Source organism: Panthera onca, chromosome A1, assembly GCF_046562875.1.
Source record: "Panthera onca isolate mPanOnc1 chromosome A1, mPanOnc1 haplotype 2, whole genome shotgun sequence".
In the NCBI taxonomy this organism is placed as follows: Eukaryota; Metazoa; Chordata; class Mammalia; order Carnivora; family Felidae; genus Panthera; species Panthera onca.
Genome location: NC_138339.1, coordinates 233,582,948 through 233,653,212, shown reverse-complemented (window position 1 = coordinate 233,653,212; position 70,265 = coordinate 233,582,948). Strand labels below are relative to the sequence as shown.

Genomic DNA, 70,265 nt, shown 5'->3' with positions numbered 1-70,265 from the left:
GAGACAAAGGAAGGCCACCATAAAACCAGCAGCATGCCTGTAATCAAGAGAGCCCTTTGTTTAGAGCTGGTTTAAACAAGTTGCGGTCCCTTGGAAAGAGAGGCCATAAACCTAAGTGAAAATAAAAGTGTTTACAGCGAGGGAGAGCGGAGGGCTGCGGGGCTTGTTTGGCCAGGGCCGGCGGGGGGAGTTGTGGCCTGGGCGGCCTGGCCTGCGCTCAGAGAAGGGGCTTCCGTGGGCCCCTTCCAACATCACACACGGGAACGCCAGGCAGATGCTGGGGAGGGGGCGGGTGCTCCTCCCCCACCCCCCACCGGGGGCCGGTCCCCCATTTCGACCTAGGGGAGAGAAGAGGGCAGGGTGCCGGGCCTCTGTGACCTCCAGAGAGTCATCGCCTGGGGCCAGGCGAGCTCAGTCAGCTTCTCCACTCCTCTGCGAATTCCTTTATAATGGACTCGAGGGGGTTGCATTAGTAAGAGGGTTGCAGGGCAGTTCTTTCTGGAAGAAATGCCTCTTGGGCCCAACGTATCAGGCTGGAAAGGTGTAAGGTGGGGAGAGTGGCCCCAGGGAACGACATTCCTCAGGGCAGTCTCTCGCAGGCTGTGGGCCCTGAGGCCCAAGCAAGAGAGGCAGAAGGTGGTGATGCCTGAAACGGCAGAAGGACCTCGGCCCGGAGCGGGCCTTGAACGCCTTTTGGGCCTTGAACGCCTTTTACAGGCTTGCATCCCCCGCTCTGTGTACCGGCCTGCAACACACACACATCTTGTAGTCATTCATTCACCAAATGCAATGGCACACGAACCGTAGGCCAGGGAGTCGGGGCGGGGGCCACGCAGGTATAGGACGCGGTCCCTGACCTGAGGTGGGCCACCCGCCGCTCATACGCATCCCTGGTTTTTTCGCCCCGAGAGCACTTGCGTCCCTGTCATCTTCTTTTTGGAGAATGGTAGTGCTAGACAAAGCCAACGTGATTCTTGGCGGTCCACTGTGCTGTCACACTCACAAGGGAAGGCCGTCCGACTCTTCTGCAGAAAAACCACGCTAAGGGGGCGCCTGGGGAGCTCAGTCGCTCAAGCGTCCGACTTCGGCTTGGGCCGTGATCTCGCGGTCCGTGAGTTCGAGCCCCGCGTCGGGCTCTGTGCTGATGCCTCGGAGCCCGGAGCCTGTTTCAGATTCTGTGTCTCCCTCTCTCTCTGACCCTCTCCCGTTCATGCTCTGTCTCTCTCTCTCACACACAAATAAAGGTCACCTTCATACTAAGGAAAATGAGTCACCAGGAAGATCCATCGGGTAGGTCCTTTTTCCCTTTACACGTTTGTTGTAACCCTTCAGCTGACAGCATGTGTTGAAGCTGGGTCCTCCCGAGAGCAAGAGGCCGGCTGAAGAGGTCTCTTCTGACACTCATGTACTTTCTCCTCCATTCCTGGCTCAGTCCTGCCACTTCAAGCGGGGAGCCTTGTTCTGTGACACTCAGGGCGTTCTCCCCATCAGGAGAGCCGGCAAAGAAAGTGGCGACGAAGCGTGTCCTGTCTGCCGAATGCCTTCGTTTTCTGTAAATGGATTTCAGACGCTGCGATGTTTTCCCCAGGACTGCCTTTCTCACTTGTAAACTTGGCTGTTCTATGATCTGTGGGTTCCCTTCCAGGAAACAACCGAACTGAGCAAGGAAGATTCTGAGTAAATAAAGGAGCGAGATTGACCGCACTGGGGGGGGATCACCGTATGGCCACTTGCAGGAAGTATTTCACACCCTCTGGGCATTGGGTAACACACAACCGTCCCTGGGGGCCTGGCGGAAGCAGGACGGACGGGTCCCCACGTCTCAGGGCTTGATACAAATTGTTCTGCTCTCCCAGAAGTCAGCTACCCCCGGGGGACAAGGCCCCAAGACCCTCCCTCCCTAAACTGCGAGGTCCAAAGGGTGACGGCAGCTGTCTCTCTGGAGGGCACCGTCCGGTGGGTTTCACGAGGGGCGGCTCCCACGGGTCCTTCATCCACGATGCCGAGTCGTCGAGGTTTCCTACGAAAAGTGTGCGGGGATCCAGGACCAGGTGGCTCAGGCGGAGAGCCGCCGACCAGGGAAGGACGCCACCATCGAGAGGCCCTGATGGAGGTCGGCTCACGAGGCTCAGATCTTAAGAGAAGCGAGTCCGTGGGGATCGCGCCCCCTCAGTGCCGACAAATCAATTCTCTGTTGGAGGAGGAAACAGCGCAGGGGAGAAAGGCAGGGGCTGTGAAATCAGAGAGCCGGTTTTGAATCCCATCCCCTGGACTTAGCAATGGGACAAGTTACTTAACATCTCAAAGCCTCTGTTTTCTCATCTGTAACAGGAGGGCAGTCATACCCTCCTCTGGGACCCAAGGTCTCATGAGGGTTAGGTGAGATGATGTAGGTGAAGCTCCTGGCTTTATGGCTTCTCCCTTCCCCCCCCGGTTCCCTCCCTCCCTCCTTCCCAGTGAGGGAGAACTTAGTGTCCCTCCCCACAGATGGTAAAAAATGAAAAAATGATGGCAATCGAAGTACCAAATGCAACAGGTGAGCCCTTCTTGTCTGTTTATGAACCCTTCAAGTTCCTTCATCAGTGAGATCGAATTTCACTCTCCCGTAAAATTCGAACGGAATTGGTTTGGGACGTTGGTACCAACTTTGTGCTCGCCCTGATGTAGAAATTGGAGATACAGAACCCTGACGTGGCCCCTAACCACAAGACAAATGAACACAGAAGCAAATTTTATTTAAAAAAAATTTTAACATTTATTCATTTTTGAGAGAGAGAGAGAGAGAGAGAGAGAGCATGAGTGGGGGAGAGGCAGAGAGCGAGAGAGACACAGAATCGGAAGCAGGCTCCAGGCTCTGGGCTGTCAGCACAGAGCCAGATGCGGGGCTCAAACCCACAAACCGTGAGATCATGACCTGAGCCGAAGGTGGACGCTTAACCGACTGAGCCACCCAGGAGCCCCAACGGCAGCAAATTTTAAAGGCACAAAGGATTTTGGAGGAATTGGAGCAGAGGGCCACTTTTCCTCGCTTGGGGGTAAAACTGGGGATGGGGAGATGGGGCTCCTGGTTAGGAATCTTCTGGAGAAAATGATGCCTTCTGTGCAAAATAAATCTCTAGGGATGCCTGGGGGGCTCAGTCGGTTAAGTATCTGACTCTTGGTTTCGGCTCAGGTCACGATCAGACTCGGTCACGGTCAGACTCTGCGGTGACAGCGCGGAGAGCCTTGCTTGGGTTTCTCTCTCTCTCTCCTTCTCTCTGTCCCTCCCCTGATCACACACTTGCTGTCTCTATAAATAAATCAATTACTTACTTACTTAAAAAAAAAAAGAAAAGAAATCTCTAAAATTTCAAGGTGTGTCAAATACATTATCAGCAAGACTAACTTAGGAACACTTATTGGGAGATTGGGTAGGAATTATTTCAGTTGTAAGTTCTCTTGACAAACGTTAGCCAGATTCCTAGTTTTGAAACTGCCCGGATGTGGAGATGTGGTGCCGAGAGAGGGAATAAGAAAGTGACCTTTTTCTCATCGGGGCTTGAGTTCTAACAAATAAGTAAAAAGCTTACTGGACAGCCAAAGCTGCCGGTATTGCGTTGGCAGCACCTAAAAGGCATGGCGAGGATACGCGACTTCTCATTTACAGAGCTCCTAGTGTTTGAGCCACTAAATTATTTTAGGGGGCACCCTCCTTTGCAGGCCGGTATTCCTCCGCTGACCCTACATATAGACCATCAGGGCGACAACATTTGGGTCTCGTGAGGCAGCAGCGACCTTTCTCTGGGGAAGCTTTGGACTAGTGCTTAGCAGAGCAGTGAAACTCTCTTCCTACAGAATTGACGGGGGAGTGGGGTCAGGATGAGCAGGTTAGATGACAACTTTCGATATTCTTTTTTTTTTTTTTAATATTTTTAACGCTTATTTATATTTGAGAGAAAGAAGGAGGGAGGGAGACACACACACACACACACACACACACACACACACACACACAGTGTGCGAAGGGGAGAGGGGCAGAGAGACCGGGACAGAATCCGAAGCAGGCTCCAGGCCGAGCTGTCAGCACAGAGCCCAACTCGGGGCTCGAACTCACGAGCCGTGAGATCACCTGAGCCAGAGTCAGACGCTCAAACAATGGAGCCACCCAGGCACCCCCCATGTTCTTTCTTTTTTTTTTTTTTTAAGTTTATTTATTTATTTTGAGAGAGAGTAGGGCAGGGGGAACTGGCATAGAGAGAAGCCCAAGCAAGCTCTGTACTGTCAGCATGGAGCCCAAAGCTGGGCTCGAGCCCACACACCGCGAGATCACGACTTGAGCTAAAGTTGGGTGCGCAACCGACTGAGCCACCCAGGCGCCCCAGCTTTTGGTATTCTCAAGGAGGCTCGAGACCCAGAGGCGTTGCCTCACGTTGGCCAACTTTCAACCATGTTTTGCATGGGGATTTCTTTTCTTGAGCCTCCTCTGGGGGTCCCGGCCTGTGCTTTGACCTCCGATGAGCTGCAGGGGATAGAAGGAAACGAAGAGATTCAAGATTTAGTGAGATCCAATATCTACCTACCGCAAGCCAGGTGCGATCCCACTTAACTGTCACACGAACCCTGGCGATGGGGGTGGGCCTTCCTATAGTCGGCGCAGCTGGGGCCTGGAGAGAGCTGTCCCCAAGACCTGGTGCGTGAGGGGCAGCCGGGGAGCCAAGCCCCGACCCTGCCTGCGCCGCCTACCCAGTGCTTCCCGAGCGGGGCACTGTCTACTACTCCTCAGGATATTTGTGTCGTGGGATACTGTGCCGGGGACCCAGAAGCCAGCCGGCTAAGGAGGGGGTGAATTTCCACGAAAGATGTGTAAAATTAACTTTTGATTGATTCTCTTTTCATTCTGGCACATGATGTAAACTCACATTTTATACGCAATCACACGTGCCTGTATTACAGACTGGAATGCCACGTGAACGCGGCTGTTAAAAATGGAACGTAGTCTTTCAAAGACAGTTTGAGTTCTCCTGGCGCCCTCCCAGGCTGTATCCTTCTCTGTACCCGAAGTGTGTTCCTGGTCCCCCGCTCCGGGACCTCTGAGTCAGAGCCATCGGCCCACACGCTCACTGGGCCTTGAGCATCGCAGGACATACACATCAGCAGGGATCAGGCGTGGAGGTGACTTAATCAAGAGCTGAATGATGTGAGAAACATTAGCAAACCCCAGGGGACTTTGGAGAGCAAGAGATCTGGGGGTCAGCAATCATAAGAGCACTCCCCAGCGGAGGAGGGTGATGCGAGGACGGGCGGGTGGGCATTCTGGGCTGGAGGCAGCCTTCTCATCGTGTAACGTGTGCCAGGGACCGTAAGAGGCAGGCTGCAGGGGAGAAAGGGCTGTTTTGCAGGGGATGGGGTGGGGGGGCGGGGGGAGATGAACGGCTAATGGCAAAGTGGGGAAGCCGGGCACGGAGCTGGATTTGGTGAGGGCGGCAGTGGGGACCCGCCTCTGGCCACGGGAGTAGCGAAGGGCTGGGAGCATGAACTCTGGAACGAAGCCTGGTTCAGACCTTGGTTCCGCCACTTTCTGGCCACGCGACCTTCCAGGACCTCCCTGGGCCTTACTTTCGTCGTTCATCAAAGGGTCCCTCAGCGGCAGGCTTGTGAGATAATGAGTGCTCATTGCTCTGTGGGTTAGCAATTCCTCGTAGTTTACCGAGTTGTCCAACGTCGTCGAAATCGCATGATGTGTCGCCAGCTTCGTGTCAACTTCCGAACCGTGCGTGGCCGATGTGTCGTCGTATTAGCCGGCTCGGGCTGCCGTCACGAGGTGCCACTGGTCGGATGGCTGACACGACGGACATTTGCTCTCTACGCAGTTCTGGCGGCTGGAAGTCCAAGATCAAGGTGCCGGCATGTTCTGTTCACGCGAGGCCCGTCTCCTCGGCTTGTAGGTGGTTGTCTTTTCGCCGGGTGTCGTGAGATCTTTTCTTGGCTCGCATCTGTGCCCGCGTCTCATTAAGACATGAGTCACATGGGATTGGGGCCCCCTCGTGACCCCATTTAACTTAATCACCTCCTGAAAGACTTATCTCCAGATACAGTCACATTGTGAGGTACCGGGGGATAAGACTTCAACGTGCCAACTTTGGGAGGACACGATTCAGCCACGTAACCATAAGCTCTGTGGGTTGCAGCCACCAGTGTGTGACGATCAAGGAGCTGGGGCAGGGGAGGGGGGGGAGTGTCATGTGGGTTGTTTTTTTAAAAATCTTTATTTATTTTTGAGAGAGAGAGAGACAGAGCACGAGAGGGGGAGGAGCAGAGAGAGAGGGAGACAGAATCGGAAGCAGGCTCCAGGCTCCGAGCTGTCAGCACAGAGCCCGATGCGGGGCTCGAACCCACGAACTGTGTGATCGTGACCTGAGCCGAAGTCGGATGCTTAACCGACTGAGCCACCCAGGCACCCCTGTTTTGTTTTTTGTTTTTTTTTTTTTAAAGCTGCTTCCTGCCTCTGCCCTGCCTGGCTCCTTCTGCATGGACAGCAGTGGGTGTCTGCGGCCCAGAAGCCAAGGGTGGTCTTGGGGACACATCCTCACGGCCTCATGCTGCTCCCTTGGAGCCCACGGGGTTCCACTCCAAGTCCTGAAGCATCTCAGCGTGGCTTTCCTGATAATTTGTAACATGCCCGTCCCAGCTGCAGTAACACCAGTGGCTTTAAACGCACACTCAGACACACACACTGGAATACTACTCAGCGATGAAAAGGAATGCAACTTTGCCATTTGCGACAACACGGACGGAACTGGAGGTTATTATGCTAAGCGTAATAAGTCGATCCGAGAAAGACAGGTATCATAAGATTTCACTCACATGTGGAATTTGAGAAAGTCAACAGATGAACATAAGGGAAGGGAAGGAAAAATAAGACAAAAACAGAGAGGGGGGCAAACTATCAGAGACTCTTAACTGCAGAGAAGAAGCTGAGGGGTGATGGGGGGCCGTGAAGGAGGGAGGATTCAACGGGTGACGGGCATTAAGGAGGGCCCTTTTCGGGATGAGCACTGGGCGTCATACAAAAGTGATGAATCGTTGGGTTCTATCCCGAAGGCTACACTGTATGTTAACTAACCTGAATCGTAAAAGAAATAAAAAGAAAAAGAAAAAGAGGGCGCCTGGCTGACTCCACCGGAAGGGCACCCAACTCTCGATCTCAGGGTCTTGAGCCGGAGCCCCACGTGGAGTGTAGACATTACTAACACAAATGAATAAGCTTAAAAAAAGGAATACATGAAATAAAAAGGGGAAGGAAAGAAAAGGGAGACAAACAGATGCCAGAGCTGAGGGGCCGAGGCGCCGTTCCTGGACAGCAGAGTCCTCCCCTTTGATCTTGGACCCTCAGTGAAACATGCTAAGGAGAAACAGATAACACAGAGAGAAAAAGGCCGAGGAACAGAGACCTGCTCTCGGGTTTGTAAAAAAGGTCCTTGAATATCTTCCCCTGCTGCCATCTTGGCTCAGGACCCGGGTGTGGAGGAAGGAGGGGAGGGGGCCGGGCTATGGTGCCCCTGCTGATGTGGGCAGGGGGTGTGAGTAAAGACTGAGGGACAGAGAGAGGGGAGAGGGGAGGTGGGGGAGAAGGGGAGGAGGAGAGAGAGGGGGAAGAGAGAGAGAGGGGGAAGAGGAGGAGAGGGGAAGACGAAGGCACAGTGGGGAAGACTGGGAGTGGGGGGGAGGGGGAGGGGAAGAGTGGAGGTGGGGGGTGGGAAGCACAGTGGAACGGAGGCAGCAAGTGCTGTTTCTAGCACCTAAAAGCTGAAACCGAGTTTTTGGTATCTGTTTCTAAGGCAACTTTGACCTATTTTACCTCATCTGTAATCAGCTCCCGTATCTAAGTAACGCATCTCAGTGGCTGAGCTAAGATTGTTATCCGAGTAGTTAAGGATCTGTTATCTCTTGATTGAAATATGCTAAGTGGGCTTCCCATCTCCAACCCCCACCCCTTGAAGGTCATTCCTTCATTCAATATTTGTTTGTACGTGTATTGATCAGGCTCTATGCTGGTCCCCAGGGACCCCATCGTTTGTAAATATTTTAATAAGTATTTCTAAATCATAAAGACTCTCCAAGAACATAGCTACAGTAATATTATATCTACATCGCGAATAATAATCCCCCAGTATCTTTCAAAGAGGCAGTCAGTGTTCACATTTCTCTGACTCCTTGAAAATTCCTTTACAGTGTGTTTGGTTTGGGATCCACGTGAGGTCAGTGCATCGAGATACCTCTCTTAAGTAGCTTGTGATCCGTGGGTCCCCACAACCTCTCCTGCCCCTCGTTTTCTTTTCCTTGTGAAATGTTACTAACCATCGATGACCACTGTCTAGACTTATTAACTTATTTGCAGTTGTAAAACGCTGCTGTTCAAATGCTGTCTTTCCGTCTTCATCTACTGGTTGGCGTACTACGAAGGAAAACCTCCCTCATCAACTCTTTGGTTATCCTGAGGTCCAGCTCAGGTAGGAAATAAAGGACAAATGCTTGGTTCTTTCGCAGTTCAAAGGTGAATAAAGATATGGTTCCCTAATGTCATCCAAAAGTAACCACTGGAGTAGTTACTGCTTTGGGCTTTTGTGACTCTGTGAGCTCAGGGACTTAAGCATATGGGACCTACTTCAATCCCCTGCACTTTTCATCCTTATCAGAAATATTTAAACTGTCCGATCATTGGCCAATGAGAGCCTTTTCAACGTTGGTTCCAAGCACTTTGATGTCACCTGAGTAGACTTTGATAGCTTCTTTGCTTTCTGATATGAAAGAGTAGGGTACATTTTCTGTCCCAACCCTGCAGTGGGGTTCCTCAAGGATTCGTGGTTATTTTTAGTGGGTGAGTCAACGTAGAGATTACAGTCTGAGTGCTGGGAAAGCTAATTCCCCTGGGCGCAGGTTTTTGTGTCCAGGCCTTTCCTATGGCCAGAGCTGGAAGACTTGTACTCTTTATTAAAGATTAATCACAGGGGCGCCCGGGTGGCTCAGGCGGCTCAGCGTCTGACTTCAGCTCAGGTCATGATCTCATGGTTCGTGGGTTCGAGCCCCGTGTCGGGCTCTGTGCTGATGGCTCAGAGCCTGGAGCCTGCTTAGGATTCTGCGTCTCCTTCTCTCTCCGCCCCCCCCCCCCCCCGCACTTGCACTCTGTCTCTCTCTCTCTCTCAAAAAGTTTATAAACATTAAGAAAAAAAAAATTTTTTTAATGACAGCACTTAAAAGTCCCTTTGGTCCTCGTTCCCTTTTACTTTCAGTTTCTCAGCATTGGTTTTTGATTTGTTTTGTAAAATTACATAAAATATTTATAGCTCCAAAATAAGTTTTGTAGAACTTGGCGCATGAAAAAAGTCGACCTTTATCCCTGCATTCTATAGCTTATCCTCTCCCTGCCTTTATTGGTAAACTTTGAAAATTGATGGCTTATTCTTCCATTAAAAATTTTTTAAAATGTTTACTTATTTTTGAGAGAGAGAGACAGAGCGAGAGTAGGGGAGGGGCGGAGAGAGAGGGAGGCACAGAATCCGAAGCGGGCTCCGGGCTCCGAGCCGTCGGCACCGAGCCCGACGCGGGGCTCGAACTCACGAGCCTCGAGATCATGACCTGAGCCGAAGCCGGGCGCTTAACCGACTGAGCCACCGGGGCGCCCCTATTCTTCCATTTTTACATGCTTTTATATGTATTTTTTGGTTAGAGCTGTATTGAGATATAATAATCAATTTGTATTGATTATATAATTTATAATATATGTGCGTCGCCTTTTCTTAAGCGGCGCCATATAACAACACTTCTCTCTGCCTTGTTTTTTGTGTTAACGATGCACCCTAAGGATCCTTCTGTGGTAGTAGGTACGGAACTTCCTCTTTCATTTGCACGGCTGCGCTGGCCCAGGGTACCACAATTCCGTCAACCAATCTCCCACTGGCGGACATTTGGGTCATTTTTAGATTGTCGCTGTTACAAATAGTGCATATATATTTTCGGTTTTTTGGCCGGTCTGCTCTTGGGATAGATTCGTAGAAGGCACATTGCTGGGTCAAAGGTCAACGCGTGTCATTTTTTCCCCACACGTTTCCCCAGCCCCTCCCGCCATGAGTATAGGAGAAGCTGTTTCCTCACAGCCTTGTTAGCATCGCATAGTGGCAAATGAACTTCTGCTAACCTGCTGGCCGAGAGATTATATCTCAGCACAACTCAACTTTGAGGTTCTCTGCATACGAGGGAGGTTGGGGGCCGCTGGATGACTGAGAGCCTCTTGAGGCTCTTGGGAAACGAGTTCTAACTTCCCCTCCATTTTCCCGTAGACTTGTTGGCCTCTAAACCCTCTGGGATATGGGTGTAAATGTTTTTCCTTTTGTCTTCCTACTTTACGATAGGGTTTCATGCGACGTAAACAGTATTTTGTTACTGCTGTTATTTTGTATAAGCAAATTTACCAATCCTCTCGTACTTCTGGGTTTAAATCAGAGTTAGGGAACTTTCTCCCCTTTCTGGTTTATGGATGTGAGATGTCTCCGTCACAGTTGGCTAAGTTCTCATATGCAGTTGGATCCGTTTCTGAATTTTCTTTCCTACTTCTTTGCTCTGCCCACCTATTCTTGGCCCCAAGTTAAAACTGTTTTATGATAGAAGCCTTATAATATACCCTACTATATGGTCAGGCTACCCTTGTCTTCTCCCTAGTGTGGATCTTTTCCAGCGTTTTCCCAGTCATTACTGCCTGTGTACAAACCATATGTTTAAAAGTTTTAACAAGGATTTGCATTATTGTAATACACGGATCTTGGTTAGACCCTCACTCAAACGAAAAACTTATTTTAAAAAAAGGTTTGTATCAAAACCAGGGAAACGCCCATGCTGTGCATTTAATGAAGTTAAGGAGTGTGTGTGTGTGTGTGTGTGTGTGTGTGTGTGTGTTTGATAATGGTATCGAGAAGCTATTTTTTTTCTTAGTTCTTTTCCTGTGATGACAGATTAAATCATGATGTACATTGGCTTCCAAGTAATCCTGGTGGTGGTGGGAAGGGAGATAGATGAATTAAGATGGCCATAAACTGATGCTTATTGAAGCTGAGTGGTGGGTACTTGGAGCTCACTTTATCATTCTATTAATGTTTATGTTTGTTTAAAATTTCCCATAACAAAAAGCTTTAAAAAGAGAAAGGGGTTCCAAGTTCTGAATTCTTGGAAGCGTGGAGCAGTGTAAGACTTTTTTAGGGGCGCCTGGGTGGCTCAGTCGGTTAAGCATCCAACTCTTGGTTTTGGCTCGGGTCGTGATCTCCCGGTTCGTGAGTTCGAGCCCCCCATGGGGCTCTGGGCTGACAGTGCGGAGCCTGCTTAGGATTCTCTCTCCCTCTCTCTGCCCCTCCCCTGCTCATGCTCGCTCTCTCTCTGTCTCTCTCTCTCTCAAAATAAATAAATAAACTTTAAAAATATATATGACTTACAAAAATCAGATTTAGCAAAGAGTGGGCACTTTGTCTAAGGAAATTTGCAGTCAGAAGTGGGTACGACAGAAGTCGCAAGAAGAGAGGAAATGCTTTGCAGTGGGCAGAGTACTAACATGGCCCAGGGTCAGGTACATTTGCTAGTCGTTCTCGCCATTAAACATTTACCTGTAACTGAACTACATCTTTCCTGGGACTTAAAGGTCCAATACAGGCCTGCCAGATGCACACACCCGATGAGCTCCTGAAAAGCTGGGTTTAAATATTCTGTTAGCCTAGCATGTGGCCCAGGCGTTTGCTTTGGGTGGTCCTTGAAGTTTGTAAGTGTTTCAAAAGGACAGAACAAATAAGATGTCATAAGTGTCACTTTTATGGAACTCCTTTTACTTTTCAGTGACGTGTTTTTTCAAAACAAAGAGCTATTACAGGCTGTAGACCCTGTACCTCCTAATTTATCCTTTCCACACTTCAGCACTTAGGTGATTTTTGTTCAATGATTTTTTTTTTTAATGCTTATTTATTTTTGAGAGAGAGAGACAGAGTGCAAGCAGGGAAGGGGCACAAAGAGAGGGAGACGCAGACTCCGAAGCAGGCTCCAGGCTCCGAGCTGTCAGCACAGAGCCCGACATGGGGCTTGAACTCAAGAACTGTGAGATCATGACCTGAGCCGAAGTTGGACGCTCAGCCGACTGAGCCACCCAGGCGCCCCAATTTTTGTTCAATGCTTAAAACCAGCATTTAATCCCACTGATTGGTACCCTCTGTCCGTTGCATAGTGTGAGGACTGGGAGATTGAGGTCTTAGCTCGCCAGAAGTTAGCACTTGGCCAGTCCTTTTCAAAACTTAAGAGATTGTGTGAGGAAAAAAAAATACAGATGGAACTGGATAGTTGGAATTAGGGAGGAGGGAAATAAATACATTCCCTTTGATTCCTTTTTAAATTTAATCCTGGCTACATATATTACCTGTTAGACAGGAATAGATATAACGACTTTGAGAAATAGCTCTGTATTGCCTGATAGTAAAGACAGAGATACGATGACCCACAAACCCAGCTCCTGAAATACACTTTGAAGGTGCAATATAAATGCAACAGAAAGGATAAATAACATACTTGAATATTGATGCATTGGATAAACATGCAGCAATGAGGATGAATAAACCATGGCTACACTGAGTAACACGGATCAATAGTACAAAAGTGACGTTGGGGGAGGAAGCGAGACAAACAAGAATATATTTGAATTATTTCTGGACCAAGTTGCTGGCGGAACACGCAGAGATGTTACAGTAGGGAAAACAGTGATCAGAATACTGAAAAATAGAAATGTGTTAAACTCTATAAGTAACTACAAAGGATGTGATCATCATAGAAGACAGGATAGTGGTTGTCTTGTGGGGAGGGGGAGAGAAACGAGAGAGGACACATAGACACATCTGGGGTTCTGGAAAGGTCCAACCGATCGTCCCGGTTGGTAAATGCATGGGTCTACAATGTAAAGAGACGTATTAAACTGAACATTTATTTATATGCACCTTTGTGGATATGGTTTGCATCTCTCAATTAAAGAGTTAAAATAGGCAGTAGGGGCGCCTGGGTGGCTCAGTCGGTTAAGTGTCCCACTTCGGCTCAGGTCATGATCTCACAGTTCACAAGTTCGAGCCCCGCATCAGGCTCTGTGCTGACACCTCGGAGCCTGGAGCCTGCTTCGGATTCTGTGTCTCCCTCTCTCTCTCTGCTCCTCCCCTGCTTGCACTCTGTCTCTCTCTCTCTCTCAAAAATAAACATTAAAAAATTAAAAAAAAAAAGAAGATGAAAAAGCCAGCTACAAAGTGGGATAAAATATTTACAAACCCTAGATCTAAACAAAAGACTACTATCTATAATACATAAAGAGCCCCTACTACTCAACAGTGAAAAAAGCAAACAATCTCCTTGAAATGTGGGCAAAAGACATTGCACTGAAGGCATACAGACGGCAAACAGGCCCATGGGAAGATGCTCAACGTCACTAGCCGTTAGGGAAGTGCAAAGTATAATCGCAGTGAGATCCCACGCTGCATTTGCCAGGACGGTAAAAACGAAACGCAGTGCCAACACCCAATGCCGATGAAGTTGCAGAGAAACTGGATCATTCACCCACTGCTGGCGGGAACGCAGAATAGTACCACCACTCTGGAAACAGTTTGGCGTAAGAACTAAACGTGTAACTCACCTATGACCCAGCACTTGCACTCCTGGAAATCCATCCCGGTGCAATAAAGACTTACGTTCGTTCACGCAAAACCCCGTACGCCAACGTCTATCTTTAATAGCCCCAAACTGCAACCGACTTGGATGTCCTTCAATAAGCGAACAGACAAACCAGGTACATCCGTATCGTGGAATTCTACTCAGCAATAAAAAAGGAATACACCACGGAGACACACAGCAACTTGGATGGAGCCCCAGAGATTCATCTTTTTTGGTCGATGACCTACCCGGCTTTTTGCCATTTCCCCGGGCTCACTGGACTTCTCCAGTCCTTCCTTCTCTGTACGTCATGTGTCTCTGATTTCAGGCTTATTTTAAGGCTTTGGCCGTCGGGAGCCTGAGGAGAAGTTTGAGGAAACGTGCTACGGTTTCGTCCACCGTCTTAAAAATGGAGATTTAGAGCAATGAGCCATGTTTACGGTGAAATGCTCTCGAGTCTTTTTCGTGCGCAGTGCTGAAACTATTTGGTCTCGGGACCCATTTAGATCCCTATAGGTTACTGAGGACCCCAAAGAAGTTTTCTCTATATTGGGTTCTGCTTACTCATATTTACCATATGAAAACAAAAACCAAGGCATTTAAAAAATATTGTATTAATTCACTTAAAAATAACAGGAATCAATCCCTTACAATTTAGCGTAAGTATTTTTTACCGAAAAGAGTTCCATTTTCTGAAACAACCTAACATTTAGTGACAAGAGTAGCTCTGCTTTCCATTTTTTTTCCATTTTCCATTTTTCCATTTTTCCAAGTCTCCTTAAATGTCTTGCTCTCTAGTTTGCAAATCTCTTTTAACAGCTGGGTTCTCGTGTCTGCGTCAATCTCTTGTAATCTGTTGGTTGGGTTGAGATATGTAAGGAAACCCAACCTCCCACTGCCATGCCGTTGGATAAGGGGGGACACCCGGAGGACTCCCTGGCAGTGAGGGCTCCCCCAAGGATCCGTGGACCTCACTTTGAGAACCACGGATCTAGTGGCTTTCCTCACGTCTCATTTATGTTCTTCTTTCCTCCAAGTTGCAAGAGCGCACGAAAAGCTTGACTTTTCGTTCAGGTCTTTAGAGGACTCTGTCCTTTTAGGCGACGCAGGGGATAGCACACCGAAAATACGGTAATGAAGGAAAATGGCACCTCCTTAAGGCTTTTTTGGTGGGGAGAGGGGGTGATGTCTGTTTTTTCTTAAAAAGAATACTCTGAAGACGAGGTCTGAGTGAGCCCAGGAGGCCCCAGCATTTGGCCGAACTGAACAATGCCACGAAACCAGCCCGAGCCCCCGAGGGTGCACAGGTGACCCAGTCCTGGGAAAACGGGGCGTTTTAAGCAGCTATGTAAAAGCAGCGTCTATCTTAGCTTTCCTTTTAACGAGATTAGTCTTGCTTTTCCCCTCCTCTTTATTTCACTGTCGGCAGGCCACCTCTTGGCTCTCATGGTAATGTGATTAGCTGGCCTGTGGCCCACACCGGGACCACTGTCACAAAGATCTCTGCTTACTTGAGTGCACCTCTTTCCTGAATGCAACATCTTGTGTTTATAGTCACAGGGGTATTGTTAACTCTTGGATTCCAATAGAATGGGATATTTACGACCTCCTCTTACCTCCCCCACCCCCATAAAAGTCGATTCAGGGAGACATTTCGGGAAGAAACAGACAGAAGACAGATGTGTTTCCTTCCCCAGATGCTGAAGAGCCTCAACTGTTCTGCATACGTAATGACTTTTTATGGCTCCTTGCAAATGCCTCTTCTGACTTTTAAAAAGGTGCCAAAGTCAAAGTCAGATATAGGTGGTTACTGAGAACATTTTAGCAATCTCACCGGACGCTCCAGCTGGCTAGAACCCCTCTGGCTGAGGATGTGTAATAAGCGTGCGTGCCTTTCACATTTTTCCAAGGTTAACTGTGATTTCTTCGCGTTTATATTTAAGACTGGGCACGTCACAGACGAAACGGTACGGCGTCTTATTCGGCCACCAGCTCTCTTTCATAAACGTATCGTGGGTTCCGTAGTTGTTTTAAAAGCAGTTTACGTAACTAAAGCAAAAAGGAAAGGAAATTAATGAAGAACGTGGACGCTCACGTTTGTTTGCTTTCACAAATATGTTATTATCGTGGTTCTGATTTTGTACGGCGCTTTACAAGTTGTAACTCTCTTTGACGTACGGTCAGCTCACGCGATCTTTGCAACAGCACTGTTTTGAAGACGCTTCTTTTCTTTTAATGCAAATCGTTAAATCCGATCATCTCTGAAGGGAGAGTGTGGTTTTAGTGATTTTGGTAATTTGGGTTGAACTGAACGGAAAATGTCCAGGAGCGGGAGAATTTTTTCCGTCCGGAGCGCTGCATTTTTTTATCAGCTCTTTGCTGTGTTCCTTTCACCTTCGAGACGGTCCGCTCATAGTTTAAAGCACTTAGTTTGATCCCAGCGCACAGGGTCTTCAATAAGCACTTCTGGCTTGATTTCAGAGGGATACATACAAGAGTTTTGGGTGCTCCAAGATCTGTTCCTACTGGCATTTCTCCTTCAGAGCCGAATCAATCAAATCCATCATGGATTAAAAAAAAAATGGCAAGAGAGAGCAGAGTCCACGAGTAGATTTCGCCAAGAACACGTATCATTCTGCCTGCGAGATGCAGTTCAAATATCCTGTCCTCGGTGAAAGTCCTCGATATCCCCCAGTCCAAAAATGCTCTTTTCTGGGCTCTTCAATTACGTGTGCTCACTGGTAGGCTGACAAATGTTTAACAACCAGATCTTGGCGGCGGTGGGGGGGGGGGGAGGGAGGGGGATGGGTAGAGAGTGAGCCCTGATTTGTAGTGTTTGTGATTCTCGTGGAATAAACACTCTGGCTGACTTCAAACCACCACTGAGACGTCACCCAACCCAGAGTTGATAAGATGGGCTGTTGCCCACCCAGGCCCTTGTTCCAGCACATTTCTGCGTGTCCTTGTGTTTCTTCTGCTTAAATTATGAGTTAGATGCTCACAAGTTTGTCTCTCCGGGGAGATTTATAGTTAGGGAGAAGGCGAAGAGAGTGCCCTATGTTTTTACACGATCCATTGCGCCTGGCACAGTGCCCCACAATAAAAACTCCCTGTAAATTGTCCCTTAATTGCGTCTTTACTGTTTTTCGTGTTGCTGTTGTTATTGTGAGTTCATATGTATCGAATTTAAATTTACTCTTAGGAGACCTTCGTTCGCGTTATCTCATTTGCTGCCGATGAATACAAGGATGTATGAGAGACTACGAAAAGCAGTATGGTCGTTTCTCAAAAAATTAGAGACAGATTAACGCTACTGACCTGTATACTTAGAAATTGTTAAGTGATAAATTCTATGTTATGTGGGTTTCTTTTTTTTAACCACCTTTAAAATTTTTTTAAATAGAATTACCCTATTACCCAGGAATTGTACTTTAGGGAATATCCCAGAAGAATCGAAAACATGGACTTGAACAGATATTTGTACACCCATGTTCATAGCAGCATTATTCATAATAGCCAAAAAGTGGACATAATTCAGTTGTCCGTTGGCAGATGAACGAATAGACAAAATGTGGTATATATACAATGGAATATTTATTATTCAGCCTTAAAAAGAGCATTCTGACACATGTACCTCATGGATGAATCTTGAGGGCATTATGCTCAGTAAAATAAGCCAGTCACAAAACAACAAATTCTGTATGATTCCACGTATATAAGTACCTGTATACTTTTTAAACGTTTATGTATTTTTGAGAGAGAGAGAGAGAGAGAGAGACAGAGTGAGAGTAGGGGAGGAGCAGAGAGAGAGGGAGACACAGAATCCAAAGCAGGCTCCAGGCTCTGAGCTGTCAGCACAGAGCCCGATGCGGGGCTCGAACCCACAAACCGTGAGATCGTAACCTGAGCCGAAGTCAGACCCTTAGCTGATTGAGCCACCCAGGCGCAATCTATATAGGTGTCTAAAGTAGTCAGAAAGGAGAATGGTGATTGCCGGGGGCTGGAAGGAGGAGAGCACGGGGGACTTTGTGTTCACTAGACACGGGGTTTCAGTTTTGCAAGATGAGAACGTTCTGGAGGTGGTTGGTGGTGATTGTTGCCCACGATGTCTGGAGCCCAGCGTGTGGTGTGAATTTCCTAATCTCTCCTCCTCTTGCTCTTTCCCACTCCACAGAACATCTCTCCCCCCCGCCCCCCTTGTCTTCCGCGGCCGTCACTCTCCTCCGTTCCTTGTTATGTGTGTGCGCACGCAATCCCCGGCAAATACTTCTCAGTCATCAGGGTGATAAAATGCATCATCTCAACTACAGTGATCAATGGCTTCCTTCTGCAAAAACCCACCTTTTGTGGGTCGCGTTTTCAAGGAGTCGGGGGTAGCCCCTGTAACTGTCTCCAGTGAAATCCATTGCCCTCCTGGCTTGGACTCCCAAGGACAGCGGACACAGGAGGAGTCAGAGGGGGTGCGGGGAGGGCCACATCTCTTTCGGGCCCCCACCTGCCTGTGAGGGATCTCGGGGGAGTGCTTTTGAAGCACCCCCGAGGCAGAGTGGGCAGTTCAGCGAACCGGAAGCCGGGAGATGTGGGTTATCATTTCGGCTCAACCACAGAATTGTGTGGCTCCCGGCAAATCATTTCCCCTACGTTCATTCAACATTTAAGAAAATCTTCCGTATCTGAACTTATTTATCTATAAACCGGGAATCATACAGGTTCTCTAGTTGTTTTGTTTTGTTTTTTTTTTGTATAAAGTGCAAATGTATGGGGTCGTGCATTAAAAGCACTAAGTGTGATATATGCCCACATATAGAGCCCTATAGTATATCTTGTAGACACATCGATGTGAAGTATTATATTTCTTTGCACCTTAAACTGGTGATCCCGTGGCGGCTAGAGACCTATAGGTACTTTACCGTGCTGATCCAAATGTAGAAACACTTATTGTTATCATTAGCATGAAAAACGCATGTCAAATATTTATTAAACTTCCATTTTTGTTGTGTGCTGGTCCTTGTAGTCCGGGTGGTTATTTGTCTTTGAAAACAGGGTGGCTCAGTCGGCTAAGCGTCTGACTCTTGATTTGGGCTCGGGCCATGATCTACCTACTCGTAGTGTCTTAGGAAAGGCTCTCAATTCCAGGTCCTGGAGGTGAGGTCTCACCTAACATCTCCCACATTTCTGAGTTCCGAAAAGGTACAGAAAACTCCGGTGACCATTCAAGTTTTCTACCCCACTTTTATCCATCCAGGCCGTTGTGGGTATAACACATCGTCTTACCCTCAGAGGTGAAGTCTGGCTAAAATGTAGATGGGAACATTTCAGTAAGAATTTTCTTCCAACTACGTTAGCCATTTGATCTATAATTATTGAGGGCATATGTTCAGAGGACAGGTTTCTCCCTCGGGTTAAGGATTATCGAGTCAGCAACTTCTTTCTTTCTTTCTTTCTTTTTTTAATGTTTATTTGCTTTTGAGAGAGAGAGAGGGCGAGCAGGGGAGAGGCAGAAAGAGCGGGGGACAGAGGATCTAAAGCAGGCTCTGTGCTGTCGGCAGAGATCCTGATTTGGGCTTGAACTCAGGAACCATGAGATCATGACCTGGGCAGAAGTCCAACGCTTGACCAACTGAGCCTCCCAGCCAATGAGTCAGCAAATCCTCGTTAAACAAATGATGTTTTAGGATTCACAGCTAGTCCCCCCAAGGCGCTGTTAGTAGACTGTTTCCCTCAGTTCCACAGCTGGGGAAGGAGTTCCAGCTTCCCCCTCCTCCTCCTTACCCACCAGCCTCCGAAGGGAACTTGACTTCTGGTGTTTAAAGACAAACGTACTGGGCGCCTGGGTGGCTCAGTTGGTTAAGCATCTGACTTCGGCTCAGGTCATGATCTCGCGGTGGTCGGTTAGTTCGAGCCCCGCATCAAGCCCTGTGCTGACAGCTCAGAGCCTGGAGCCTGCTTTGGATTCCTTCTGTTGGCCTGTCTCTCTCTCTCTCTCTCTCTCTCTCTCTCTGTCCCTCCCCAACTCGTGCTCTCGCTCTGAAAAATAAACATTAAAAAATAATAAACACATAAAATGTTAAAAATAAAAATGAAAAAATAAAGACAAAATACCAACTGGGGCCCAACACTAGACACCTACATAAGCTCACAAGTCCTTGTTCAACTAGCTAGTTTTCCGTTCTTGACCAGTTGTAGAACAACGCCGCCCCCGGCCTGGGCTGGGGCTGCGGGAAATCCGAGAAAGAATGGAAGCCATAGTTTGTTCCAGATGATGCATGCCCACGCACCCTCTCCTACGGGTCTCTCACAGCCTCTCCAGGAACAGGAGGGAAGTGACTGCTATGTTCGGGTTCCCATCAAACAGATGATATAGAGGGGGCAGACCCAAGTGGGTCAAGACAGGGAGGCCCAGGGAGATGTGCGCCCTACAAAACCCCTCACTGCCTGTCCCCTGCACCCTGCACGCTGGTCACTAACAATGGGACACGAGTTGAGAGCTAGATGTACTAGGAAAAAAGGGGACATTTCAACCTCATCAATTAAGCCCAACGGAACGCTTCCTCCTTCCAAAACGAAAACGCTTTTGTCGTCAAAAGACCTTTCCGTGAAAGCGGTTATGTCCATACGCCATCTGGGCACAAAGAAACGAGTTCATCCGAATGTAGGTAAATGCTATTCTTGTCACAGTTATTCAAACTATAGGTGACAGTTGTGTTCAGCCAGTGCTGCCTGCATTCCTACCTCTCTGGGTGCCTCTTGGAAACCAGATCATTCTATCTCAACATTGCCGTTTCCCCTGACTAATAAAAAAAGGAAGTTTTGAGGCTGCCTACTTTTCTCCGGGTTCTTGGGTCAAGTAGAGTTTGCTCTTATTTTCGTTTGTCCCACCTGTTATGAAATATCAGTTCCGGGTAGAAGGTGCTATAAGCATAGAATAAGCATAGAATTACTTATTAGCACAAGTATCTCAATATGTTTTTCCCATCGTGCCTTTCAAAGGGCAGAGTTTAGTGCTCAAAACGCTAGGATGGTTTCCAAATCAATAATTTGTTTCTTTGAACTTTTTTTCTCCCAAGAAGGTCAGGGTGAGGGTTCTTCTGAGAAGAGAATAGTTTCAAAGTCTAGGATACTTCCTTACCGGAATGGGGGTAGGAAGGGAGACTGGGAGTAGATCTAAAACGGTCCCAGATGGGAGGAGGGCAGGGATGTAGCCTCCGCTGGGATCCCCAGAATCCTCGTTTGTTTCAACGAAAAAGCAGGGGTGGGGGGGATGGAGAAATGCTTTTGTCTTGTTATCTGTTTAAGCGGATGGACCCTTTTCGAAAGGCATTTAAAGTCATCACTGAGAATTAGATATTGTGAAAAATGAAAAGCAACAAATTCCACACTTGACCGATAAAAGCATTTAAAAAAAAAAAAAAAAGAAGGACGTGTTTGGTGATTTGATAAAGCCTTACAAAAAAAAAAACGTAGAAGTCATTTGTGGGACTTTTGTCATATGTAGAAGACATATCCTCAGACATGTCCCCCGACACTGGAATTCGGGGTTTTACGATCTGCCTGTAATTGAAGTTTTTGGTTCAGTTTTTAAGGGAAAGAAAATTAAACACTTTAAAAGCCAACACCTTGTTTCTCAAGACATAACCCGGGGCAGATTTTTATGGCTGCACTAGGCTCTTAGTCACTGGCTGGCACTTTCTTCCTAATTCTCAAACTGCTTCTAACACTTCCTCTTTATGGTGGGGGGCTGGGCTTCCGGTAGGGCGCCAGTGCGGACCTGCCTGGGCCCATCTCCCTGCAGAAGGGTTGGCCGCAGCCCTCGGGGAGGGGGGGACCCAGGGCCTCCAGGTGGGGGGCTGACGCTGAGGGGCGGGGTGAGCCCAGGCCTAGCTGCTGGCCAGATTACAAACTGAGGGAAGCGAGAACGAAAAATACAATCACTGTGTCTGAAAACAATAACTAACCTTCCTTAAGTCACAGCCGTCTTCGCGCAGGACATTCCCTGGTGCGCCAGGACGGCTGGTGCAGGCTCGCAGGAACCTTCCAGCTATCAAACCGGTTATTGAACATAACCGTTATTGGGAACTAAATGACGTACAAACAAAGGACAAACAATACTCAAAGATCATCACTTCCTGGTTGGCTTTTACTACATTTCACTATCATCTGCGTCCCCCAGGTTGTTTGGGTCGCTGTGGCTGTACCGTAGACACCTTCTGAGGGTGTATAAGCGGGAATCTTCCCACCCGCTAGTTCAGTGACGTCACGGCACCGTGGATCGAAATCAGCCACGATGGGAGCGCTTACGCCATAGAAGTCGGCTAAATGCTATAAATCAGAGCTTGTTTTATTGTTTCTTTGATCGTCTAGGCTTAAGAAGCTGACGGAGAAAGCGCCAATGACGCGGATTAAACTTAAAAGTGTGTCGATGGGTTAGCCGCGCAGCTGCGGATAGCTGAAAAATTAAAAATCTGTTCTTCCGGTATTCGAAACCGTTACCTGATGTAGCAGTCACACGCATCCTTGGTAAGTGACTGACGCTTTGACAGAGTCTTTGTTGTTTTACTCCCGTCTTACTCTTAAAACCTATCAACCAACATGTGTGTTGGAACCGCATTTGTTCGGTTGCGACTACAGTTTGGCCCCGGGTACAAGAGTTCAAGAAACATCCACTGAAAGCTTTCTGTGAGAACCCACTGGCTCTGTGGAATTTCCGATGGAGAGTGCTGTGTGTTTCCTTATTTGTACGTTGGGGTTGTGTACCACACGTCTTCTACATCGGTACCGTTTGTGATAAAGCCATATGTCGAACTTAGGACGCACACCCATGCACGCGTGCACACACACACACACACGCACACACACACGCACACTGGTGCAGTGTGACTCCAGACTCCCAGGACGGTGGCTTGAGAAATTTTTGGACAGCAGCCCACTTTGACAAGCGAAAGAACGTGGCCTGCCCGCTTCAAACAGTTTCCGCACGGCATAGAAAAAGATCTCCTCGAGTGCGGTCGGCAGAATTATGCGCATTTTTGATTTAGCAATCGGGACATGGGTGGTTTACATTTGAACCTCAGTGCATTGACGTGTGTGCGTGTAACTACCGGGAAAGTAGAGAAGGATGCTGAAATACACCCACCCCACACAGCCCGGCTCATCAAACAACCCACAACAAGCCAAGTTGACGGTAAGGAGGCGAAACCAACGGTGGGTTATAATTTAAGAGCAAGAAAAGCACCGCACTTGTAAAGCCTGACCAACTCAAGACAGTGCTGATAACGAAGCGTGAGTCCCTCAAACTTCAGGAATCCCAGCTATGCGGCCCATGCTAATCCCTGCTGGGCAGCCAGAGCCCTGGGGAGGAGCCGAGGGGACCTGTCAGTATATTCCAGTCCTGTGCTAATTTTGGTTCGTGAATGACAAACGATGCTCATGCTCGCTCTTCTTGACCGGTGGCTTAGATCACAAATAATTAGGCATTAGTCATCTCTAAAAACGTAAGTGTCTTGGGGTGCCTGGGTGGCTCAGTCGATCAGCCACCCGACTGCGACTCAGGTCATGATCTCATGGTCTGTGAGTTCGAGCCCCGCGTCGGGCTCTGTGCGGACAGCTCGGGGCCTGGAGCCTGCTTCCGATTCTGTGTCTCCCTCTCTCTCTGTCCCTCTCCCACTCATGCTCTGTCTCTGTCTCTCTCAAAAATGAATAAATGTTAAAAAAAAAAAAAAACCCAAACTGTAAGTGCCTGTCATTTACAAGTGAGAAAGGAAGGGAGAAAGGATCTGACTGGTCACCTCAGTTCCTGGCTCAGCACGAGGGCCACGTGACAAGGTGAGCCCAAGACGTCCCGCATCCTAGGGAGCCCTGTGGCGTCCGAGATGTTTCCCGCATACATGCTCTGTCCACCAAGGGCGACCCAGACTTTGGAGTCCTCGTGCTCTGTTAGGATCCTTGCTGGTAGTTACTGGCAGGGCGTGGGGAATCTCTGTGGAAACATCAACTCCGTCAGGCCATCAGAGAGTCAGCTGGTGCTGGGGCCAAGTCCGAGAGGCCACCCTCTTCCCCAGGCGGGCGGAAGGGGACCCTCGCTCCGGTCACCACAAAGGCCCGGGTCCGTGCCAGGCGCTTGGGCAGACAGGCCCCTATCACATGAGGGCCCAGTGGACGGTTATCTCCTCTTGGGAAATTCTGGGTCTGCTTCATTCACGGCGCGCTTTAAAGAGCTTATCTTTCTGTTTATTTGTTCTCCTGATGGAAGGAGCATTGGCCCAGTGACAGACGGCACCCGGAACTGACCCAGCGGCCCGATCTCCTCAGCCTCGGTCCCGGGTTGATTTGGGGGTTAAAGGTTATACTTTTTGAGAAAGGTAGTAAAACATTAATGGTGAGTAAAGTTCTTTCTCTTTCGCCCCGTAAGTTAACTGGGTGATCCTGTTTGCTCTATAAAGTGAACTGTATTTGCCAAGGGTGATGTGAACTCTGAAGCAGAAATGACCTTGATTTCCTCCTGCCGCGGGGCTGCTGGGTCGAGGTGAGTGCCGCAAGGTGTTATCAGGCGGCCGGAAACAGCCCTGTCATGCCCAGGACCACTCTCATCACGTCCCTCCGGTAGGACGATTTGAGACCAGAGGACCCAACACGTCAGCAAGGCACTGACTTCCCAGAGCCCATCCCTTGCTGCCAACGGGCTGATGCGTGTACATCATGCACAGTGGTGCCCGCTGAGGTTGGAGGCTGACTCGCTTTCATCATTTGGAGGCCCTGGCGTTGTTCCCGTCGTCTGGCCCCTGGACTCTCGGGTGCCCTTGGACCGCGCCTCGGGTTCTACATCGTGGTTCGTCGTCTTCCCACTGGAACGGAAACTCCGTGAGAGCGGGACGTTGGCCTGTTTTGTTCATCGCGGCCATCCCAGCGCTTAGAGCGCGCCTGGCACAGAGCGGGCGCTCGGTGAGGACTTGGCAAATGACCAGATGAATGCTCTCACCCGTTTCACGCTTGTTGCCCCCCTGTCTTTGCGGCACTCATCACTCCCCCCCTTCCCAGGCAGCCACGGGTGTTCCGGGGCACTCGTGAAACAATGAGACGGCAGGATGAGACCAGCAGAGCCGGGAGCTAACACACGGGCTGGGCTGGCACGCCTTGGCAGGAAGTCCTCGGGCTCAGAGGCCCTCGAGGGCCAAGGGCTGAGGTCAGGCAGGCGCCTGCGTGTCTGCGGGGCAAAGATCAGGTTGGTGCGGGGTGGCGGCTGGATGAGCTCAGAAGAGCAGAAAATCCACCCTAGGACATGGGGAAAAGTGCCGGTTTTAAGGATCGCGCCGAATTCTGTCTTTGCCGACTTCAAGAGCGCGGCCGAAGCCATTTCTAGAAGATCATCCCCCATCTGGTCGGGGGCTGTTCCGTAGCACCTGCTAATGTCTCTCACCATGCTGAGGCTCTTACGGCGCTGCTGTGTGTGGTCCTGAGCCTTGGCTTTCCTAAACACAGCCCAGAAGCTGTCCTTTTCCCAACGCTGGGCAGGCTGCCGAGACATCGCCCAAATCGGCGGAAGCACGTAAGCAAGTTGAGACAGACCCTCATCGGTCATCGCATTAGAAATAAATAAATAAATAAGTTTCTCTCTCTCTCTCTCTGTCTCTCTGTCTCTCTCTGTCTCATTGAGCATCCAAGATGGGAACATCCCCCCGAGCTTGGGCAGGAGGCTGGTTGCTTCCACGGGGCCTGAGGTTTGAAGGCGGAAAAGCCCACGTGCATCAGCAGTCACAGCTGATGACCGGGCGAGGAAGCCCTTTGTCGCCGTCCTGGCCTGTTCGCAACAGCCCTGGAGACGCAGGTGAGACTTGCAGCCGCGGGTGGCCGGGCTCAGGAAGCACCTGCTTGGCCGCCCACACTCCGAAAGCCCGTCCCGGCTGCCGAATGTCGCGCTCCACGTGCTCTCAGAAGGCAGCCGTGCGTCGCTGCCGTTTGCAACGTGACAAAAGGCCCGCATGAGGTGACCGGGGCGTCCGGAAGAGGCAACAGGAATCCAGGCAGCCTACACACGGACACGCGTGCCGTGCAGCCTCTGGCAGATTAGGCTTATCCTTGGCACAGAGGGGTGGCTGCACGGCATTTGGCAGGAATCGGACTAACCTCTTCTTTCCTAACAATATCAAAATCAAAACCGCATGGCTGAGGCCGATAGCCAACCTTTCAGGACCGCGATGACGCGATTTGGCTGTTGACTCTAATCAAGGCACACACTAATGATCGACTTTGGATTCGATGATGTGCCCGTAAAGATAACCGAGGAGCCGTCGCAAGTGACGGTCAGTCAAAGGCTTTTCGGACAATAGCTGGCATTACAACATGCCAATTACGTTTTTATCAGGTAGTTAAGATAATTACCTGTGGTCACTGTGCTAGCGGGACAAGTACAGATTGCTGTAAACATCTGCTGACCGTGTTAAAACGCTGCCTGCCCGCCTGGGAGGGATCAAGGGTACACGACTATGCAGGTGTATTCCCACCAGCTGATGTCATAAAATCCAGTGGAGTTTTTCACCCGGAGCCTGTGTGTCTTTTCTCCACCACCAGATGGCTCTGTACCATTTCTCCTTAGGAGCAACGCGGGCTCCAGGGCAAAGTCAGGGGGGGGTAAAGAGGGCAAGCCCTGGGCGGTGGGGGCGGGGTGGGGGTGGGTGGGTACCATTATCAAAGCTGGACAGGCAGCTCGAGCCAGTGACCTCAGCCCCCTTCCTGGGCGAGTGAAGCCCCATCAGAAATCCCTCACTCCAGTCCCCGATGCCCTGGGCTTCCCTCCACGTGCTGGATCCGTGTTGATTCCACCCATGTGGCGTCAGCCTCCAGACGGGGGGGTGCACTGCCTGAAATCCTCCCCCCATGTACAACAGTGGTGAAACTTTATATATAATCTTGAATATAAAACTTACTCCCTTTGGCTGTTTGTATGAAGATGGTCCTTCCCCCCCCCCCCCCAACTTAACGTGATTCACAACGTGCTTTCCATTAGGAATGTTAGCTTACCCCCTCACTCCTCCACCCCCCCCCCCCCCCGTTCCTAGACGGTGCCCACTGGTACTCGCCCCTTTTTTAAGGAGGTCTGGATTTATCTCATGATCGCCCAAGTATTTTCTTTCTCTCTCAGCCTAAGAGCCTCCAAAATGGTTTCACTGCCTGTGACCGTTCTGAGTACTTACCGTGCATTAACCCACCTAATTTTCCCTTTGGCTTCTTGACTCTGCCGAATCAGTCACCAGCCAAATTTCTTGCCTCGCAGCGTCCCAAATTTTGTGGCCGCAATCTTGTCTCTTGTTCTGTTGTCCTTCTGGGGTAACGCATTTTGGGGAAGATGTCCGTTCAGTCTGTTTATTAGGGTTTCAGAAGCTCACACTTCGTCTACCCTCTTCATTAAGAAGCCCAAAGTGAGCCCCCTCTGCATGTAGGGGCTCATGTACTCATGTACTCATCACCATAACCCTGTACTGTTAATGCTCCCACTTCTCAGATGAGGAAACTGAGGCACAGAAAAGTTGAATAACTTGCTCAAGGCCACACAGCTAGAAGTGGAAATGGAGCCCGAATCAATTCCAGGCTGACTTTACAGCATTTCTGTCTACCTGTGGAAGAAACGGAAGAACTGACTGACGGTCTGTTTAAGAAGCAGTCAGGGGGCGCCTGGGTGGCTCAGTTGGTTGAGCGTCGAACTTCGGCTCAGGTCATGATCTCGAGGTCCGTGAGTTCGAGCCCCGCGTCGGGCTCTGTGCTGACAGCTCAGAGCCTGGAGCCTGTTTCAGATTCTGCACCTCATTGGTGAGGGAGGGATCCGAACAGCGTGTGATGGCTGAGCACGTGACACTTGACCCCGGACAGGGGGGGTGACAGTAGTCCGTTAGTCACATACGCTCACTGCTCGGGAGGGGCAGACACAGCCTGCCACGCAGGGCCATACAAAGCTTGCGTCAGGGGCAGAGTGAACCAGTAGAGACGGCCTGTACAAGGGGCGGGGTGCCCCCCACTTCCCACAGGAGGGTATGATTGGTTTGTTTAAGTCACGGGCTGGCAAGGAGGTGAAGTCAGGTTGAGAAATGGGTAGAATGTGGCTGGTCGGGCTGGCAGGGGATCTCGTCGAGGTGGGGGGGGTACCCTTCTTGGTTGGTGGGGGGAACATGCCTGGTCAGAGTAGGGAAACTTGCGGTTAGAGCTTTGGGGCCCTGTGAGGCTCTAAGATGTCAAGGCAGCGTATGAAATTTTAGGTCTTACAACACACATGTGCACACACACACACACACACACACACACACAGAGTCGTTGCTTTAGGCAATCTCCTCTTGCCCCCTGCTTCATCAGAAGTGTGGAGTTACACCCAATGAAGGAGGAAACATAAGGTCTCTGGATTAATGGGGATCTAGCACAGTGGAGGGCAAGGGAGACTGAGAGAAAATCTGTCTAATGAACAGGGAGATTCCCAGTCTTGTCCTCCACAAAGCTTCTGGGATTCTAGCAGCCGGAAGCACTCTGTCTGCAGACATCTGGGGCACGTGACCAGCCCGAGCGCAGACCCTTCCAAACACCGGGCTTCCCCAGTTCTCCGTCATCATCCAGGCGCACAGGGATTCAACTGGCTTTGAGTTAAATCGGAGAGGGCAGCCAAGGATCGCCAGGCAGCTGAAGAAACTCTGTAATGTAAGACAAAGACCGACACAAGCAGAAAAAAGTAGAGTGGAGAAGACAGGATCTAGACAGGGAGATGAATATCCTCAAATAGGTAAGAGAAGATACCTTATGCCTGAAATAAGAACAGGATGCTATTTTTTAATAAACCCAGAGGACACATTAAAAAAATCTTAAGGGCGCCTGGGTGGCTCGGTCGGTTGGGCGTTCGACTCCGGCTCAGGTCATGATCTCACAGCTTGTGAGTTCGAGCCCCGTGTGGGGCTCTGTGCCGACAGCTCGGAGCCTGGAGCCTGCTTCGGATTCTGTGTCTCCCCCTCTCCTCCCCTCCTCCCCCACTCTCAAAAATAAATAAACATTATGAAAAATTAAAAAAAACATAGTAGCAGAAAGTATAAACACATAAAAATAGTGTAGAAAAATTTAAAAACCCGGTAGATAGTTTAGAAGATAGAGGTGGGGAAATCTTCCAGAAAAGAGAGCAAAAAGAAAAAGAAATGAAAAACAGGAAAGAAAAGGTGAGAACACGAAGGCACTCAAGGGCATCATTTAAGAAACAATTAGAGGGGCGCCTGGGTGGCTCAGTCGGTTAAGCGGCCGACTTCGGCTCAGATCATGATCTCGTGGTCCGTGAGTTCAAGCCCCGCATCGGGCTCTGTGCTGACAGCTCAGAGCCTGGAGCCTGTTTCAGATTCTGGGTCTCCCTCTCTCTCTGACCCTCCCCCGTTCATGCTCTGTCTCTCTCTGTCTCAAAAATAAATAAATGTTAAAAAAAAAAAAAAAAAAAGAAACAATTAGAGATGAAGTCTTCTGACTGCAGATCATGGGTTTCCAGAATACGTGAGCCCACTCCACCTGGTCCAGTGGTAAAACAGGCCACAGCAAGACACAGCACTACATATCCCTAGAAAATTCCAGAACACTAGGGGGAAGAAGAAGATCCTAAAATTATGGAGTCCCTGGGGATTACAAAATCCATGCCTAAAGGATATATAGATAGATTTATATGTATATGTTTATATATGTGTGTGTGTATATATATACACGTGTATACTACACACACACACACACACACACATATATATGTATATATATATATGCCTGATGCGGGATTTGAACTCATGAACCGTGAGATCACGACCTGAGCCGAAAGCAAGAGTCGAGGCTTAACCAACCGAACCACCCATTAATAAGTTCTATCGAAGAGTAACCTAGTATTGTCAGTTTATAACCGTTTAGGAGAACGGAAGGAGAAGTGTGTGTGCGTGTGTGCGTGTAGGTGTTAATCTTCATATTCTGTTTGGGAAAATCAAGAGAAAAGGAAACAGCGCTGTAAGACCATGATTTAGAGATGTCATGTAAATGAACACACCAAAAAAAAAAAAGAAAAAAGAAAAAACAAAAGCTAAGATGAGTGTAAAATAGTTGCTTCTGGAGTACCAGAAATTGGAGGGAGCCTGGGCGTGGGGTAGGATTCTCCATGCCATTGAGAGGCATGTTGCTTTGTTAAATGCAAGAAGCCTTGTTAAACGATTAGCTCTCGGTTGCCCAGAAACAGACCCTCAGACTGGGATTTGTGCGCAGGATGTAGCAAGAAGACACTCCCAGGGGAACCAGCAGGGCAGGGGGAAGTCAGGGCCAGACTCAGCCTGACCCTGCGGCAGGCAAGATCCCTGGGCTGGTCTGTCCCGAACCGCTGGCTGGGGGCCAGGGTCTCCCATGGGCCCACGGTGGGGGAGGCTCCCTCGGCCCCAGGGTGTGCCTCTGGGGAGTCCTGGCCGCCAGCGCCCAGAAGGATGGTGTCAGGCCTCAGAAATGTAAAAGGACCTGGGTGGTGGCCTTTAGATAGCTAGAGGTCCTAAAAATAGAGTTCAAAACTCTCCAAGTTGTATCTCCAGCCAGACTTTTCCAGACTTCGCTGGGATGGGCAATAAACCCACTTGTTCAATTACAGGGGCTCTGGAGGGTGCTGAGACAGCCTTCCAGGGAATATTTGCCGTTGTTGTTTTTTCGGGTACCCCGATACCTCAGTGTGTACTTTTAAGCACGGGGTGGGGTTCTTCCTCGAACCCCTGAAATCACTCCACGGAGACGGCTATGCCTTCCCAGCTGGTCTCAGCGCCATGAGCGGGCCGCCGCTCAAGAAATTTATGCTTATTATTTTTATTTTTATTCTTTCTTTATTTTTATTTTTAAAAGATGTATTTATTTGGGGGAGAGCGCAGGTGGGGGAGGGGCGGAGAGAGGGGGACAGAGGATCCGAAGTAGGCTCTCCACTGACAGGCTAACAGCAGCGGGGCTCGAACTCGAGAACCGCGAGATCATGACCTGAGGTGCAGCCGGGCGTGCAACCGCCTGAGCCACCCAGGTGTCCCAGTTTATCCTTACTATTTATTGTCATCTCCCTGAAGCAGTTTAAATAGAAACAACAGTGCTTACGTAACTCTTCGTCCAATTATAATATTCAAACAGCACTTTTTGGCAAAGACAACCAGCCACCAAAGGTTCTTAATGGCTCAAGGTGATTTGAAAGAAAAAAAAAGTCCTTCCACTTTCTCCAGAGGACACTGAGGCCCTTTCTTCCGGATTTACATACTTTCGTTGCTTGCTAAATAGAAGCTTAATAAAAAGTGTGTGTGTGATGACGATGGGATTGAAACTCACGGAGAGCCTTTTTTTCCGCAACCCGGCTGTAAGCAAGGGGAAATCTCACGCCCATGTTTTTGTGCCTTTTACCACTAAAATGGCACTGGCCCAGGTGGCCCGACTGTGGCTGCCACGGCATCTCACACGGAGATCCCCAATAAATATCTGAAAGAACCAACCTGAAGCCATTACGAGCAGGCTCACTCCCATGATCACAGATACTATAAACACGTGTGGCCCTGTGGCGATTGTTCGGTGCCAGATGGTAAATCTCGGTAGCGGGGGAGTAAGGAAGCCACACGTCTATGGTCAAGATTTATTGTCACACGCGATCGCACAGGAGAACGTGCTCCCTTCTGAGATGACGGTGCTTCCTCTCCTGGGCTGCCCGCCCTTTGGGATGTTGGAGGACGCCACTGAGATGGAGACAAACCATTCGAAATAGTCTCTGACTCCAGGACTTAAAACGACGGCGACGACAACAACAAAAAACAAGGGAAAGATCGAAAATTCTAAACCAAGTTGCTGGCTCTGTTTAGTTTCAGCTGCCCTAAACATCACTTGCGAAAAATCTTTTTCTATTCACCCTCTGGAGCAAGAAATTCTTTTTTTTTTTTTTAAGTTTATTTAGTTATTTTGATAGAAAGAGAGAGCATGAAGCGGCGGGGGTGGAGGGGGCGTGGGAGCAGAGAGAGAGAATCTCAAGCAGTCTCCGTGCTGTCAGCCAAGAGCCCGATGTGGGGCTCAAACTCACGAACCGTGAGTTCATGACCCGAGCCGAAACCAAGCGTTGGACGCTTAAGTGTCTGAGCCACCCAGGCGCCCCCAGAACAGGAATTCTTAACGTGGGCTCCAACTCCATGACTCCATAAGATTGTTGGGCAATTTTTTTCTGCTCAGATATGTATTTACTTGGGAGAGGACCCTGGGGACGACATCCCGGTGGTAGTGGTGGGCAGGAAGGCGACAAAGGGAGAGTCTTTGGTGAGCAGTGGAATATGTTTTTTGTACATTTGGTGGAGGAAATACCCGTATAAATCAGCTCCCTTAACCTCATCTCCAGTGGGGGAAAGAATGACAAAAGGCTGGAAAAGCCAAGCAGAACCATCCTTTCATCCATTCTAGCTGCAAACGGATGAAGGCATTTCTCTTTATATAGGAGCAGGGACCTACGCAGGAGAGGCGACAGCTGTCCCTACCTGTGCTCAAATCCCTATGCCTCCCGAACGGAGGGGACAGATAAGTGAGATCGTGCATGTAGAGTGCTATAGAAATGGGCCAAAAATTGACCTCAGTGATTGAGAAGAAGAGGGGGGAGTAGTATTTCAAAGTCAACGTATAGGACACAGGGAGCCCATGAAGCACGTGAGGGAAAGGTAGAAGATGAAAACGTCATCAGCATGCTAGAAAAGTGATAGTTTCATCTTTTAAAAGTTCAAGGCAAAAATTAATGCTTCCTATGAACTGCTTTCGGGACCAAGAGACGTTCCACCGAGCGAAATGTCACAACACCTCCCGCTGTTGTTTCCGCTGCTCCTTGGCATTAGTGGGAAACATACGGACTTAGCTCGGAAGTACCTGTTGGCATCTACGACATGCCAGGCCGCGTGCCGGATGGCAAGAAATAAGGCTGGGAGGCTTCTCTTGCAAGGCTTGAGGCGTTGGGACTCTGTCCTGAAGCTAAGGGACACCGCGGCAATCCCTGGCACGCGGGAAGGACCCGTTGGCAGTCATGCGGAGGAAGGATTGGAAAGAGTGAGCCTGGGTGCAGGGCGCACCTGGAGATCAGGTGAGACGATGGTGGGCTGGACCGTGAGGCTGGCAGTGGCGGTGAAGGGAGAGTGAGGAATTCTGCCCCTAATGTAAACCCCAAACCCCTGAATGTGTGCCTCCTCACCTCTGCCACAGGTGTGTCTGGTGGGGCAGTGAACAGAGCTGGTGGAAGGATTTATCAAACACAAAAACCTTGCATTGGGCTGTGGGTGGAAACCGCACTGCTCAAGCACCTGTCCCCGTGGGTAATCAGAGGGCAATTAGGCGTCGCTTGTCAGATGGAATCTGGCCACTCCAGACTAAAAAGGATTTGAAGTGAGAGGCAGTGATTAAGCCTGGCCTGTGGCGGTACCCCGGTGGGCCAGTCACAGCTGCGGGAACACTGATGGTCAGACGGAAGCTGGAGGAGGGCGAATTAGAGAAGCCAGCTTGGAACGGCATGGTGAGCACCCAACCAGGGAGGAGAAGGTACTGGGTTGAAGCCCTGAACACTGGATCGCTCCAGGGGGACACGCAAAGAACGGGTGCCGAGAGAGGGCAAGGAATCTGTTGGCACAGCACAGCTGGGAGCAAGGACGAAGCTACAGGTGACAGCCCGGGGGGGACCTCTTTGAACTGGCCAATTAGACAATCAGTGACTCCTCAAGGCTCCTTGGGAGATGGGCAGTAGGGCGAGAATGTGGCCGAGGGGTGGAATCTCTCTTGCTCAATCCGAAGGCAAATCGGAGGGACCTTTACCTAACCATTGACTTCCAGCTCACTTTGGGTTGACCTTGGCCAATGTAATGGTGGCCAGCCAGCCATTCATTTTTTGTTTGAGCCAATATTTGAGAACCCAGTGTCAGGTTACGGACGTGTAGCACTTCGTGGTGTTCACACGGGTCGCAGGAATGATGGCGACAAGAGCTAACATTCGCTCCGAGCCATGCGTTTGGCCACATGCTTTCTATGCGTTTTCTTGTTTAATCCTCACAACCTGTGAGGTAGGTACTGTGGTCCTTAATTGACTGGTGAAGAAACTGAGGTACAGAGAGGTTAATTAACCTGCCGAGTTCTCCTTACAACGGCCCCGTGAGGGAGGTAGGGCAGGGTCTCCTCTATGTTATAGATGAGGCAAACTCTTCTTTGGGAAGAGTTTTCCAAAGTCAGACTTGAGTGGTTAGTGGTGATTGGGGCCCAACCCAAAGGTCTTTCTCACCACAAGCCTAGAAGAAGAAGAAAGAGAATGTGGTTCTACTTCTTTAAGTTAAAGGTATGTTTCAGCCAGGATGTTCTGGTTCCTTGCCTGAGCCAAAGGGCAATGGCTCTAGCTAACCACCTCGGCCGTGCTGGACTGGTCCAAGAGAACTCAACCCTGGAGATAAGGGTAAAACTGGGATAAAAAGAACCATGCGTTGAAGGTCTTCCAGAACGGGACACATTTGGGCTATTTTGTCCAGCTATCACCACAACTACATCGATTCTTGTCACACCGTGCATCTGGCTTGGTTAGGAGGAGACTTGTACGATGGCTGGATGCCGTGTCAAGGTCCCCTCTCCGGTCAGGACCCTCTTTGTTCAGATGCTCTCTCCTTGTGTCAGTTCGGGACCACCAAGCCTAGAGCAATCTTGTGCAGTGCAAGATTCCGACTCTATGTGGTGGTTATACTGCATAACAAATTACCCCCAGACTCAATGGATTAAACCAACACATATTGATTACCTTACAATTTCTGTGGGTCGGGAATCTAGGCATAGCTTTACTAGGTTGCCTGCTGCGGGGGCCTCTCCCAGGCTGCAGTGAAGGAGTCAGCCAGGGTTAGGGTCTCATCCGAAGGTCTGAGCAGAGAAGGATCTGCTTCTATGCCCATATGGTTGTTGGCAAGATTCAGTTCCTCTTCAGTCCTGTTGGACTGAGGGCTTCAGCTCCTACTCGGCTGTTGGCCAGAGGTCACCCTCAACTGTTTGCCGTAGGCTTCTCCAACATGGCAGTGTGTTTCATCAAAGTGCACAGGCCAAGAAAAGGAGGAGAGCCTGCTGGGAAGACGGGAGTCCCAATATTTTGTAACCTCATCCTATCCCATCACCTTTGTTTTATTCTTTGAGTTAGAAGCAACCCACAAGGTCCAGTCCGCACTCGAGGAGAGGGGTAATTACCCAAGGACGTGAATACCAGGAAGCAGTGATTATTGGGGGCTATCACAGAGGCCTGCCAACCACAGGTGTACCTTGAGGGTGAAAGGCAGAAGTCAGCAGCAAATGGGGGAAAAAATTAAAGACTGCTATTTTTGGATGACCTATTATGTGCTGAGCCCTGTGCTGAGCACCACACAAGAATTAACTGCCTCACATAATTCTCACAACAACCCTGTGGCGTATATATTATTATTCCCATTGTACGGATCACACAAATTTCAGAGGGATTCAACAACTATCTTAAGGTCAAAGAGGAAATGGTAGAGCCAGGATTCAAAGTTGGATCTGCCAAACTACAAAGCCCATCCATCACGGAGTTTCCTTTTTACCTGTGCATTCAGATGTCTCCTACTTGCCTCCTTGTCTCTGGTTTCATGGCCACCCCCTTGAGCCCGGACCTCCCACTCTGTTGACAATAATACACCATAGGGTGTGCCTTTCTGACTCCAGGACTCTCCCTTCTAATCCTACTCTCTTTTGCTTTAGTACTATATTTGTTAGTGGTAGAAGGCCTGAGTATCGCTGCAATTAACTGAAGGAGAACTGGGGAGATCTGGAGGAGTTTGGGGGAAGAAAGCTCTGAGCAGAATTCTCTCCCCGTGGTTGGGGCGTGGCCTAATTTGATCCCCAAATACTCTTCTTCTGACGGGATCGTAGCTGACCATGGCAACTAGAAGGATCAGGGCCTTCCTTGGCCGTAACTGAAGATGGGAAGGTAAAATCGACGGTGACGGGCCATTTAATAAGTGCAGGGGGTGAGAGAAGGGAAGAAGCCATGGGTCCGGTCAGCTGGGGGGATGGCGGTCCCATTCATTGGGACCAGAAGACCCTGGGGGAGGGGCAGGGGAAGAGGAGAGAAGTTTTGAATATGCTGAGTTTGAGGGTCAGTGGGTGTTAGACAATTTTAAGGGTCTACTGTTCATTTTGCTGGGTATGATAATAGAATGAAGATATAATTACAAAATTATAATAAGCAGGGTGCCTGGGTGGCTCAGTCGGTTAAGTGACTGACTCTTGATTTCGGCTCAGGTCATGATCTCACGGTTGTGAGACTGAGCCCCACGTGGGGATCTGTGCTAACCCTGTGGAGCCTGCTTGGGATTCTCTCTCTTACCCTCTCTCTCTGCCCCTCCCCTGCTCTCTCTCTCTCTCTCTCTCTCAAAATAAATGAATACACTTAAAAAAAAAATACTCCAGCAGACTCTTAAATACAGAGAACAAACTGAGGGTTGCTGGAGGGGTTGTGTGGGGGGGATGGGCTAAATGGGTAAGGGGCATCAGGGAGGACACTTTTTGGGATGAGCACTGGGTGTTATCCATAGGGCCCAAATCACTGGAATCTACTCCTGAGATCATTATAGCACTACATGCTAACTAACTTGGATGTAAATTAAAAAATAAACACACACATAAAAATAAAAAAATAAAGAGAAAGTCAAAAAAATACTCTAGCCAAAAAAAAAAAAAAAAAAAAAAGCAGGGGGGGAGGTTAGGGCTGGGGGCAGTTAGCATGGCAACAAATGATGGCTGTCACAGCTGGGTGATGGGTCCGTTGGGGTTCTCTGTACTCTTCACTCTGTTTTTATGTAGGCTTGTAATTTTGATGATGATGAAGAAAATGATGGTGGTGATGGTCAGGGAAAGAGAAGGAAAGGCACAGACTCTTCCTTTAACTTGGCTGTGAAGGGAAGAAGTGAAATCATGCAATGGTTAGGAGAGGCATAAGGACACAAAGGAATTTTGTTCGGTTGGTTGGTTTTGTTGTTTTTTAAAAAAAAAATTTTTTTTAGTGTTTTATTTAATTTTAAGGGAGAGAGAGAGAGAGACGGAGTGTGAGCAGGGGAGGGGCAGAGAGAGCCAGAGACACAGAATTGGACGCAGGCTCCAGGCTCTGAGCTGTCAGCCCAGAGCCCGACACGGGGCTCGAACCCACAAACCGCAAGATCATGACCTGAGCCGAAGTCGGACACCTAACCGACTGAGCCACCCAGGAGCCCTGGTTTTGGTTTCAAAGATGATACTGGAGCATGTTGATTGGCGGAGGGAAAGCGCTCGTGAAGAGAATGTACAACTCAGCCATTGCCGCAAAATTGCTGCCCAATAACTCATCCCACCACCCAATGGCTCGCAATCATTTACGGTCAAGATGCATAGACCGGCAGAGGGTCAGCCGATGGTAGGCTGATCCACGCTGGGTTCAGCTGGGATGACTCAGCTTTGTTCCTCACGTCTCCCTTCTCCCTTGCCAGGCTCAAGCAGAAACGTCCTTTGTGGCAATGGCAGAAGCCTGAGACAGCCACACACAAGTTCTCTTGTGGCCCAAGCTTGGAACCCGCACGCTGTCACTCTCAGAAGGCCAAAGCAAGTCTCCCAGCTGAGCTTAGCGTGGAGGAGAGAGAAAATGTCTCCAGCCCCCTTCGTGGGAGGAGCAAAGCCACGTGGCAAAGAGTGGCGAAAAAGCTGGGGCCAGTGAATGCAATCATCTAGCTAAAACAGGCATATCAGAATTCTGTCTCTGTTACCCTTTTGGCTTGACCTACAAGAGGCATAGTCTTGTCCCTTCCAGGCTGACGCCGTTTGGGCTTGGGAAAGAGAGCCCGAACGTCAGGTGGGCTTGAGCTTCTCTTTCGGGAATGAGTAGCCGTGGGGAGAGAAGGGGCCAGACCACGTAAGGTCGGGGCTGCTTGGGTTGCGCCAAAGCCTTTGGAAAACCCCAGTTACAGGGGCAGAAACTCAGAGTCTCATCGAAGAGCTGATCTGCAGAGAAGAGTGAAGAGGCATGCAGCCCAGAGACGTGGGGCTGTGAGGGCATGAAGCCTCGGAGAGAAAGGGGGCAGGAAAAAACATGCACACACGGGCACACTTATACATAGGTGCACACGCAGGCACCCACATCCACGGGAAACCAGTAGTTTTCCGGAGTAGTCTAACAGATGCCCGGAGAGAGGCTAAGGAGGACAGCAGACCCAAGGAGCGACAGACTGAGAAACAGACTGCAGATGACTGTGATTCTTAGGCCTTTTTCTGCAGTCAGTGCGGAGAGATTCCCTTGAACGCTTTCCCTAAATCTCTTTTCACGTAGATTAGTTTGAGTGGGATTATGTTCCTTGTGCACAAAGATTCCTTGGTGAAGACGTTCATGCCGAACCTTTAAGATTTCACTTTGGGGCGTCTGAGTGGCTCCGTCGGTTGAGCGTCCGGCTTCAGCTCAGGTCATGATCTTGCGGTTCGTGGGTTCGAGCCCCGCGTCGGGCTCTGGGCTGACAACTCAGAGCCTGGAGCCTGCTTCGGATTCTGTGTCTCCTTCTCTCTCTGCCTCTCCCCTACCCATGCTCTATTTCAAAAATAAATAAGCATTAAAAAAATTTTAAAAAAATGATTTCATACAATGGTTCGTGGCTGTGCTCATTTAACTAACAAATAATGTTAGCACCCAGGGTACACAAGTCACCTTGCTATTGGATATTCAAAATATGATTCGGACTCTGCCCTTATGGAGATTAAATCAAGATGGGGTAACAGGAAATTATATGCCTGAATAGTTAAAGATAACCCAGCACATTCGAGAACCGTCTACTCAGTGCTACAGAAGGAAAGGGTTGTAGAAGTTCAAAGGCAGAAAATATGGGTGGGGGCTTGAGTTATTAAATAAGGCTTATCTAGAGGAAGTAGGATCTTATCTGGGCTGAGAATTGTGTCCAAGGGAGGAAGGAGCCTGCCGGGGGGGGGGCGGGGGGCTGAGCTCAGGGCCCCCATTTCCCACCTGAGTGCTGTTACTTGAACTACAGGCATAATAGCTAAGAGGACTCAAAATGCTTTGCAATTACCAGTCTTGCACACTGAAACCCATAAAATCTTAGATGTTTTAGGGAGGTGATGCTGGCAGCCTCATGAGAAGGGGTTTAAGGTGCCTAGGTCCAGAGCACAGAAAAGCTAGACAGAGCATGAGAAGGGGAATGGACAGGACAGGTGTATAAGTCAGCCAGGCCAGTGACGGGCAGAGAAAGGGGGACGACCTGGGACTCCGATTTCACAAGCGTGGGTGGAGACCCCAGCTGTCATCATTTCCAAAAGCTCCTGGGTGACTCTAACGTGCAGCCAGGGTTGAGAACCACTGTTCTAAAAAAAAAATATTTTTTTATGTTTACTTATTTTTGAAAGAGAGAAAGGGGGCGTGCAGAGAGAGAGAGGAAGAGACAGAATCCGAAGCAGCTCCAGGCTCTGAGCTGTCAGCACAGAGCCCAACACGGGGCTCGAACGCATGAACCATGAGATCATGACTGGAGCCGAAGTCAGACACTTAACTGACTAAGCCACTCAGGCACCCCAAGAACCACTGTTCTAAGATTTCATGAGTGGGAGACAGAATTCTACTACTGTTGCCTGGGAGAGAGAGAGAGGGAAGGAGGTGTAAACAGAAGGAGATGGTAAGATTGTTCGCTTGGTGTTAAAATAAAGAAAAAAGTGCATTTGTCACTTAGAAATGTGGGACATTGGAAAAAACGCATTGGGGAGCAAACTGCAGAGAGCACGAGGTGGAGCAAAGGATCTGTTCACAGGAAAGAAAGAGACAGAAGAAACAAAGGCATGGCCTGGACCCTGTAGCTGCTTAACATGCAGTGCTGTTGGGAGAACTGAAAGTTGGTGGTAAACGGGGCTAGCACAGGGGCATGTAACAAATGCAACTGTCCGTTCATATAATGTCATTCATTCCCAAAACGGCGGTAATTAACAGTCCACTTGAAAGGCGAGAACGATTCAAAGAGCTCAGGGAGGTACCCTGCCACGCCCATGCACAGTAGGAGCAGAAAGCCAGATCCAACACAAAGGAAACCATTTGAGACTCTGGGAGTTGTCAGACCGAGGGATGTGTGTGACCTTGTCCCATGGAGCGGGGCTAGAGCGGCAATCAAGAAAAGCAACAGGTGCACCCACTTCCCGGACGCCCTGGTACAGTCCTCATGACATTCTGAGACAGGCGTTATGATCATCATCTTCACTGTACGGATGACGCGACTGAGCTCAGGAGCGAGTACGATGTGAGGATCCCAGATCAGGGCTGGGCGGCAAGCCCCGGGCTTGTTTTCAAAACTGCGCTTCTCTGCAGAGACCTGTTCATCACCTTCTGATAAGGACCCGCTTAACGATTTGGAATGATGCGAGATGTGAACAAGCCACACCCGGTGGATCATCAGACAATCCATCCTGTCACTGTTACCCTCATCCAAGGACATCCTTAAGTGATCCTGGTAAAACCAAGACACCTCCATTCACTCAAGCCTCTGAAACAGCGCTTCTCAAATTTGAATGTGCACCACACCCCCTGGAGATTGCGCTGATTCAAGTAGGTCTGTGGTTCTGATTTCTCATGATGCTGCCCGTCCGCAAACCACACTCGGAGCAGCAAGGTCTCGGGGCACTGGTTCCCCAAATTTCCTGCACACCGGAATCCCTAGGGAGTTTCCAAAAATTGTGGCTTCGTCGGTCCGGGGTATGTTCTGGGCTCACAATTTGTAAGAGATTCCAAACGTGCCGACAACTTTTGGAACCAAGTAGAAAGCATGCAAGGAAATCTATCCATAAAAAAGACAAACTAATAATGTAATTTAAGTTACGCTTTATAGAGAGTGGTGGCGGGCGGAAAACAGGTCACGAATCAGCTGCGCTGGGGAAGCGGGCCCCTTAGAGCCCATCAGGGAAAAGCGCCTCTCGCCGGGGAAGAGGAAGCCGCGGCCGCGGGCACCGCGAGCAAGCTCCACCCAAAGTGGGTGGGCGCGGCCGGCGAGCGGCTCCCTGGAGCATGCGCAAACGCGGCGCCGGCGCGGGGCGGGGCCTGTTGTGCGCGCGCGCGCGGGCCGGCGCTCCAGTTCCGCCCCTCCGGGGTCGTGCTCCCGGAAGTCCGGGGGGGTCGCGCGTGGGAGCCTCCGGGAGTGGAAGGAGCGGGGTCCGGCGGCGGCCGCGCGCAGCCGTTCGTCGCCCGTGGCTCGGCACGTGGCTGAGCGCCCGCTGAGGCGTCCTGGAGCCGCAGGCCTCGGTCGCCGAGGCGGTGTCATCCCTGACCATCGCCGACGCCTTCACCGCGGCGGGCGAGAGCCCCGCCCCGCCGCCCTCCGCGCTCAGTAGGAGGTTCATCTGTTCCTTCCCCGACTGCAGCGCCAATTACAACAAGGCGTGGAAGCTAGACGCGCACCTGTGCAAGCACACGGGGGAGGTAACGGGGCCGCCGGCCCGGCCACGGAGGGGTGTGGCGTCCGGGCCCGGGGACTCGGGATGGGGTGGCCCGCCAGCTGGGCTCTGTCCCAGAGGCCCCGGGGCAGCGTGTGGCTGCACAAGCCTGTGCGAGACCTATGCGGTCTTGGCAGCCTGGATCACAGAGGCGAACCAGCTCTGCCTTAGGTTAGGGAGGAGCCGAGGAGAGGTAGACAAGTTCTGAGACCCAAAGACAGCCTTGCCATGGGCTCCAAGCACCCTGAGCCGCTGCTTCTCCTTTGATCTTGAGGCTTGGTCCGTCACCGTCTCCTGATAATCTGTAAATAGGTGCAGAGGAAGGATTCATTTACTCGCATGCTTTCTACGCCCTCGACCCCCAGCAGACACCTGCCTTAATCCCTGGCCTCCTGGAACTGGAACGAGGGGTAACGTCTTAGTACTGGAGGTTCTGCAAGCAGCATGCGTTCATTCCTTCACAATTCAGTACCTTTTTAGCTCTGACGAGAGTAGTCGACAAAACAAAAGGCTCCTGCTGTCACCGACCTTGTCCTTGAATGGGGACAAAGGAATAAGTAGGAATGAGACGCAGTAAATTGAGGGCTCCTGGAGGATGGTCAGGAAAGGTCTCTTTTGACCTGAATGAGAAGGAAGGGATCCAACCGGGAAGACACAAGGGAAAACAGTCCCGGTGGAAAGAAACTGCAGAAGGAACCTGTGATTGTGATCGAGGTGGGGGCCGTATAAGAGGAGGTCTGAGAAGCAGGTGCGGTGGGATCATTTGTAGGCCAGGGTGCAAATAGGGTTTGGAGTTTGGGTTTTCTTCTGAGGGCAGTAGGAAGCCTTTGGAAGATGGCAGTTGGGGAAAGGGAAGCTCACGGAGGCCAGGGAACCTGCCCAGTTTCCCAGTGTTCGGCAGAGCCTGGCCTGACACTGCCTCAGCTAAAGCCCTTTACTTCTTAACCCAGGGACCTGCAGCCCCCGCCTTTGCTCCCAAACCTACCTAACTTCCGGGCCGTTCCTTCGTGTGACCTCATGGCTACCTACCCTCTCTGCCATTGTAAGGTTGACCCTTTCCTCCAGCTCTTTTCTACGCGGACCGTTCGCGCTGCTCCTTTCTGTCCCGGACTTTACCCGTGCCACCCGCTGTCGTGGCAGTCTTGCCCAGTGACTGGCTCCCCTCGGAGCAGCCGTTGTGTTCTCCTTCCTGTCCTTTCTCTTGCCCATCCCGCCCCTCAGCTTCTGGGTTCTGAAACCAGTATGTCCAGGGAGAGAAGCACGTGGTCACTTTTGTGTCCCTCTCCGAGAAACCCTGGGGCAGCGTGAGCCTCCTGTCCCCTCTGTGGATTGCCCCCAGAGCCATGGCCCAGGGGAAGGACAGATTGTGTCCTCGGGGCATGGGAGCGGTAGCCCTGCACCCCCCTCCCTCAGCTGCGCCTCTCTCAATGAATTGCACTTTCTTTAAAACAAAAACAACGACAACAAAAAGAATGGCAAATATTGTGCAAAACTCTGTGGATGTTCCCCTGGTAACTCAGCTCTTCTGTCTTCCCGTCTGCTTGCTTTGTTACTAGCACTGACATTTGGGGCCTCGGTACCTCCCCGCCCCGGACTGCCGTGGGGCTATGTTTTTCATAGGTAAATAAACCACACTGGTTATTTGGGGGATGTGTTTCGACTTTTCCTGTAGGTTCAGAATGGAGACCCCCTCCTCCCACCTCCTGGGTCCCAAGTGGTGGTCGCAGTGAGGCTGCGAGCATTTTCCTTGGGTGTGTCAGGCCTTCTCGTAGCACAGACCCTGGGATTGTCCGGGATGAGGGGGAACCCGCACCTGCCTCTGCCGTAGGCTTTCAGTGGAGAAGAACATGCAGTGGTGGTGACCTGTGCACATCGGCCAACGCTAACAGCACACAAGTCATCCGTAAGGGGCTTGCTGTGGACGCTTGCTGTCGGGTTGGAAGCAAGTGAGCGGTGCTGTTACCGTGAAGGCCACCCGCTTAGTTCGCGTGCGACTGACAGGGCAGGATCTGCTGCACCGACTTCGGGAGGCAGTCGTGGCATTTGTGTAACTCAGTGGAACAGTGGAAACCATCCCTGGAGGCAGAGTCCCTGCCTGGCTAAAATGTCCCCTACACGTTTTAGGTCTTTAAATGGTACCAGAGATACTAACTGGGGCAGGAGTGACATGTTTTTTTCTTTCCTTCCTGCTAGAGACCGTTTGTTTGTGACCGTGAAGGGTGTGGCAAAGCCTTCGTCAGGGACTACCATCTGACCCGCCACGTCCTGATTCACACTGGGGAAAAGCCATTTGTGTAAGTAGAGAACAGTCTTACGGCCTTTAAAGAGCTTGCTTTTGGCATGCAGACCTGGTAAGAAAGTAGATTGTTAACTCGTGAGGCCAGGGATGTGCAGTGTCCTTCCTTTGCACTTCCTGGTACGAGAGGAGCCTGGGTTTTGAACGTGTGGAAGAGAGGAGGGGTGTGTGGGTCACTCGTGAGAACTTCAGGAATGAGTCTGTCTGAAGTTCTCTTAAGTTGGCATCCTCTCTCCTCCCTTTAACGTGTCTACTAAGTGGGACACCCTCCTCGAAAAACACTCCGTTCAGACTAGATGGGGTCATGGTTCCCTGGCAGATTCTTGGCCCTGCATTGAACAGGGTCTTTCTGAACCGATAAGCTGCTGGGAGAAGAGACAGAAGCATAAAGGAGTAGAGCTTTTAATAGTTGATCTTGTGTTTCTTCAGATCGAGCCGCTTCACCGCTCCCATGCCAGGCTTAATTGTATTTTCCTTGGAGTTGCTGATTATCTCTGAAAAGGGTGGAGGTGTTGCTTGTCTTTTAAAGTAGTGGGTCTCAAATACAGGGAGCGTGAGAATCACCTGGAGAGCTTGTTAAGAAAAAACACAGAGTATTGGATCCCACTCCGGAATTTCTGATTCAGTAGACATGGGGTGGGGCCTGAGAATTTGCATTTCTAGCAAAGGCTCAGGTGATGTTGATGCCGTGGGTCTGGCACCCACACTTTGAGAACCACTGGACAAAATGTTCCGTGAAAACACGGAGTTTTCATTGGAAAAAGAGTAACGACTTTATAGATCCCCAGAGCTACATCCGGGAGACCACGTCGAAAAATAGCTGTATGGCACTTCCTGCAGATGTTAGAATTTGGTATCACAAGTGTGTTCTATGAGACAGCTCCTTGAGCAGTGAGGTTTTCTAATGATCTGAGTTCACTTCTTCCAGTTTTAAGAGGATGACGAATGTGAAGTGTCTCACGTCTCACTAAGGTCCAAACAGTCTGAGGAAGGGGAGCTGTCAGTTGTTGGCACGGGATCGTCTTCACTGCCCTTGTCCATGTGGAGAGCCACCTCCGTCTGACCAGCGTGCTGGCCAGCGGGAACGGGACAAAGTCCTGAGGGGGCAGACGCGTTCAGTCCCGTCCCTGTTCAAGCACATGGCGTATCACCGAAACAGATGACCCTAAGTGAAGCTTAACGTATTTCAAAATGTGGTTCGACCAGCCCAGCAAAGAGTAACGAAGCGTGGTCTGGAAAATGGGGCCGGGAGAGAGTCTTTGACCTAGAAGTTTCGCTTCGGGGAATTTATTCTACAGATACGCTTGTGGCTGAATTAAATGCCGCTACGAGGTTCTGTGCACAGCATTGGAATCAACCCGTGTGCTCATCAGGAGGGACTGAAAAGTATATCAACACGCTAGAATCCTAGACAGCCGGAAAAACAAATGCAGGTACCGTCTGTGAAGCTGTGAGTGAGTGTCCCACGGCATATTCATCAAAAGACCACAGTTCAGAAGAGTGGAGAGAGGGCTGCCTTTTTGTGCATAAAAAGGAGGAGGAAGAAGAACGCGGGAAGAATCTGCATTTGTATCTGCTTCTATCTGTATAAAGCCGAACAGGTCGCCTGTCCTGGCTGGGAGTAGTGGGGAGTCCCGGGTGGGGAGGAGGCAGGGGTGAGGGGTGGAAGGAAACCTGCAGCTGTGTCCCTTTTTATGCTTCATGGTTTCTGAATTAAGCTACTGTATGCTCCTTAAAAAACTGCATCTTCAAGAAGAACTGGGGCTGGACAGATCCCCAGGGTGAATTGGAAAGGGAGGGTTCCCTCTGGAACAGGGCAGCTCGGTGTTCCTCCCTTCCGGCTCTCTCTCTGGCCTCTTAATTCCACGTGGCCCAAGTCTCTTGAAGTGCAGCCTGAGCTCTGCTTCCTTCGGCCTTCCTGTCCCTCGTTCTTGTTGGTGGCATCCCTGTCCACCCGATGGCCCTCAGCGAAGGCGAGGCAGCTTCCCTGGACGCCCTGTCCTCGCGGCTGTCCTCTGCAGCCGGTGGGTCGTCGGGTTCTGTCCCTTCTCGTCGGACCCCTGCCCCTCCCCCCGCGGCCGCGGTCATATTTCAGGCTCTGACTCCGACCTGAATGGTGTTGTCTCTGCTCTAAACGGCTTCCCTTCTTAAAGCTGTGCAGGGTTTAAGTGTTGCTTTCACAACGAAGTCCAGGGTCTTAGTATATTGTGCAAATGGCCTTTGCGATCTGGCCTTTTTGTGATCTTGCCCCATCTGCTTGACTCTCAGACATAAAACCCGGTCCGTGCACCACCCTGCAACTTTGTCCGCGTCTTCTGTGCCCCTGCGCCTGCTCTTTGCTCTCGGTCGGGACATTTCTGGGCCCTGTCCTCTTGCCCCACACTGGTGTTGGGTTAGATGCCTGTGTCAGGATTGAAGTCAACAGTGACAGAAAACCCAGCACAACAGAGGCTTAAACAACACCGTCTCTGTTTCTCTTGTGTAACAGAAACGCTGACATGGACAGTTGGGGGTGTTCCACAGTCAGTAGGACCTGGGCTCCTTGGAACTTGTCACTGCCGTCCTCATCTTGGGGCTTCGACGTCGCGGTCCAAGATGACCTTTGGAGTTCCAGCCATCATAGGCATTCCAGCCACCAGGATGGGCGAAGGCGCAAAAGAGGCGTGCCCCCTTTTAGACACTTTGTGGTCGTTGAGCCGGATGGGCCAGAAACAGCCGTGTGGCCACCCCTGATTGCAGGGGAGGCTGGAAAAAGTTCTATTTCTGTTGACCGTGTACCCAGCTAAAAGTCAGCCTTCCGTCCCTGGGGTCAAAACCACCACCCGTTGGCGTCCGTCGTGTTCTCTGCCACAGCCTCCCGCACGCTTCCAGTGGGATCTCCCGCTGCCCCCGCTCACGGTCAGCCCCCTGTAGATGGCACAGCGCCCGACAGTGTCACCCCGTGTTTACTGGCCCGTGATGGCTGAGATTAGGGCCGTCACAGAAGTCCTGCTTCGTCCCTCAGGCTGAGGACTCTCACAAGAAGAGCACACGTTTAAAACACAACGTCACAAAAAATTTGGATAATTCAAGGGCAAGATATAGAAACACTCATTAAGGGGAACTAGGATGGCTTGGTGATACGCCAGAGGGCATTATGGTTGGTGGTTTTGCTCTAAATACCCATTTCTACCTCTGAACAGAAGCTAAAAGTAGTGTTTTTGAGGGTTTTTTTTTTTCCTTTGGAAATGCAATTTACTTTGACATTTCAAGCAAAATGAAGGTTTTCAGATTCTAAATTAAAAAACAATTTCGCTTAAACATGGAGTTAAGCCTGAGCAGGGTTTGGGCTTTTGGAAGTAATGTCTTGCACCTTCTGTGTGCCCGGCTCATAAAGGACGTGTGATGAACGTGCTTGGTTTCAGAAGCCTGGGTGAAGACGCATCTCATTCCCTGGTAATCCCGTCAGAGTGAGGCTGACGCTTCGGCTTTAATGCTTTGGAGTTGGTTAAAGTCTATTTTATACTGTACTTTGGACAGTAGTTGTTTCTTTAAATTTTTTTAATGTTTATTTATTTTTGAGAGAGAGAGACCACAAGTGGGGGAGGGGGAGAGAGAGGGAGACACAGAATCCAAGGGAGGCTCCAGGCTCCGAGCTGTTGGTGCAGAGCCCGACGTGGGGCCCGAACCCACGAACCGTGAGATCATGACCTGAGCCGAAGTCATACGCTCAACCGACAGCCACCCAGGCCCCCTGGACAGTACTTCTATAAAGGAGGAGGATATATACATCTTAAAACTTCTCTTCACTCGGTTTGTTAATATTTTGATTTATGCAATTTCTTACAGTTGTACAGCTAGTGGCTGTGATCAGAAATTCAACACAAAATCAAACTTGAAGAAACATTTTGAACGCAAACATCAAAATCAGCAAAAACAATATGTAGTAAGTATGAATGATTTCCTATGCTTAAACTCTGCATATTTTTAGGCTTATTGTCTAATGTTCCTAAAGGGCTCATCAACCAGATTTTGTCTGGCAGATACCTGAATTTAGCCCAACTACTGGCTATCATAATAATGGCTTATTTTGAAAGCATCCTTTTTTTTTTTTTTTTTTTTTTTTTTGCTAATGAAGTTTATTATGGTAGACTGCCCCAAATGAAACCGTTTTGCTCTTTCCAATGTGTTAAATCTTTAAAGCTTCCTGATAGGATTTGACGGTAACTCGGGGGGAGCAGGCAGCAAGTGTAAAATCTTCACGGTGTGTTTCTCCTGAGGGAATTCTCTTGTGAACCACTCTTTTGATTTTTTCCAAAGTCTAACGAACCTTTATCAAACAGTGCACTTTTGAAGGGTGTGAGAAGGCCTTTAAGAAACACCAGCAGCTGAGGACCCATCAGTGCCAGCACACCAGTGAGCCACTGTTCAAGTAGGTTCTCCACATGGGTGAGGTCTCTTGCATTTCAGGTGGCGGGAAGATTGACACGCAGGGGCGCCTGGGGGCTCAGTCCAACTCTTGGTTTCAGCTCAGATCATGATCTCACGGTTCAGGAGTCTGAGCCCTGGGACGGGCTCCGTGCTGAAAGCGCAGAGCCTGCTGGGGATTCTCTGTGTGTCTCTCTCTCTCTCTCTCTCTCTCTCTCTCTCTCTCTCTCTCTCTGTCTCCCTCTCTCCGTCTCCTTCTCTCCGCCCCTCCTCAGCTCATGCACGCGCTCTCGCTCTTTCTCAAAATAGATAAAAACTAAAAAAAAAAAAAAAAAAAGATTGAAATGCAGAGGTGGGATACAAGCGTTCTGAAGCCACATCTTAACATTTTTCTGTGCAGTGAACGCCCACGTCTATATCGGGGGCACGTCAAAAGTTTAATTTGGCTTTTATTTGCTAAAAGAAATAGCTAACGTGTTCCAGAATAATTTGTGAGATCAGTACAGTTGTGGTTAAGCTTGAAGGGAGCGCTGAGAAGTGGCTTTATTCAGTCGTATGAAAGGTCACGGTGCAGACACGAAGCGGTCCCTTCCGACAGAGCCACAGCGATCGGGCCTGTCGGCCTTGCATGCGAGGGGCCTTCAGGAGGGACAGGAACGGCGACGGGACACACGGGGGTGGACTCGGGGAGGGTGCGAAGGAGCACCCGGTGAGGTCTTGAGGAGCACGGGCTGGCGGTGCTCCTGGCCCACGCGGGGCCGGTGGGCGGCCACCGAGGGCTGTCGCATGGAGCTGGGACGTGCCTCTGCACCGGTCGCCAGACGGGTGCACCTGACGCAGCCTGCTCGCCACGCCGGCCCTCGGCCGCGGCGTTAAAACTCGCAGAGACCATGCCCAGTGCCTTAGGGGTTCACACAGGCCGTGTTTTTGTAGCCAGGAAAACAGTGTATCTTTTCAGAAGCATAAAGATAAAAACTATTTGATCACATCCTAAAAAAAAAAAAAAAAAAAAAAAAAAAAAAAAGGTGCTGGTACTTTTCTCTAAGTTTATTTTGTCTGCAGGCTGGCCAGTCACCTGAATTTCACCTGTGATTCGGTCTCAGTTTTAAATCTCCTTTTTACGATTGGTTTGGTCGTGGGGAGAGACTCTGGGAGCGGAAAAGGACGAAGCTCACGTCGACCCTGAGGGGCTGCCCCCCGGAAACGGATTGGCTCACGCCTCGTGTGTCGTTCGCCCAGGTGTGCCCATGAGGGATGTGGGAAACACTTCGCCTCCCGCAGCAGGCTGAAGAGACACGGGAAGGTCCACGAGGGTGCGTACGGGGGCCCCTGTGGCACCAGCTTTGAGTAGACACTAACCGCGACGCGTGCCGGCGGGCCTAACGCTTTGAGCGGAAAGCGCCTTCTCTTCTGTTCCACGGCCACGCTGAGAAACTCGACACTGTCCAGGCGGGGGCGGCACGCCGCAGCCCGAGGTGTTAGGCTCTCGACCGGAGGCCCGCCTGTCGCCCGTTCACGCACCGCTCTTGTCGCCGTTGGCAGCGAACGCTTTATGCCCCGCGCGAGTGCCTGGCGGTGCGTTACGCTTCTGAGTGCAGCGCTCCAGCCGAGGTCGGCTTCGCCACCACCATTTAAACGTCTTCACGACCTGTGTCGTTCTTTTCCTTACTGGCACTCGCAGGGCTTGGGTAACAGTTGGAGGTTCCGGAGGAATCAGGTCGTAACTTCTTTCAGAAAGACTGGATTAAATTACCTGAATCTGTTCTGTTTCCACGAGGGACGTTTTTGTATCTGTATTCCGGTTTTCTGAGTATAGAATAGGTTTTTGGGTTGTTTTTTTTTTTAAGTTTTTTTTTTTTTCAACGTTTTTTTATTCATTTTTGGGACAGAGAGAGACAGAGCACGAACGGGGGAGGGGCAGAGAGAGAGGGAGACACAGAATCGGAAACAGGCTCCAGGCTCCGAGCCATCAGCCCAGAGCCCAACGCGGGGCTCGAACTCACGGACCGCGAGATCATGACCTGAGCTGAAGTCAGACGCTTAACCGACTGAGCCACCCAGGTGCCCCTAAAAAAATTTTTTAATATTTATTTATTTTTGAGACAGAGAGAGACAGAGCATGAGCAGGGGAGGGGCAGAGAGAGAGGGAGACACAGAATCGGAAACAGGCTCCAGGCTCCGAGCCATCAGCCCAGAGCCTGATGCGGGGCTCGAACTCACGGACCGCGAGATCGTGACCTGGCTGAAGTTGGACGCTTAACCGACTGCGCCACCCAGGCGCCCCTGGGTTGTTTTTTTTTTAAAACGAGAGAGTAGTAGGTGAAGCCTGAGAGGTGGCCTCGCTCCTTTTAGTTTCACTCTGGTATCTCGTGGGTGAAACACGGGCTGGCTGTTACCCGGATTCTTCCAGCTGCGGTGCTTTGCACAATGTCCACTGTCGTCCGCAGCGTTTCCTCTAGGGTCTTATTTTCTCCCTTAGTCGCAGCCCGAGTCTTTTCTGCAGTGCAGAACCTACCAGATGGTAAGACTCGAGGCGGCCAGGGATGGGCACACGACCACCGAGACTCAGTGTTGGTGGTCTGGCGAACGCAGAGGACCCCAGAGCTCTGAGGAAAACAAGAGGCAAGCACAGAGCAGGGAGGGAAGGGACCGTGAGCCAGCGGCCGGGGAGTGACGGCAGCCGGGAGCCCACGCGCGGTCTACCCAGCTCACTGACCACAGCGGGAGAGGGCACGGCATCCTTCCGTGAAGTCTGCTAAGGTGAAACCCCACGTGCAGTGAACACCTCGCTGTGGGGTCGTTGGGTTTTACTATAAAACAAACCTTAGTTTTTATTCCCACCTCCAACGGCTGACGGAACACAATGGTATTGGGAGGTAGGAGGGCAACTGTATAGGCTGTAAGTTTCCTTTCCAATGACGAGCGGTGTTTACGCTGAATATTCACACAAGGCGATGCGCCAATCTGCTTTTTCCTACACAGGCTACGTGTGCAAAAAAGAATGTTCCTTCGTGGCAAAAACGTGGACAGAGCTTCTAAAACACATGAGGGAAGCCCATAAAGGTGAGGCAGATGTGCGTGGCGCAGTGACATTTGCCCCTACGGTTTTGGAGAGTGAAGTGCTAGGCGTGTGCCTTAAGACAAAGGCGTTCCCGTGACGTTTGTGAAGCTGGTACCTCGGCCCGGCAGACGCGCGGGAGCCGGGGTCCCGGGTCGGGGAGGACCGCCGTGCAGTTAGCGGCCGGAAAGGCTCCGGCAGGGGGGGCGATCTGGGAGGCGGTGCCTTCTGTACTGGAGGCCGAGGAAGGACACGGGTCTACTTCATCTTGTCCCCTGCCCACGGCCACCAGGCTGAGAACCCCTGCTCCCTTAAGGGAACAGAGTGACTCCACGTAATACAGCACGTGGGAGCATCGAGACCGGCTTCCAAGCAACAGACACCGCAGCCGGTGTTCGGATTTATGATCATCGTGACCTTTTTGGCCCCAAATACCTGCCTTACAAGCTCATTGTTAATTTTCCCGCGTGGCGATACCCGGGGAAATGGGTTAAGTGTGTGTCTGCTCCACCAGAGGCCATAAGATGTGAAGTCTGCCAGAAAACCTTTAAACGCAAGGACTACCTGAAGCAACATATGAAGACTCACGCCCCGGAGAGGGAGGTGTGCCGGTGTCCCAGGGAAGGCTGTGGTAGGACCTACACAACGGTCTTTAATCTCCAGAGCCACATTCTCTCTTTTCACGAGGAAAGGCGCCCATTCACCTGTGAGCACGCCGGCTGCGGCAAAACGTTCGCAATGAAAGTAAGTACTCGCCCTCACAGACGCGGTCCTCTAGCCGGGCGGCCTCCCGGCGGGGTTCCTGGGAGCCCTGGGTCCCGAGACGGTGTCCCGGGGCCTGCCGATGGGGAAAGCTGGGTGACCCGGACCTTCCCCTCTCGCCTCAGCAGGGGTGGTTCTGAAGTACGCGCAACAACCGCATTCGCCCGTGCCAGTGGTTCTCAAAAGTGTGGCCCTTGACCGGGAGCTTCCGCATCACCAGAGAACTTGCTAGAAATGCATATCCTTCCCCCCCCCCCCACCCCCCGAATCAGAAACTGGGGATGGGACCCGGTAATTTGTGTTGTAACGAACCTTCCAGGGGATTCTTCCCTACCTCCATTTGAGAACCAGTGGCCTGTGGTACCACATGCCTATTAGGTGTCCTTTTAGACTCACCATCTAGGGATCGAGAAGTGGGCATCAGGACACGAGGGCCCTTAGGACTGGAGTCTAGATCTGGGCGAGATGTGAACAGGCGAGCACGGGACACTCACCGGAGGGCCCCGTGCGGCTCGGCAGGCTCTCTGGCCGGTACTCTTCCAAGCGTGTGCCGTGCGCCGTGCGCCATGGTTAAGACAGAACACACAAGCGAGGCAGGCCCAGCGTGGATGCAAACCGACAGCCGCTCGGAGCCGATCGCGGTCCGCATCCTCCTCGAGGGCAGGGAGACCGGTCAGGTGTTCCGTTGGTGTTTGGGAATGGTGCTGCCTAGATTCAGTTACAGGAAGCTTCTCCAGCCTGGAATAGCTCATCCAGAACTGGCTCCCCCTCCTCCCCCCTCAGGAAGCAACTCAGAAGCCATGGGGGGGGGGGGGGGTAGCGGCGAGACTGTCTGAATTCGGAACATGGGTCCTCGGGAAAGGTAGTGATGAGGTGTAGGATGTGAGGAAGAATTCTGCTCTGGTGGGAGAATCTTTAAGTAGAGGTCGAGTCCCTCAACGGTGTGTAACAGAAAGAAGGTCGACAGTTTATTTAAAGAACTCGTGAAGTTCTCATATTAATAGGCACCCAAATGGCAGCGTTTCAGAAACATAACTTTTTCTTTTCCCTTCATTGTAGCAAAGTCTCACTAGGCACGCCGTTGTGCATGACCCTGACAAGAAGAAAATGAACCTCAAAGTAAGTTAACTGGGGCCCGCTGTGGGTTTTAAACCCCAAGTGCCCCAGCCGGATGCAGTCTCGGGTACTTTCCGCTCGTCACTGCTGTGTGAGCTGCTCTACCGGGAACGCGATCGCCGGGCTTCACTTTCTTCTAAGGGGGTGCTGGGTGCCTGTTGGGGGGTACAGCTATTAGGTTAGTTGGATAGTTTGATTTTGCGTTCTCATTGTCTCGCTTTCTGATTTCCAAAGGTAAAACCGTCTCGTGAAAAACGGAGTTTGGCCTCTCGTCTCAGTGGATACATTCCTCCTAAAAAGAAACAAGGACAAAGCTCATCTCTGCCTACAAACGGAGAGTCACTGAACTGTACTGAAGACAGGGTGCTCTCGACGGTCGCGATACTTACCCTCAACTGAACACCAGATTGCTTTGCTTAAAGGACCACAGACCAGCCAGCTCAGTTCTTTCCTCCCAGAAGCACATTTTTCTTTATTAAAATCATGGATGCACAACATCTGATTCTCTGTTGTTTCCATTTTCTTTGTTCAAAGGGTCCTCTTTCTGGGCTCCTTGCGTTTCTCTATATGCATTCTCTTCCTTTTTGCTTAAATGACGAAGAACACACATTACAGCTTTCCCTCCCCTAACAGGTTGTGGGCGGGTTGAGAAGGTAGCTGTTCCGGGCATAGTTTGGAGTATTTGATTACATATCTCCTCCTAGAAGGGGAGAACGGCCAAAGATTAATTTAAAACCAATGTCTTCGATTCTTTCTAGTGCTGATGCTCTAATACCCATGCAAATCTGCATTCTTGATTGAGTTGCTGTTATTTTAAGTGATTAGCTCAATTAAACTGCCTTTCTGGTTAAGCAGTCGTTGAAACCTATACCATAACCAGGCAGTTTTACAAACTCCATGTAACTATACTCCTGCACTAAAAGTCGATAGTTGAAAATCCCCGCTGTCAATGGCCCTGAGGGGCTGTGTTTGGCTCCAACTACCCTCTTGGAAAAAAGAAGTACAGAGCGGTGGGTCTGGGCACGGGCAGAGGACCTCCTTATCCCCACAACTGTCAGTCCTGTGCGGTTCCTAACACTCGCTCACAGAGTCATTTGGGAAACACACCGAGTTCCAGAGATCCAGGATCAGCTGGGCTGGGTCCTAGGTCTCGGTGATTCTAACACGAACAAGGGCGGAAACCACTGGACTCGTGCTGCTTTTAGCTGCTGAGTTCCCGGGCTCTAAAAATGAAGTCGTTACTCTGTAGACTTACCCTGGGAGTGTAAACTGATACTTTTCATAAAGACCATTTAACTTTATATGGAAGAATTCTCAGAGGCGTTCATAAATCGGAAACAGACTTTAAAAAATGAATATGTTTTTCTACTTAAATGTTAGATACTGTACAATTTGTCAAAGAGAAGAGTATACATTACTCTTTCACTAGATTACGAAGTGCAGTGTTTTCACATGACGATACTTATGCTTCAGTGGAAAAAGTATATGGAGCGGATGTTTGCATTTTGAAAAACGAATTGGGAAGCTACTGCCGTCACGGTAGAGTTCGCCAGCTACTCTGCCTTCACGTTACCCAGACTTTCTAGATTGTCCTTTTAGATCAGCAAACAGAGTGAGCAGTTTCTCAGACCTGCTTTCACTTACCATTTTATTTTCTGGCTCCTCTACGTTCTTCCCTTTCTTTATAGTAATTTGAACTCTGTATTTTTTCTCAATCCATTGCTGAATCTGTTTACTCTTTGTGTCCAAATCATGTTGTCCAATATTTGAAGAAAAAGTTAGCTCCTTTGTCAGGGTAGGGCCTAGTTTAAAACAGAGACTTTTTTAGGACTGTTGACTGGTCCCTTTGGGGGACCTGAGCTGGGTCATGCACACTTCGTGAGATCTGCGGTTGCCACAGGGGCCCGGACGCTCCTCTTCCTGACTTAGTCTGACAGACCGGTGAACGCTTTTTAAACAAGGAAAATAGACATAAAGGTACCAGTTTTTACCTGTCAAGTATCTAGATATGAAATGCTTCCATTTATTAGTACCCTCATTTGATGACAGTACAAAAGAATGGTCCTTTAAAAGGAACAAGTTTAGCTTTATGATAAACTTAATTGGCCTTATTTTTCTTTCTGACTGGAGCAGTGTTTAGGAAGTACTCTTTTTTCAAAAATTTTTTTAAATGTTTATTTTTGAGAGAGAGAGAGAGAGACAGAGCATGAGCCGGGGAGGGGCAGAGAGAGAGGGAGACACAGAATCCGAAGCAGGCTCCAGGCTCTGAGCTGTCAGCACAGAGCCCGATGTGGGGCTTGAAACCCCAAACCATGAGATCATGACCTGAGCTGAAGTCGGACGCTTATCCGACTGAGCCATTCAGGCGCCCCTGGGAAGTACTCTCCTCATCTGACTCCCTTAGTGGTGCCCTTCTAGTGACAATGGGGTCAGCCAGACTGCATCAGACGAGAGCGAGCTTTCTATGTCCTGTATCCAGCAATGGAAATCCTGACTTAGAAAATTACAGGGAAGGAACAGATTCCTTAGTAAAAGCGTTGGAAGATTCAGAGTTTTCATACGGGGGAAAAGTTAGGTTTTAATCCACACGACAATCTTCCTGGGAGCACTAACTGCATGTGAAAAAATACAACTTTAAAATAGAAGAAAAGACCGGGTATGGGTATGTTTGTGACCTCAGGCTAAAAGGATTTTGTTAAGGGACGGCTGGGTGACTCAGTTGGTTGAGCATCTGACTTCGGCTCAGGTCATGACCTCACGGTGTGTGAGTTCGAGCCCCGCATCGGGCCCTGTGCTTCAGCCTGGACCCTGCTTCAGATTCTGTGTGTCTCTCTCTCTGCCCCTCTCCTGCTCATGCTCTGTTTATCTCCCTAAAAAATAAACATTAAAAAAAAGAAGGATTTTGTTAAGGAAAAAAATTGATAATTTCCTATATCAAAGACACTATGGTGTAATTTTGAAAAGGGTAAAAAAAAAAAAAGAAATCTAACTAGGATAAGGTTTTTTTGCATCACACAGAGAATCTTATAAATTGGCGGGGGTGGGAGGGGGGACCACGCAAGCAGAGGAAGAGGGCATGTAAACAGGCAGTTCACAGAAGAGGCAACTCAAATGGTGAAATGAAACCCAAAGAAATAATAAGATCGGGTTTCTCACCCATTGGCAGGACAAAAATTAGATGAGAGTACCAAGTATGGGTGAGGATGTAGAGAAAGAAATTTCACATATTGCTGACAATTTGCCCCATAGACTCTGGAGACACTGACAGACATGCCCTTTGGTCTGGAAACGAGCCAGCTTTGGTCTGGAAATGAAAGGCTGGAAACGAGCCCAATGCCCATGGAAAGGCCCTGACCAATCCATGGTATCTGGTACATTCTGAGGATTCCACTGAGTAATTATAAAAAATTAGCTATAGCTGTTACATAAACCTAGCTCTTGAAGACAGCATGACATAATTTTCATGTGTACAGAATCATGCCATATACCACGGGTTTGTACGTCACTGAAGTTTAACAGCACAGACCCACATTCATGTCCACGGCGGCAGGGAGGGAGGACGGCACAGGAAAAGGGAGCACGGAGACTTCGACTTTCCTGTAATGTTTTGTTTCGTTTAACAATCTTTAGTACAACAACGTTAACGCTTGTTCATCTTGGATGGTGGGTAACAGGTGTGTATAGTTTTCGGTATGCTTTCTAATTCCCAAAAGTAATTTTCCTAAAAGACCTCCTTTTAGGAACACCTCCCCGCTTCCTTCAAGCTCCCGCAGCTGGTCCTACGTCGCCACCGGAACAAAATTAATGCCTTTACCACCTTAGCACTTCAACTATCTCTGCAAAGAGCACCCCCGCCAAAGCTCTCCAAGCTTCTCGGTGCTGTTCTGCGTTTTTTCTGCGATGCAATGTGATGTCCTTACCATCCCGGTTGGCCTCTTCTGAAGACTTTTTGTTTCCCAGCCAATATCCTTGTTGAATGTGGTGCCACAGAACTGAGCCACAGAGAACCGTGTGATTTTCCTAAGACACACAACCTCGCTGTGGCAGCTCTGGGACCCGTCTCCTGCCCCTGCCCCAGAGTGTTTTCCATAAAACAAGCTTTCGTAAAGGTCAGCGCTTATTAGGACTCATGAAAAATTTTCACTTGATGTCTAGTTCCGGGCTCCATAAGACATAAAAGACAAGGCCGTGGTAAGGTGATCGGTAAATGTGTAAATGAGCCTTACTACCAACAGGGTGTGGAAGATGCTCTGTGAATCCCTTCGGAGATCAGAAAGGGCTTCCGGCCAACTGGCCAGGCGCCTCCACGTTAGAGATGAGGGGGAAAGAGGGGAACAGGGACCCCACCCCACCGCTTCCGAGGCTCTTTCATTCCGGACACCAGAGATGCTGCCACCCCCGGGCCAGGCCAAGAGGAAAAGGGGTCCCGTCGTTCTGGGGTGCCTCCCTATTTCCCCCTCATTTTACACGAGGAAGCGACGCCGACCACAGGGCATCGAGGGAAAAAGACGAGAGGAGGAATGGAAATGAAGCGAGAGCTGGAGGAAGATGCGGGAGACGGTGGGGAGGCCGTGAACTACCCCGCTGCTCACACCCCCGCTGTCACCAGGCACCTCGGCAGATGCCCTCTGCGGTCCCTGGGGCTCAGGGCGTGGGCAGCAGGTCACCTACCGGGTTTCGGGTGGGCCTTTCCCAGCTCCCGGAGTCGCAGGCGCTCCTCGTGGATCTGTGCCCCCGTCAGGAGCTGGTACTGCGGGGGCTCCGCACCGCTGTCCCTTGTCACAAGCCTCAGGTCCCGCTCGTTCATGAGCCTGATCACGTCTGCTCGGTGCATGTTGCCCAAGTCGTTGCCCGCCTCATCCAGCACGTGAATAATCCGCTCGTGAATTTTTCTTCCGATGTTGCTAAGAGCTGGTTCATTCTTCTTTTTCTTCTTCCTTTCGTCCTGGGTGTCTGCAACAGTACCGAAAGCTTTTGCGTGAATCGGGCAGGACAGTCTCGGGCCAGAAGCTCGGAGCGACGGCTGTGCTGGTGCGGTCTGGTGCAGGGTGTATGTACCAGGACATCTAATGCAATTATTTCCAGTCTTTACGGTATGCAACGTTAGCCTCTTTAGAAGAAGAGTGGCCATCCTAAAAAGGGAGAAAGGTTTGTTACTGTTCCATCATTTCCTCCCCGTGGTCTGATACGGTGCACGGAGGGCGTGCGTGTGTGGGGCTGCAGGCCTGTGTCATCTGCAAACATTGTGGACCCGTGCACGGGAAATTTACACCAATGACACGGACTGTCAGGTGACTGTAGTCACACTAGGTCACGGTGGTCCCGGCTCCAGTGCAAGTTACTGTCAGAACAAGCCGTATTTGCACAGTGCTTTCGTTTTCCATCGTTTCCTCCCCCAGTGCTGCCGCATTTGATCTATTTCCCGAGGATCTATTTCCCGAGCTGCCTCATTTGATCTATTTCCCGAGCACTACAGTGCTGACTCTGAGAGCAAGTATCATCCTACAGGTTTATTTAGAAGGCAGTACATAACATCCTCAGCGATTCATAAATACCAAGTCATAAACTGTGAATACAGTCAGCTGTTGAGAACTTATCAGTGTATCTGGAGGTATCCAGAACACAAAAGCGCTATTCTGGGAAAGCTGGGAGCACTCTGGGAGGACTCTCAGAGAGGAAACATCCCGACAGGAATCAAAGCGCCGCCCTCATAAACCGAACGGATGACTCACGAGGTAATAAGGCGTGACGACCAAGCGTTAACTAAGCGTTAGGCACACGGGGTGAAGCTGGTTTACTGCATGGGAATAACCGCTGCTCTTATTAACGGCATTTTGGCTTTTCACTTGCTTCTCTCGCCCACTAAGTGTCTCTCTCCTTCCATTTGCACGTTAGGCCAAGCCCAGAGGTGCGGGCTGGAGGGATGAGAGGACCCACTCACATCCTCTGGGGTTTGCTGAGTAACACAAGAACTCAGGGAGGGGGCCCTGTCCACGACAAAAGAGGAAAGGACGAGGTGCCTTCAGCAGTGCTTCTCAAAGAACGGTCCCCGGGTCACCTGCAATGAGAGTCACCTAGAGTGTTCGCTAGAACCGGAAACCGCCTCCGGTCGCTAGCTTGGATCTCACTGGGCTGTACGACCACCAATCCCACCCCCATCACCCCCACCTCACGCCTCTGGTGGCAAGTGATATGACAAAAAAAAAAAAAAAAAAAGACACGGTAAATCGAGTGAAAGTGAAGGGATACACGCAATCTCACCGTCCTAGCTGGATAACACCCACCACGGGCTGCCCTGACTCCCCAACTTGTAGAGTTGCCTGCCGCCCCGACCTGTCCGCTAAGATATCGGAGGTCACCCACAGGGAACACCACCGCCCCCGCGCTCTCGCTCCTCCCTCGGTCTTCCCTAGCTCATAGAAAGGCCACGTGCCCTTCCGGCTGCTCAAGGCCCCAGACAGCAAAGGCATCCTTCCCTCGCCTTTTTCTCTCAGCGATTCGTCGGTCTGGCTCTGTTCACCCTCTACAAACCTCCGGGATCCAATCACCAACCCCCTTCCCTGTTGCTATCACCCCGCTCCGAAGACAGCATCCTCTCTCACCTGGTGTACGGGTCCTGGCCCCCCGCCGGCACTCGGCCTCTGCCCTTCCCCCCTGTAACTGATCACCCGCGTGACGCCCAGGGGTCCTTTTACAAGGTACACGGCAGATGACGCCCCTCCTCTGCTCATCACCCTCCACCGGTTTCCATCTCACTCCGGGGGAGAAAGCCAAGCCCCTGAAGGGGCCGACAGCGGGCCCCCGGCCACCTCTGCCCGCAGCACCTGCCCCGCCTCCGCGGCGCGGTTCCAGCCTCGATGGCCTGTGAACACAGTCTTCCTCCGGGTGCATGTAACGCGGGTGGACCCGCCCCGCAGCTGCCTATGTGCTTCGTGAACCCGGGGGCTCGGCCCCAGGGTTACTGCTCAGCGAGGCCTCCCCGCCTGCTCTGTAGAATACCGCACCCTCCATCGCTTTCAAAGCCATTGCCTTGCCTTTACAGGCGTCTCCTGCCGGACATACTATCTGGTTATTTGCACACATGTTCACAACCAGTCCCATTCTGTTCGCGGCTGCGTTCCGAACGCTAGAGCCCAGAGCCCAGCGCAGCCTGGACGTGCTCGGTGAATGTCCGAGACAAGAGGAACGGCCGGGAGGGACCTCTGCGCGTCACTCCCTAGCACTGTACAGGGACGCTGGGGTCCCCTGGCTTCGCATTCTGGCTGGCACTTCACGTGTCCGCTGACCTTAGTGAGATCTACGGCCAACGCTCCACCCCCGGTGAATGGGATGAATTCCCTTTTGGTCATTACCTGGTTGGGGACTTCCCCACCGCCCCCCCCCCCCCCCCCCCCCCCGCCCTTGTGCTAAAGGCTCTAAGACAGGAGCAAATTGGATTTTAAATAGCTGCCATAGCACTGTTTCACCAAAAAGCCAGGTATTTGTTGCTGGAGGAAGCCCCCAAACCCAAAAAGTAGGACAGTCTGAAGAGACCAGAGATGACCTCTTTTCCATTTATCGTCAGGAAAACAGCCACAGCACCAAATTTCACAGTGAGTTAGGACGGCCCTGGCAATAACAGATGAAAGCTGACGCGCCATGTGTAATGAATCCTCAATACATTAAAACAGATAATATTAATTCCAAATGTAGGATTTTTGACAACAAGTAAGCAAATAACAGACAAGGCATAGGAAAAAGATGAAAAGAAATTTATGAAGACCCTGGCTGTCTGTGGTCGAAGACCCAAGTGATTTTTTCCCCCTATCCTTCTTGCCATTTTTTCCCTCAATCTTTTACAGGGAAGAAGTATTTCTATTTATGTATTTAGTTTTAACTTTATTTTAAGTAGGCTCCCCAATGTGGGGCTTGAACTCACGACCCTGAGATCAAGAGTCACATGCTCTACCCACTGAGCCAGTCAGGAGCCCCTGGAAGAAGTATTTTTTATACTAGTACATTTATTTACAAAATAAAGACTATTTCAGAATAATGACGGGGAATTGTTTTTAAAGCTTTAAAAACACTTTCCAAGAAGAGGAAAAGGTAGAGAAATACCGTAACCACGTTTTTCTTTAAGTTCTTTACCATTACTTACATTTTAGAGAGTTTCAAATTTCCTGGATTTACACAGCAATTAAGCTCCAATATGAGCTCCATTTTGGCTTTATGTCAGCAAAGCTGAACAGGTACACATTCCTTCAAAATAAGCTTTTCATAGATTAAAAACATAAATACGCAGTTAAGAAAAAAGAGCTGTGAGATTACTCAATCTGAACCGCAAATCCCACCTTAGGTTCAAATAATTAAAAAACTAGTCATTAGGAAAAGTTTCAAACATGTCCTGGAAGAATAGTATAATCAAACCCTAAGCATCCCTCACGCAGCCTAATTAATATTCCCCTCCCCCCACCCCCCTTGCCAGCCACCCATGAAACACTTCAAGGTAAATCCTATCTTGCCAACAAATACTTCAATATGTCATTCAATATGTCGTCTCTAGGAGGTTAGGACTCTTTTATCTGTTTTTAAAATTTATTTTAGAGAGAGGGGTGCCCAGGTGGCTCAGTTGGTTGAACGCCCGACTTCAGCTCAGGTCATGATCTCACGGTTCGTGGGTTCGAGCCCCGAGTCAGGGTCTGTGCTGACAGCGTGGAGCCTGGGGCCTGCTTCGGATTCTGTGTCTCCCTCTCTTTGTCCCTCCTCTGCTCATGCTCTATGAGTGGCTCTCTCTCTAAAATAAACATAAAAAAACATTATTTTAGAGAGACAGAGAGCTCTTGAGTGGCGGGGGGGGGAGGGGAGAGAATATCTTAAGCAGACTCCATGCTCAGGGCAGAGCCCGATGTGGGCCTCGATCCTATGACCCTGGGATCATGACTTGAGCCGAAGTCAAGAGTGGGATGCTTAACTGACTGAGCCACCCAGGCGCCCCTCTTTTATCTTTTTAATAACCATGATAACGCTACCCCAACTAATAATCATTCCTTTAAATATCCAGTTTTCTGATTGCCCCGATAATACTTTAATATCGTTTGTTGACATTTCATTCACAGGTTGGTAGCATGGACAGACTCCCACTGGCCAAATGTGCGGTAATTTCAACATTAAAGAATAATGGCTGAAAGTTATTTCAACACACTGAATACGCAAAAATCTATCAAAAAGAAAGATCGTTTGCCAGAACCCTGCGTGACTATTACCCTGACTCCTCACTGTGAAAATTGGTCAAGAAAAAGAACGAAGCGTCATCCTACCTCTTTAGGAAGAACTACAATCAGTAATCATCCCCAGTTGGTGGAGGAAAAGCTCTTCGTTAGAGGAGAATGCCAGCTAATAAATGGAGAAGAGAAGTAATTTAGAAATCACCATTTTGCCACCTTCAATCAAATCACGGATTCAGGCAAGGATGGAGGCAAAATCATGAGGTAAAAAGCTAATGAGGAAACGAGGTATTCATATGGTGCTGAAGGGCGACGCAAAGATTACCTGCAAATCGAAATGGGGAAAACACACTTTGGCCGTCACCCTGCCTGACCTAAGGTCAGACTCAGCATCCTGCCGGTGGGAAGAAGCCAACATCCTAGGGCATGCCTCCTTGTGCAGTGTGGCACCTGTTCGGTGCCTTCTGCAAAGCAGTCCTGCTGGAAAAGGTCTAACAGGAACCTGGTCTAGCCTCTACACGTAGCTTCCAGTTTCCAAGGAATACAAGGGCCAGACTCAGAGAGGAACAAATCAGATGACAGCACAAGGAAACAATCAGACAGATCCAGACTGTAGGACAAGACAACTGGCTCGGTGTCTTTAAAAAAAAGTCAGTGTTATGGGGAATGAAAAGGGGGGGGGGGCCTAATCTTGATTTAAAAAGACAGAGGAGACATAATGATAAAATACAGTGTGTTTGAAAAAAGCAACTGAAAAGGTATGTTGAGATATAGGGGACAAACTCTCACCGCTGTTGTTTAACGTAGTGTTGGAAGTTCTAGCATCAGCAATCAGACAACAAAAGGAAATCAAAGGCATCAAAATTGGCAAAGACGAAGTCAAGCTTTCACTTTTTGCAGATGACATGATATTATACATGGAAAACCCGACAGACTCCACCAAAAGTCTGCTAGAACTGATACACGAATTCAGCAAAGTCGCAGGATACAAAATCAATGTACAGAAATCAGTTGCATTTTTATACACCAATAATGAAGCGACAGAAAGACAAATAAAGAGACTGATCCCATTCACAATTGCACCAAGAATCATAAAATACCTAGGACTTAACCTAACCAAAGATGTAAAAGATCTATATGTTGGAAACCATAGAAAGCTTATGAAGGAAGTTGAGGAAGATACAAAGAAATGGAAAAACATTCCGTGCTCATGGATTGAAAGAATAACTATTGTTAAAATGTCAATACTACCCAAAGCAATCTACACATTCAATGCAATCCCAATCAAAATTGCACCAGCATTCTTCTCGAAGCTAGAACAAGCAATCCTAAAATTCATATGGAACCACAAAAGGCCCCGAATAGCCAAAGTAATATTGAAGAAGAAAACCAAAGCAGGAGGCATCACAATCCCAGACTTTAGCCTCTACCACAAAGCTGTAATCATCAAGACAGTATGGTGTTGGCACAAAAACAGACATAGACCAATGGAATAGAATAGAGACTCCAGAACTGGACCCACAAATCTATGGCCAACTAATCTTTGACAAAGGAGGAAAGAATATCCCCAACAGAAAAAAGACAGTCTCTTTAACAAATGGTGCTGGGAGAACTGGACAGCAATGTGCAGAAGGATGAAACTAGACCCTTTCTTCCACCATTCACAAAAATAAACTCAAAATGGATAAAGGACCTGAATGTGAGACAGGAAACCATCAAAACCCTAGAGGAGAAAGCAGGAAAAAACCTCTCTGACCTCGGCCTCAGCAATTTCTTACTTGACACATCTCCAAAGGCAAGGGAATTAAAAGCAAAAATGAACTACTGGGACCGTGTGAAGATAAAAAGCTTCTGCACTGCAAAGGAAACAATCAACAAAACTAAAAGGCAACCGACGGAATGGGAAAAGATATTTGCAGATGACATATCGGACAAAGGGCTAGTATCCAAACTCTATAAAGAACTCACCAAACTCCACACCCGAAAAACAAATAATCCAGTGAAGAAATGGGCAGAAGACATGAATAGACACTTCTCCAAAGAAGACATCCAGATGGCACATGAAAAGATGCTCAATGTCACCCATTATCAGGGAAATACAAATCAAAACCATACTGAGATACCACCTCACGCCGGTCAGAGTGGCTAATATGAACAAATCAGGAGACTATAGATGCTGGCGAGGATGTGGAGAAACGGGAACCCTCTTGCACTGTTGGCGGGAATGCAAACTGGTGCAGCCGCTCTGGAAAACAGTGTGGAGGTTCCCCCCAAAATTAAAAATAGATCTACCTTATGACCCAGCAATAGCACTGCTAGGAATTCACCCAAGGGATACAGGAGTGCTGATGCATAGGGGCACTTGTACCCCAATGTTTATAGCAGCACTTTCAACAATAGCCAAATTATGGAAAGAGCCTAAATGTCCATCAACTGACGAACGGATAAAGAAGATGTGGTTTATATATACAATGGAATACTACTTGGCAATGAGAAAGAATGAAATCTGGCCATTTGTAGCAACGTGGATAGAACTGGAGAGTGTTATGCTAAGTGAAATAAGTCAGGCAGAGAAAGACAGATACCGTATGTTTTCACTCTTATGTGGATCCTGAGAAACTCAACAGAAGACTAGGGGGGAGGGGAAGGGGGGAAAAGTTATAGAGAGGGAAGGAGACAAACCATAAGAGACTCTTAAACACTGAGAACAAACTGAGGGTTGATGGGGGGTGGGGAGAGGGGAAAGTGGGTGATGGGCATGGAGGAGGGCACCTGTTGGGATGAGCCCTGGGTGTTGTATGGAAACCAGTCTGAATAAATTGTAAAAGAAAAAAAGAGAGATACAGGGGACAAGCTGGATATGGACGAGATTCCTGATGGACCAGATGCTATCAGAGAAGTCCTGTGCATGGTGTCAGGGACAATGCCATTCTTGGGAGGGGACTTGGTTGTTTGCGGGGTAGAGGACTGCAACATCTGCCACTTACTCCGACAGGATGTGGCGGAAAATATACGTGCAGTATGGCAACACTTGCTGAATCTATGTTATGGTTACACGGGTGTTCTGTTACCAGTCTTACAGCTTCTCTGTATAATTCTGTTCATAATTAAAAAGTTTTTAGGGGCACCTGGGTGGCTCAGTCGGTTAAGTGTCCGACTTCAGCTCAGGTCATGATCTCACAGCTTGTGAGTTCAAGCCCCGTGTCGGGCTCTGTGCTGACCGCTGGGAGCCTGGAGCCTGCTTCAGATTCTGTGTCTCCCTTTCTCTGCCCTTCCTCCGCAAAAAACAAACACACACCCGCTGGGTCAGGACCCCCTCAAAACAAGAAGACATAAGGAAATAAGTAATAAAACATTATTATTTTTTTTTTGAAGTTTATTTATTTGAGAGAGACAGAGAGTGCAAGCAGGGGAGGGGCAGAGAGAGGGGGAGAGACAGAGAATCCGAAACCAGGCTCTGTACTGTTAGCACAGAGCCCCATGCGGGGCTCCAACTCATGAACCTTGAGATCACAACCCGAGCTGAAATCAGGAGTTGGACACTGAACACACTGAGCCATCCAGGCGCCCCAAGAATAAAACGTGATAATGTTAAGTGGCTTCAAATAGTTTATGCTATAGGATGTCTGGGGTTATGAGGACAAAGGTTAAGAAACCTTTCAAGGTGGACGTAAAATAGGAAGCCTTGCTCTCTCATTAAGATTTCTCTGATTAAACGTCTCCGATACTCTGTCAAACAAACAGTAGGCTGAATGAGCCAGTGGTCTACATCGAAATAGAGATGCTTACATTCTCATGACAATATTGGTGCATTTGGTTACTTTCTGCCACAGCTATCCCTTCTGAGACATCCAAAACTATTTTAAAAGCCAATTATCTTAAAGTCGTTTACTTAAATCACACAATTTTATAGTATGGGTATCCATTTCTGGTCTCATGGTAACTCAGACCTTACTAAGATCATCCTTAACTGGGGGAATCTGCATCTAGTTGTAGTTTTTAATTCGGTAGCTAACTCTACCTCTAGGGGGGGAAAAAACCCATATAATTTCCTTTTTTTTTTTTTATTCCTTATTTACTTGAGACTGGATCGCCCAAAATGTATCCTGCAAGCACTGGAGGATAAACTGACAAGTGCCCTCAAACCCCTTCACCCCTACTAATTTCGGTCCTCTCTCCACTGCTTGGATCTCTTCAACACCATCACTAACCTGCCTGGGGCCATGGGAGAAAAATGACAGCTGCATTATTCCAAATGCACACAACGCAGAGGAGCTGTAGTGTTTGACCCACGTATTCCATAAGAAATTGAAATGATTTTAAATATTAAGCCATAAAGCGGGACATTATGAAATAAACATGTGGCTACCTCCATAAGCTGTGTATTTCTGGTGAGCTTAGGGCTGCGTTATCTTTTCCCATTGGTCTGCAGTCGTTTAAAATGAACAATATTCTTTGAGGACTATTTTCTTCCCATTTTTATTATGAAAATGTTTAAACATACAGAAAAGTTGAAAGACTATACAGTGAACACCCAATACCCATTCATCTAGATGCTACATGTTGCTATCCTTGTTTTATTTATCTATTTATTCCTTTTTCCACCCATTTGTGTTTGGATACATTTCAAAGTAGATTGCAGCCATTGGTACACTTCATCCTCAAATACTTCTGCATGCAGACCATGAACTAGGGTTCAATATTTGTCTACAATTCCTTTCACTTCGGGGCAAAATTTACATACAATGACATGTACAAACCTTAACTGTATCTTTTAATCGGTTTTGACAAGTACCAACATCTCTGGAACCAAAACTCCTGCCAACGTGTAGAATATTACCATCACCCCAGAAAGTTCTCTCATGCTTCTTCCAAGTCAGTCTCTGTCCCCAGCCAGGGGCAAAGACTGTCCTCATATTTTTCCACCAGTCTGCCCTAAGATTTCATATAAATGGAACCACGCAGTATGTACTCTTTGTTGAAAGGCATCTCAGCATGTTTTGGGGACTCAGCTGTGTTGTTGCAAGTATCATCAGTTTGTTCCTTTTTATTTCGGAGGATTGTCCCAGTGTATGAATATACTCCAGATTTTAAACCCAGTTTTCTGTTGAGGAACATTTAGACCGTTCCTAGTTTGGGACTATTATGAGGAAGGTTGCTAGTCATATACAAGAAAAAAAAAAAAGTGGCCAAGTCATTACTGCTCCAAAGGACAGCTGCATTCCCCTTGATAGATTATTTTGCATTACTTTTTGTGGTATCTCTTCAGGAAGTACGGTCACGAACCTTCTCGGAAAATGATTTAAATATGTGGTTATGATATGTGGATACGATACAGGTTATGATCCTGTCCTGTAAGAGATTAAATTGCTTGCACCCTCACTGCTTTTCTTTCTGATTTTGCCGATATTCACAAGCTCGTATTTACTGATGTTATTTCCAGAGAGGTTGGATGAAAGTTACATAGAGTCTAGTGAACTAAGTATTTGTGAAATTAACTTCGCCAATCCCTAGGGCTTTAAGAAGCCTCTCACACCTCTCACAGGAGTTTCACAAAGTCCTTGCTTCTGCCTGTCGACCTGCCAACTATCCATCTGCCCCATTCCAACGGGTTTGAGTTGTACAGCTTTAATCCCAGAGGACTGAAGCATGGTTGCTGAGCTTGCCCGCTGCTGTCCCTTGGCTCTGGTTTTGCTCTTCCATAAGGAGAACAAAGTACTCTCCATACTCAGGTTGGCTTTTTAAGAGCTAGAACATTGATTTGCAACACTGGAAAAAGCCAACACATGTCTCTGGCCAATTTCTTAATCACGTTTCTTTAGCTATGACATTTTTCATTTATTTTCTATTTTAGTTATTTTACTGAAATAGCTTAATAACCAACCATCCAGGAAACTTTTTTTTTTTAAAGCTTTAAAATCCAGAGCTACAGACTCAGTATTAACGTCGGACTTATTCCTGTACATGAATCTTCTACACGGTCATTTCCTCTTCCACAACCATCATCTCAGGGACCAGCATCACAGTCCACCCAGAGCCACATCGTTTCCGTTTTTGCTCTCCCTCACTCTCCTAGCTAACCCAACACCAAGTCTCACAAATTTCACTTCCTAACACCACTCAAAATCCATCCACTTCTCTCCATAGCCACTGCCACCAATCTAGTTCAAGACGTCTTGAAATTGGACATCTCTTGTCTGGATTCCCACCAGTCTCCTAACTACACACTTGAACCCTGCAATCCCTTCCTGTCTCTGCGTTGCTCTCACCACACCCCATGCCCTCCTCACCTCAAAACCGCCCCAAATTACAGGCCAACATCGTTCATGAGGCCAAAGGCTCTTGCCACGTCTCTAGCATCGTTCTATACCAAACTTCTTCCTTGTCTAAACGACACTGGCGGTGCAGGGTTGAAATGCTCTTCCCTGCTCTTCCCTTAAGCTTAGGAAACGCCAGATCAGGGGCACCTGGGTGGCTCAGTTGGTTGAGCATCTGACTTTGGCTCAGGTCATGATCTCACAGCTTGTGAGTTCGAGCCCCACGTCGGGCTCTGTGCTGACAGCTCGGAGCCTGGAGCCTGCTTCTGCTTCTGTGTCTCCCTCTCTCTCTGCCCTTAACCCACTTGCATTCTATCTCTGTCTCTCTCAAAAATAAATAAAAATTAAAAAAAAAAAAAAAACCCGCCAGATCATTGCTCAGTGCTCCCTTTCTCTGGGCATTCTTCGGATTACCTTCCAAACTACGCCCATCAGCCACTATTCTCCCTGCTCCCTCATCTGTTTGTGGAACTCAACATCAAGTGCTTGTACAGTATAGTTTATCTGTCCTTTATGACCCTTACCGCAATCAACAATTTTGTGATTTTCTTACTGCTGTTTCTCTCCTTTACCAGACGGCAAGTTCTCAGAGGCTGGGAACGAATCTGTTATCTTTTACTGTATCGTCCGCGGCACAAGAAACAGTCGTTGACTTTACAGACTCCCCTCCACTCTCTGTACTTAGACGGAGGCCCTCCACGAACGTGGAACGGAGGCTTTTCAAGTCGGAAAGCTATTTACTTCTTTCAAGAGTCTTAAGCCACGGAGCCTATTAAACAGTAAATCGGGAAAACCGAGATCCCGCAATCGCTCAGTAACCCTCCCCGCCACGGCCTCCTTCGGAGGCTACGGGTTCTAGAAAAGGCATGTGGCCGAAGCCAGGGACTACAGTACAGGACGCGGAGCGCTTCCGCAGAACGGACCGCGGTCAAGTGTTTCGGCTGCGGCCACGCCCACGCCGGGAAACGGGGGGGGGGGGGGGGGGGGGGGGAGGGTCTCTCGGCGCTTCTCTGCCAGAGAAGGGGCGTGGGGACGTGGGGCGTGCGTGCGTGCCCGTACGTGCGCTCCGATGGCGGGGCGGGCCGCCCAGGGGAGCGGGAGGAGGCCGGCGTCCAGCCTCGGTTCCGCGGTTTCCGAGCGCAGGCAGCGTCCCGGTCCCAAAGACGGCCCTAGAGGCCGGCCGGATCCCCGGCCCCGCGGCAGGGCCTGCGGCGCCCCTCCGCGCTCCGCTCGGCGGCTAGGGCGGCACTGACCTTCCAGGGACACGGCCGAGCGCGAGGCCGCTCCCTCCGCAGGTCTGTGCCTAAGCCCAAGCCCTCCTGCCACAGGCCCCCTCACCCCCTCGGCGCCCCTGGCCTTTAGCTGTACCTGTGCCGGGCCGGCGATTGGTAGGTCTGGCGGAAGAAGCCGGGGAACGGCCCTCGCGGGGAGGCCCTCTTCGCCCTCCGTAGTGGGCGGGGCTTCGGCCCGCGTCTTTTAAAGGAAAGGTGACGTAGGGAGGAGCGCCTTCCAGCTGGCGGGCAGAGGTCCTCCGACAGAAAGTGCGGAGGGCGAGGGGCGGTTCCTGCGCCTCCTCTCTTTTAATTTAACGTCGACTAAAATATTTCGTCAGTGTTCTTGTAGTTACCGTGATTTAAGGAGCACTGTCCCCGGTTTGCAGGTGAGCAAACAGATCCGGGAAATAAAAGACCGTCTTAGGTTCCCGAGCGCTGGGTCCCAGGAGACAGATCCGGAGATGGGGCCGGGCGTGTGAGATTCAATGGATGTAACTGGGAGAGCTTCCGGCAGGCCTTCGGTTTTACGAAGGCGAAAACGGGCCGGTGGTGGTGAAGTGGTTTGTCCGGAGTTCGTGGGGCGGTCCCAAAACTCGGGTGCAGTCGGGTGCTCCCGGGTGTCACCTGCTTGTCCGCGAGGCTGCTCTGTGGGTGTCAGTT

General features: G+C 49.6%; 2 protein-coding genes across 7 annotated transcripts; one reads left to right on the top strand and one right to left on the bottom strand.

Annotated features, from left to right (window-relative positions):
- Positions 1–39,930: 39,930 nt before the first annotated feature.
- Positions 39,931–53,308, top strand: GTF3A (general transcription factor IIIA). Its single transcript, XM_060634237.3, has 10 exons — positions 39,931–39,979; positions 40,959–41,158; positions 43,366–43,466; positions 47,297–47,393; positions 47,791–47,879; positions 49,115–49,188; positions 50,858–50,938; positions 51,448–51,677; positions 52,755–52,814; positions 53,046–53,308. The coding sequence occupies exons 1-10, from the start codon at positions 39,931–39,933 to the stop codon at positions 53,208–53,210; spliced, it is 1,146 nt and encodes a 381-aa protein (XP_060490220.3). The 3' UTR covers positions 53,211–53,308.
- On the bottom strand, positions 53,256–69,821 carry MTIF3 (mitochondrial translational initiation factor 3). 6 transcript variants are annotated; one of them, XM_078444566.2, is made up of 6 exons: positions 69,700–69,775; positions 62,108–62,183; positions 60,949–61,061; positions 57,483–57,943; positions 54,456–54,613; positions 53,256–53,511 (listed from the first exon to the last, which is right to left on the bottom strand). In XM_078444566.2, the coding sequence occupies exons 3-6, from the start codon at positions 61,008–61,010 to the stop codon at positions 53,293–53,295; spliced, it is 900 nt and encodes a 299-aa protein (XP_078300692.1). In that variant the 5' UTR covers positions 61,011–61,061; positions 62,108–62,183; positions 69,700–69,775; the 3' UTR covers positions 53,256–53,292. The 6 variants fall into 6 exon arrangements, with proteins under 6 accessions (XP_078300692.1, XP_078300710.1, XP_078300739.1 ...); XM_078444584.2 differs by having other exon boundaries at positions 60,949–61,049; XM_078444613.2 differs by lacking the exon at positions 60,949–61,061.
- Positions 69,822–70,265: the final 444 nt, after the last annotated feature.

Coding starts and splice junctions, on each gene's coding strand:
- GTF3A (XM_060634237.3), top strand. CDS start 39,931: ATGATCATCATCTTCACTGTACGGATGACGCGACTGAGCTCAGGAGCG. Junction 50,939..51,447: donor CATGAGGGAAGCCCATAAAG/GTGAGGCAGATG, acceptor CTGCTCCACCAG/AGGCCATAAGATGTGAAGTC. Junction 51,678..52,754: donor GCAAAACGTTCGCAATGAAA/GTAAGTACTCGC, acceptor CCTTCATTGTAG/CAAAGTCTCACTAGGCACGC.
- MTIF3 (XM_078444566.2), bottom strand. CDS start 61,010: ATGGAGCTCATATTGGAGCTTAATTGCTGTGTAAATCCAGGAAATTTG. Junction 54,614..57,482: donor AAAGGCCCACCCGAAACCCG/GTAGGTGACCTG, acceptor GTTTTAAACTAG/GCCCTACCCTGACAAAGGAG. Junction 53,512..54,455: donor AGGAGCCAGAAAATAAAATG/GTAAGTGAAAGC, acceptor CTCCCCTTCTAG/GAGGAGATATGTAATCAAAT.